At 33.6% G+C, this 72,089-nt stretch overlaps 4 protein-coding genes across 6 annotated transcripts; 3 read left to right on the top strand and 1 right to left on the bottom strand.

Moving 5' to 3' along the window:
- Window positions 1–1,926: 1,926 nt before the first annotated feature.
- Window positions 1,927–4,479, top strand: LOC7486470 (zinc finger protein JACKDAW). The gene is made up of 3 exons (XM_024587086.2): window positions 1,927–2,457; window positions 2,575–2,971; window positions 3,167–4,479. The coding sequence occupies exons 1-3, from the start codon at window positions 2,328–2,330 to the stop codon at window positions 4,164–4,166; spliced, it is 1,527 nt and encodes a 508-aa protein (XP_024442854.1). The 5' UTR covers window positions 1,927–2,327; the 3' UTR covers window positions 4,167–4,479.
- Window positions 4,480–24,942: 20,463 nt separating this feature from the next.
- On the top strand, window positions 24,943–29,130 carry LOC7486472 (dnaJ protein P58IPK homolog). 2 transcript variants are annotated; one of them, XM_024587083.2, is made up of 9 exons: window positions 24,943–25,230; window positions 25,451–25,634; window positions 26,296–26,497; window positions 26,662–26,822; window positions 26,922–27,015; window positions 27,179–27,391; window positions 27,509–27,589; window positions 28,284–28,502; window positions 28,715–29,130. In XM_024587083.2, exons 1-9 carry the CDS (start codon window positions 25,104–25,106, stop codon window positions 28,904–28,906), a joined length of 1,473 nt encoding a protein of 490 aa, XP_024442851.1. In that variant the 5' UTR covers window positions 24,943–25,103; the 3' UTR covers window positions 28,907–29,130. The 2 variants fall into 2 exon arrangements, with proteins under 2 accessions (XP_024442851.1, XP_002322872.1); XM_002322836.4 differs by having other exon boundaries at window positions 24,947–25,230; window positions 25,469–25,634.
- A 6,941-nt stretch (window positions 29,131–36,071) lies between these two features.
- On the bottom strand, window positions 36,072–37,145 carry LOC7486473 (fasciclin-like arabinogalactan protein 11). Its single transcript, XM_002323428.4, has one exon. The coding sequence runs from the start codon at window positions 36,913–36,915 to the stop codon at window positions 36,196–36,198; it is 720 nt and encodes a 239-aa protein (XP_002323464.1). The 5' UTR covers window positions 36,916–37,145; the 3' UTR covers window positions 36,072–36,195.
- A 20,751-nt stretch (window positions 37,146–57,896) lies between these two features.
- On the top strand, window positions 57,897–66,319 carry LOC7467620 (uncharacterized). 2 transcript variants are annotated; one of them, XM_052447973.1, is made up of 11 exons: window positions 57,897–58,288; window positions 58,725–59,060; window positions 59,139–59,268; window positions 59,344–59,437; window positions 60,622–60,709; window positions 60,821–60,904; window positions 62,529–62,625; window positions 62,721–62,808; window positions 63,041–63,146; window positions 63,231–63,323; window positions 65,272–66,319. In XM_052447973.1, the coding sequence occupies exons 1-11, from the start codon at window positions 58,118–58,120 to the stop codon at window positions 65,671–65,673; spliced, it is 1,689 nt and encodes a 562-aa protein (XP_052303933.1). In that variant the 5' UTR covers window positions 57,897–58,117; the 3' UTR covers window positions 65,674–66,319. The 2 variants fall into 2 exon arrangements, with proteins under 2 accessions (XP_052303933.1, XP_024443474.1); XM_024587706.2 differs by having other exon boundaries at window positions 57,898–58,288; window positions 59,139–59,250.
- The last annotated feature ends 5,770 nt before the right edge of the window (window positions 66,320–72,089 follow it).

A 72,089-nucleotide genomic window follows, 5' to 3' on the forward strand; every position in this document is an offset into this window, starting at 1 on the left:
AACTTTCTCTCTTTCTCACCAAACACACACTTCACCGTCACTGACTCTCTCTACTGCTAGCCACTGCATGCTAAATTTGGGTCTTAAAACTGTTATTATGGTGTAATCATTTCAATACTTGCTCATGGGCTGTAAAGGCAAGCAACTTTTCCAATCCTTGTTTTACATCAGATCATCAATATCCTCCGCTCAGTTAAACGATTTTTTTTTTTTAATTTAGCACCGCTTGGAAAAAAAAATTGCAAACTAACATGATAATTTTTTTTTAAAAAAAAAACACAGCTTATATCAAGGTCTCCATACATGAGTTTTTAAAATATTACAAGTCAAACTATGATTTTTTTAAAATATTATACTTGAAAAAAGCGATTTTAATATAAAAAAATTGTTAGCAAATATCTAAACTCTAACCGTAACTCTAAACCTGAACTAACTTCAAATTCAAACCCTAAATTCTAACCCTAACTGTATTTTAGTATATTTTTATATATAGTATTATATTATGTCATTTTTTTTAATAATGAGTTTGTATTTTATTTTACATATATTTTTATAATTATTTTGTCAGGTAGGTTGAGATTTTAATATTGTTGATCTTATTATAAATTTTCAAATTTATTTTGATGTAGTAGAGTTTCAAATCAATTTAAATTTTACGTGTATCATGACAATGAAAACAATAAGGTTGGGTGTAGTTATAATATCAATACTGTTGGAGGCTTTCATGATTGATAAATTATTAATTTTGATTATTTTTTTAATTTTTCATATTTAAGTTGTTTAAAATTTTAAATCGAGCATTTACATATGAAGGAAAACAACAATGTTATAGTGTGTTATTACCGACACCAATTACTTTTCTACGTGTTAAATTGTGCTGTTACCATAATCAAACGGAAATTGCAACAATGGGGCTACTATCATCTATGTTATTAGAGTTGAAGATGCAATATTTCTAGCTACTTCATAAATACAAATTGAAGATGCAATATTTCTAGCTACTTCATAAATACAAATTGAAGATGCAATACTTCTAATTCATGTGGGGTATTTTTTTTCCTTTAAAATTATTGGTTAGATGCTGGGAAAATCCTGGGGATTGATTAATATAACATGTATATGTATTCTTTATTAAGAAAAAGAGAGGTGATGTAAAATAAGTGACGAAATGTATTGGTTTATAATTTAGGGTTAATGTTTAGAATTTGGATTTTGGGGTTAGGATTTAGAGTTTGTATTTAGATTAAGATTAGGGTTTAGTGTTAGGGGTTTAGATTTAGAATTTGAGTTTGTTAGGTTTAGGGTTTGAGTTTGAGTTTGATGTTTGTTTTTAGAGTTTGAGATTTGATAGGGTTAAGTTTTAGGTATTATTTAAAATTTATATTTGAGATCAGTTTGGGGTTTGAGAATAGATTTGAGTGTTTTTTTTTCAAAATCAGGGATGTTAGTTTAGGATATAGTTTAGATTTGAGGTTATTATTATTATTATTATTATTATTATGTCACAATCACGGCTGGGAGTTTGCCAGAACATTTTTCAAATTTTGTTTTCAAGGAAAAACACCCTAGTAAAACAAGCAATCCTATCAATTACCTTTTACTTTACTTTCATGCACCGCATGCATCACCTCACTTTTACCAGTTAATGCTACATGGGACTACTATTTTATTGCCAATCATTCCCTTACTATAGTAGTTACCTTTTTTTTACTTTCCTGCTGATAATTGGAGTTTGAGCTCAAAAGGCTACAAAAAGACGCAATCCTACACATTCTTATTATACAACGTACTAGCTGATAGCCTCTCTCTCACACATTTTTTTACCGTTTTCTATCGTCTGTGTGGGAGCGATGTGTACTGTGTGTGCGTGAGGGAGAGAGGTGTGGCCCATTATTGAAATATATGGCTGACCGACTTTCAGCAAGAAAAAGAAAAGGGGGGGCAGAGTAAGGCCAAGATAATAAGAGAGAGAGAGAGAGAGAGCTGTTAGAGAATAAGATAGAGATATTCTCTTTAGTCATCATGTTTTTTGGTGTTTTCTTTTGAAATCAAACAAGGGCAAACCAGATCTCTGTAAGAAGAGTCCGAAGTTAATTTGGACCGTCTTTTTTTTAGTGGGGTGTTTAGATTCAAGCTTGAGTTGTGTTTTTCTTTTCTTTTGGCAGAATTAGCTAAAGAGTGAAGTCAGTATTTGAATAAACTAAACATTTAGCTGGTTGTGTTTGGAGAGACTCTTGCTTTCTTTTGTTTTTGTACGGTTTTTATCCTTTTTCGGAAGCTGTTGCCTTGTTGGGTTTTGGTTACTTGGTAGTTCAATTTAAGTGGAAATGATGTCTGGTGATGCTTTTTCACTACCCTCTTTAATAGCAGGGTTTGCTCAAGACCAGAATAATGCAAACCCTAAGCCTAATCCTAATCCGGTGGCCAAAAGGAAGAGAAATTTGCCAGGAACACCAGGTAAGTAGCACGCTTAGCTTCATATTTTGCTTGGGAACTCATCTCTTATTCTTGCATATGTACACAAGTTTCTTTAATTGAACAGTAGTCAAATAAACAGTTTCTATGTCTTCGCAGATCCAGATGCTGAGGTTATTGCTTTATCTCCTAAGACACTCATGGCAACCAACAGGTTCATATGTGAAATATGTAATAAAGGATTTCAAAGAGACCAAAACTTACAACTTCATCGAAGAGGTCACAATCTTCCATGGAAGCTCAAGCAAAGGACCAACAAAGAGGTACGAAAGAAGGTCTATATTTGCCCAGAAAAGACCTGCGTTCACCACGATTCATCTAGAGCTCTAGGAGACTTAACTGGCATAAAGAAGCACTTTAGCAGAAAACATGGGGAGAAGAAGTGGAAGTGTGAGAAATGTTCAAAGAAATATGCTGTTCAATCAGACTGGAAAGCTCACTCCAAGACTTGCGGGACTAGAGAGTATAAATGTGACTGTGGGACTTTATTTTCCAGGTACTATTAGCTACTATATATACACTTGCACTTGATTTTCTTGATTTTCAGTCAATGATCACGTAGCAGATGAAATAAATGCTATCCCTTTGATTTTGAATTAGATGGTACTTCATTTATGAGTATACTAGGTAATAAGTAGTTCTGATAGAACAATTTTTAACTAGGTTTTCTAATATATATATATCAAAACAGGAAAGATAGTTTTATCACACACAGAGCCTTTTGTGATGCCTTAGCTGATGAAAGTGCAAGGATCACTTCAGTTCAAGACACAGATCTAAATTTCAGAAATGACACAGTAAATTTGCCCCATGGATTTTCCAACCGGCCAGGAGTTCCAGATATCGCAGGTATTTCTCAATTTAGTGCAGGTTTCAGACCTGATTTCAGTGGCATGAGTAGTCCAGGAAATTCTCTCGGTGCTGATCAACAAAAGACTGGACTTTCTCTGTGGATAAATCAGGCCAATTCACACATTACTCCCAATTCAAATCTTTACGTGCCTCCGATTTCTACTGGTTTGCCTGAGATGGTGCAAATGGTAGCCAATCTCTATAGTTCATCATCCTCGGCCAATATTCATGGGAATTTAACCTTATCTGGACTGTCTCATGAGTTAAAGGAAGAAGGTATTAACAAAGCCAATATGGGGGATACGTCAGCTTCTTTGTATTCTGATAGAATTCAAAACAAGCAATTAAAGCTAGCTGCTGTACCCATGTCTGCGACAGCACTTCTACAAAAGGCAGCCCAAATGGGTTCTACAAGAAGCAATCAACCTTTCTTTGGCAACAGTTATGGATTGATGAGCTCTTCTTCTTCTTCTTCTCCTACAACAAACCCCATCTCTCTCAACCAGAATCCAAACGAGCTATACCATGTCTTTCAAAATGTTAAGCAACCTGCAAGCGAGAGCCTAACAGCAACTTATAATAGTGTAGCAATGAGTGATGCAGTGATGGGTACATCAAGCAATCTTGATCAACTTGTGATGCAAACAAGTGGAAACCTACAAAATGACCCGACTCAGTTGAAGTTGCAAAGAGGTTCAAATTCTACTGAGAGTGGCTTAACGAGAGATTTTCTTGGTATGAGTAGTGAATCCGGTCGTCTATTTTTGCCACATGACCTAGCTAAGTTCGCTTCAATAAGTTCAGCCATGAGCTCGAACCATTTCACTGCCAATCATTGATGGTCTTGCACACTATTGCATGCCTGTTTTAAAATAGCACAAACTTGAGGCTAAAACACCCGATCTAGGGACCGAGTTGGCTCGGTCGTGGAAGGTAAGGGCGCGGCTCGTTAATGGTAGTGATAAATGAGACTGGAAGTGGTGGCCCGGTTGATGAAGCATGTCAGAAAATAACTAAACATTGAACAAACTCCAACTCATGCATGTTCTCCTTGTTTTTTGTTGTTGTTTTTATTTTCTTCTTGTTGTTCTATTATGTGTCTTAGCTCTTTTATCGTATAGTCGGATCAATATTTTCCTTTCTTTATTGAAATTGAAGGGCACGGAAAACAAAGACATATCGTTGACTGATCGTCAACGTAATCCGGCTACCTCGTCAACGTTGATGGGTTTTGAAAGCAAAACCAAGTCTTTGTTATAGTGAAAATCGAAAACAATATAAACCGTACGTTGGTGTTCAATTTGCTTAATATATAGTATAATATAGTCTTTAGAGAGATTCGGCTTTACAAGTCTCTCTTTCTTGTCTAAGATCAAGCAGTGTGTAATATTCTAGTGTCTCTCTTGACTAGGGAGAATCTAGCTAGGTAGGGCAAACGCTACGATTGGCTAGACTCATGAATTTTTGGGGTGTTAATTACGTCAATGGAAGCTTAGGAGAAAATTTAGGGGCCAAGGAAAAGAAGTACGATTTGTCAAAGGCAGTATGATGGGATTGTGAAATTCCCCATTGCTACATGGAGTTAAAGGTTTATTCTCCATGGCAAGTTATTATGCATACTGACAGTTAATCTAGTGTTCGATGCATAACTCATCTCATGTCCGAAAAGTTATTTGAGCTTATCTTTTAAATAAAATTAAATTCATAAATATTTTTTTCCCTATTTATATAAGAATAAACAGTGTAACTAATATATCTAGTGATCTTTCAAAATCCAAATCCTAAATATTCTTATCGTCCTAAGTCTTGAGAAATAGAAGCAAATCTTTATGAAGGAAATGAAATGATTCTCATCGATGATACTTACTGATTAGAGCAAGAAAAATAATGAATTAATAATTATCTCAAGCATATTTGAAATGAAAATAATAATCAACTCTGGTACATGAATCGAAATTAATTAATTCCTCTAAAAATTATAATTATGTTTGTTCGATTGTTACATCTTCCTCGGCGAAAAAAGGTGTTTAAGACAAGTTGAAAATATAGTTTCTATACTGATTTAGAGTAAATCTCGGGGCCTTGGGTCCCACGACTTTTTTTTATCTTATAAAAAAATATAGATACTATTATTTAAAAAACAAAACAATGAGTTTTACTGGATTTTAACCGAGTTTTTTTTAGGATTCACATCATTTCAAGTTAATTTTTTTTTATTATTAAAATCATTGTGCCGTAGTTATAAATTGTTAAGGGGATGTTTGAGAATATAATAATAATATTTTTAAAAAAAAAAATACATTAAAATAAATTAAATTTAGTATTTAAACGTGTTTTTTTTTTTGTTTTAAGAACTCTGGCCCCAACCAGATAATACAATAACGACTTGACCGACGAGGCCAGACTGATGGCCTACACATCAATGCATGGGGAGTGGGGAATCTTTGCACAATGGCGAGGCTGGGTTTGAACCACTAATTATCAAGTTGCAAGCCTCTCTCCTAAACACCATTGGATATATATCTTCTTCTTTTCAACAAATGCTACTTTTCTAATCAAGTTTATGCTATATAATACGAAGATTAGCTCACCCATAATCTAGTTAGAAAACCATTTTCCACGTTCTAAACAATAAAGGTCTTCTTCAGACAGTTTTAAGGGGACCTATTGTGTGTGCATGCCTCCCAAAGTCTATGGTGCTGGGTCACTCTGGGCCGGCAGCGGCACATATTTGACTTTCACGGGTGCTTCTATTTATTTATTTATTGATTGATAAATCCATTAATTAATGCCTTTTATAGTAGACATTTGCAAGCAGATGAAATGGACATGTTAGAAAGTTGGAGTCTAGGATAGTTACCTTTTCCCATTACCCATTTATAAACACGAAAGGTGTACATTTTTTAGAGCATTGAGGAAGAGGAACTTTATTGTAATGAGTATTACCTTTTTATTGGTACTTGCCACGACCATCTTTTTGAGACCTGGGCGGGTTATATCTTTGGAGTTTGAAATTACTGTTCCAAAACGACATCTCTCATTATTTATGGGATGTTGCACATACATCGAACTAGCTAGTTTTGGACAAAAGAATATTGGTCTTGCGTTGGATGCTAAAGAAGTTTTTCTTTTTTTTTTCTCTTTTGGTGAAATTTGTTGATGTATAAGGTTACATTTAGATTTTGACGTAAATTTTTTTATTATTTAGTAGAAGATTATATAGGTATTTTTATATGTTGGAGTAAACTTTCAAGTCAATCAAAATTCAAAAAGGTCTTGAGATATAGATCATAATAAGTTGTACGAATTTTATTATTTACTTTCTTTTGATATGTGAACTTTTTATTTGGCGAGAATCATTTTCTTATAAGGATATGACAGTTTGTTTGGGGAATTTCTTAATTCTACAAGAATCTTTAATGGGTTGCAACATAATTTTCAAGTGTGACAAGAATTCATTAATGTTCCAAAATCATTTTCTTAAAAGGATTTCTTATTCATCCTGGCAATATAAGGAAAAAAAGAATAATGATATTTAATAACAAATTGATTAGCTTATTTTTTAGAGTTACCTAATCTTACAAGGAAGGTTAAAAAAAAGCAACAAGGATTTTCATGTTTTGAGAGGATTCTTTAAAGCTACAATTAATTATCCTAGACAAATAAGGAAACTAAAGGGGAGGCAACTTTAACAATCAATTTCCTGTCTTATTTTGGATATCTAAAGGTGGCCACAAAAACCCTCGTGTTTCTAGGATGAAAATTTTATTCATGACATTATTTAAACTATAAAATTTATCTATCACAGGCTATTTTGTTTAATTAGGTGCAACAAATTTAGTATATTTATCAAATTTATTATTTTTATTATTTTTTTCATGTTTGAGCTTAATTAATACTTGGTTTTCAACTAAGATCCAAGGTTTGTTTGGATTAATATTTTGGGCTTATCATTATAGGTTTTGGGTCAATTTTGTAAGTCAGCCATTTTAGTCCATAAGGGTATATCCATTAGGGTTATTTTTTAAAAGTATTTAAACTCTTTGTAAACCTAAAATTCAGAAGTCATTGAATAATGTCATTCTGAATTTTCAACTTGTGTGTGAGAGTGATTCATATATTTTTTGGTTCTTGAAAGAACCAAACTGACTTATCAAAACTTAATTAGCTTTGTGGCGTCATTCGATTTAATTCCAATAGTGTTGGTGCCTTGGGATAGGTTTTCAATGTGTCACACTCTTATCAAACCTCTTTTGACTTTTCAAGATCAGATTTCAATCTTGATTGTAGGTTTCATGACTAATTCATCATGAGGTTTGCAGCATTTCTAGGGATAATTCAATGCGTTATATTGTGATTTGTTGTATGGAGGGGGGAAAATTCAAAACTTTGTATTTAGATGTCTTCACAAGAAACCTAAGACAAATATGAAAGATCAAACAACTTGTTTACTCACCCTAAAAGGAACCTTTATGAAATTTGATAGTTTATAATAATGGTTTAAACCCATGGCTAGCTACTTTTATTTGCTCAATTAATTCAAATATCTAAAATGAGGAGAGTAGTACTTTTGTAGAGGAGTTTGTAATCGACCATTAGCAGTCTTAATGGATGATAAGTTAACTTAGATGCAATTATTATTATCATTATTATTTCTATTATATTATTAATTATATTGTTCTTAAAAAAACACTGTCGCACCCTCGCGGCGGAGCGCGGCAACCCTCGATTGATTTCGGGGTCTTTTTTTGTATAAAGGAGTCGCCACCTAGTATTTTGGTCACTAGGAACCCTAATTGGTCTTTCAGAGATTCTAAGGCAAGGGACTGGTTGCGTAAAGCCATTGGGGTGTCGTTACTTCTCCACTTATCTTAAAGTTGATACCACACATATTTTTAAAAATGAGATAAGTGATGCGTGAAGCCCTTAGATTCATATCCAATATATATGCATGATAAACATGAAAAACAATGCATGCTAAAACAGTAAAAAGAGCAAAAATAAATAAATAAATAAAACTTGATAAATTCAACATAGCTACCACAAGGAAAAAAAAACAATACGACAAATATAGTTTAGCAATAAAAAAGACAAATAGCAAAGCTTAGTCCTAAATTCCCCACTGGAGTCGCCATTCTGTCACACCCGGACATCGCGGCGACCAATTAAAAATAATAATCTATATGGAAAAAGAACAGATATCTAGCATCTTGTTCTTTTTAGGGGAAAAGGTCTTGTTCAAGGAGTCGCCACCTAGTATTATGGTCACTAGCAACCCTGACTGGTCAACAGAGATTCTATGGTACGGGACTGATTACGCAAAAGGGAAGATGCTATCACCCCTTAAGCGTCCTACCTAAGGTAGGCTGCATTGCTGGTTTCGTCTAAAATTGCTAAGAATTTGTTCTCATTTTTTTTTATTCTTCCTTTCATGTTCCTGTCTCTGGTGTCAGTGAACAATTCCTATGAGTATTTCCAACTCCGGCGTTGGTAAATATCGCACAAATTCAAAAATACGATACTCCTGACTCTGGCGTCAATGAATATTTTCTCGAAAAATGAATTTGAAGAAGAAATTTTCTATGTCATTTTTTTTATTTATCCTTTATTATTATTTACACTTTTTAGATGGAATTAAAAAAAAAACATTACACGAGATTTGTATTTAACAATAATAGGCCACAGATTGCGCACATAACAAAAAACAAATACAAAATGCAAAGAAAAAAATAAGTCAAAGTGCGAGGGGCCCATAAATAAATCAACAAAGATCCCTAAATATTTTTGGAATTTTCTGATATCGAAAAGGGGTTCGTTTGGCCAAATATCAAAATAACATGGGCATAAAAATTATGGTCAAGGCATAAGGATGTGCTTTGCCAAACACACCCTTAGAAAACACACTTTGGGCCGGATGGGCCTAAAGCCCAGACCCAACCCACTCCCTTTTTAGGGCTGAGTCTAGCCCAGCCCGCATGGGCTGGGTTGGACTCATCCGGCCCAGCCCGGTCACTGGCCCAAGCTAGTGACCCGGTGGGCAGCAAGCACGCGTGGTTCAAACCACGTGTGCGCTGTACAGGGCGAAGGTAATTAAATTACCTTTGCCCTGTGTTCTTCTTCTTGTAATGAAATAAACAGAAACGAAGGGAAAAAGGAAGGCCTTACCTGGCAATGACGAAGAGGAGGGCGACAGTAATAGTCAAGCACTCTTGGAGAATTCTCTCTTCTTCCTCCTTCTTTCGACTGCTCTTTTTTCTTGTTTGATCTCCCCCCTCTCTGCTTGTGTTTGTTTTCTTAATCGGTCTTCTTTGGTTCTCCCCTTCTTAATCGGTCTTCTTTTCACTGAGACTTGGATATCTTAGATTGATCGTTATCTTCCCGGGGCATTGATCTTCATGAGGATAGGGCTTGAGACTCTGTGTTTTGGTTGGATGGGGACACCAACAGTCCTGCCATTGTCAGACTGTTGGAAGTGGTTTTCTTCACGAGTCAATGGTTTGTTCTTGCAGTGAGGGACACAGACACAAACTGAGCAGCTGGTGGTGGAGGTTGTGTGCACTGTATTGTGTTTGGTGGTGTTCTGCACTGTTGCTTGGTCACATGGAGCTTCCTCTGTTTCCAGAGGGAAGAAGACGAAGAATGGAAATGACAACGATGTCGTTTCTGAATGGAAGTGGTGATCTCTCCATTTGGTCCTCCGAGTTTTGACATTTTTTAATCAGGCCCCTGGACAGAATTTCAGCGCCTTTTACAAAATGGTCCCTGGACCTTAATTACTTGTAACTTTGCCCTTGATTAACTCAGAAACTAATATTTATTCAATTATGCCCTTGATTTCATTAATTAAACTAATTCTAAATCTAATTAAGTCCTCAAACTTATATGTTCTTCAATCAGACTCCCGATATTAGTAATTAAACCCAATCAAAGTTTAATTGAAAACCCATACTAGTTAATTCTTTCAAATTTTTTCCAAATTAACTTTCAAAGTCATAAACCAACATGATTTACCCCTCAAAGCTTCCCATTTATGTTGTCTTGATCCAAACCTTAATTTTTGTTCATTTCATTTTTTTTGTTCATTCATTTTTTGTTGTCAAAAATTAGGTTATGACAGTTGCTCCCTCTTTACAATGCTTACGATGCAAAGGCATTGGAAAATTCATTTTCTTCTAACTTTGTATAGTAAGTTTTGTAAAGAAAAATAAGCGTAAAAACCCTACCTCTTTTTTTTTTTAGAAGTGATCTTATTGTGATGGGTGACCTACCCAGAAAAAAGAAAAAGGTCTCTTTGTAATGGTTGACCCTTGGATGATCGAGGGCTCAAAGGCGCGCTCAAAAGGAAGGAAGCGAGGGCTCAAAGGCGCGCTCGAAAGGAGGCAAGGGCTCAAAGGCGCGCTCGAAAAGAAGCGAGGGCTCAAAGGCGCGCTCGAAAAGAGGTAGGGTTAGGAAACACATTACCTCGGATGGTCGAGAAAGGCGATGGAAAAATACACAGATTTTTTTTTGTTTTTTTTGTTGCGGCCTAATTCTCGTGGGCGACCGCCCCGGTTTAGAATTTCTCAAAGGTGAAAAATTTCCAAAAGTGATTTCAAACTCGGCCATTTTAAGGTGGCCTTCCATTTGATGGATCTCATTAGAGATGTCTCTTGCGGAGTTTGCAAAACTCGTTGTCCAATGTCTCAAAGTTTAAATGATATGCATGTATTTTTACCTGATTTGAAATATAGGCCCCCATTTCTTCTTAATCTTCTTGTTTGCTTGATTGATGACGACTTGATATCTCTGATTTGGGTAATCTTTGTCGTTTGGCTTCTAGCCCACTCGAGTTGGCCCATGTAAGTCTCTTCCGCGATTTGTTTACACAACTTAGCCTTTATGGTGCCCATCATGACCCACTTGCTTGCTAAAGATTTTTCATCTCATCCAATAATTTGAGAGGATCATTTATTAATCCCCGTCTCACTTTTAAAAACATTTGTTGTCACTTGTTGAAAGGATCAAGTTGCCTTTTATAAACCAAGATGCCCCCTTGTCTTGTCGTAGGAAATGTTCATCCCTTTTTCTAAAAAGGATTGATTTTTCCTTCTAAACATAATGTTGCCCCCTTGTACTGTTCATTGCTCTTAGGTGTGTTTTGTCAACAACTCTGCCAAATAATGGTTTTTTAAGCAACCATTTTCACATTTCTCCCATTTTCAGTTTGGTGAAGGAATATTTGTTCAGAATGAATCTTGAATTTTTGACCTTGCATTTTGAAAACAAAAATTGTTTTGATGTAATTTAAAAACATTTGCTTTGGAAATCTTGCAACTCTTTGGTTTTTTCTTGGAAAAGAGATTATTTGCTCTTGTATTTGACAATATTGTATTTGGTGGAAGTACATCATGAGGTGACCTTCTGTTTCTTATGGGTTTCTAAAGTGAAGGGCTCGAGAAAAAAAAACTCGAGGTTTTGTTTGAGAAAAACTTGTCTCTTTTTGAACATTTATTTTATCAGCATGAATAATAATGAATAACTTGTTCTCAATGTCATGACTCTAATAAAGAAGTACTCTTTGCATTTTGAGAGCATTGCTTATTAATCCAGTTTGCTTGCTTGCTTGATTAGAAAGGACTTCTACAGGCACGTAATGTAGGCTGAAGTTTTTGGTTATGAAAGAAAAGATCATAAGGCTCAAAGAGTGTTTCAGGGTTTCAAAGACTAAGGATCACTATCAGCAGTTCGACTCTTTGTGTCGTTCCTCTTTTTTTTTTTTTTTTTGCTTTTCTTTGATTCGTCCTTTTTTTTTTCATTGCTTTTCTAGGGCATACTCACTTTATCTTGGTTATCACTCTTTCTTGTGATTTGGGCATGCCCCCTAGTCAATGAGTTTCTTGGGCTCTTTTGCCTTTTCGGCTTTCTCACGGTCTTTTCATCTTTTCTCATTGAAATTTTCACTTGCCCCCAGTGTGGGGTGTGATCCTAGTCGGGATTTTTCATGAAAAAAAAATTATTCAAGCTTAAAAAAGGACTGCAAGGGATATACTTTTTAGAATGTGAAAGGAATAACAAATATAGCCTTTCCTAATTTCAAACGCAAGCAATTAAGATCAATAAACTTTGGCCTCGTCTGATTCGATGGTTTAGTCTTTGCAAAGAGATGCATTTCATGAGTCTATGAGCAATGAGTTCACTTCATACCATTATTCATACATTTAAAACAACATATCTCAAGAGTCATGGTGTAAAGATGACAGTTCATTTTCTATTCGTGCCTTTTGGTTTAGAGTTTAGTCACCTCAATGAAGGAGTTGCTTGATCCATGTGTCATTCAACAAGTAGAATGTCATAAATATTGTTTTAAATAAACATCACATTATTTTTGAAATCAAAATGCAAGTTCAATTTTCAAAATTCCAATGGGGAAACTGATTTTGGTACAAGAGATGAATTGAGTCTATGAGATCACGCAAGGTTGCAAGGGTAAATTTGTGGGTTTATTTTTTTTTTTTGGTACTTGCAAGCACTTTCTATGAAAAATATGCAAAGGGAATTTATTGGCCCAACCCTTTTTCATTGCTTCGATAAGAACTTATACATCATGGATAATATTTCTTTACAGAATCAGAGTTCACAGGCCTAACTACATCTTCTCCATCCATTCTTGTCAGTATCAATGCCCCCCCTGAAAACGCCTTTTTCATTATGTAGGGACCTTCATAATTGGGCGTCCATTTACTACGATCTTGTCCTGGTAGTAGTATGATTTTTCTCATTACAAGATCTCCTTCTTTGAGCTCTCTTGGTCGAACTTTCTTATCATATGCCTTAGCTATCCTTCTTTGATACAGCTGGTGGTGACACATCGCGGCTAACCTTCTCTCGCTGATCATATTTAGCTGCTCATATCGTATCTTGGCCCACTCAGTCTCCTCGAGCCCTGATTCCATAAGGACCCTTAAAGAGGGAATCTCTACTTCTAATGGTACCACTGCCTCCATTCCATATACTAGAGAGTATGGTGTAGCCCCCGTTGATGTCCTCACTGCTATTCTGTCACACTCGGACATCGCGGCGACCAATTAAAAATAATAATCTATATGGAAAAATAACAGATATCTGGCATCTTGTTCTTTTTAGGGGAAAAGGTCTTGTTCAAGGAGTCGCCACCTAGTATTATGGTCACTAGGAACCCTGACTGGTCAACAGAGATTCTATGGTACGGGACTGGTTACGCAAAAGGGAAGATGTTATCACCCCTTAAGCGTCCTACCTAAGGTAGGCTGTATTGCTGGTTTCGTCTAAAATTGCTAAGAATTTGTTCTTATTTTTTTTTATTCTTCCTTTCATGTTCCTGTCTCTGGCGTCAGTGAACAATTCCTACGAATATTTCCAACTCTGGCGTTGGTAAATATCGCACAAATCCAAAAATACAATACTCCTAACTCTGTCGTCAGTGAATATTTTCGCGAAAAATGAATTTGAAGAAGAAATTTTCTATGTCATTTTTTTTTGTTTATCCTTTATTATTATTTACCCTTTTTAGATGGAATTAAAAAAAAAACATTGCACGAGATTTGTATTTAACAATAATAGGCCACAGATTGCGCACATAACTAAAAAAAATACAAAATGCAAAGAAAAAAATAAGTCAAAGTGCGAGGGGCCCACAAATAAATCAACAAAGATCCCGAAATATTTTTGGAATTTTTTGATATCGAAAAGGGGTTCGTTTGGCCAAATATCAAACTAACATTGGCATAACAATTATGGTCAAGCCATAAGGGTGTGCTTTGCCAAACACACCCTTAGAAAACACACTTTGGGTCGGCCGGGCCTAAAGCCCAGACCCGGCCCACTCACTTTTTAGGGCTGAGTCTAGCCCAGCTCGCATGGGCTAGGTTGGACTCATCTGGCCCAGACTGGTCACTGGCCCAAGCCAGTGACCCGGTGGGCAGCAGGCACGCGTGGTTCAAACCACGCTTGCGCTGCACAGGGCGAAGGTAATTAAATTACCTTAGCCCTGTGTTCTTCTTCTTGTAATGAAATAAATAGAAACAAAGGGAAAAAGGAAGGCCTTACCTGGCGATGATGAAGACAAGGGCGACAGTAATAGTCGAGCACTCCTGGAGAATTCTATCTTCTTCCTCCTTCTTTCGACTGCTCTTTTTTTTTTTTGTTCGATCTCCCTTCTCTCTGCTTGTGTTTGTTTTCTTAATCGGTCTTCTTTGGTTCTCCCCTTCAGCTCTGTATTTATAGGGGATGCGCTGGTGTTTCACTGAGACTTGGATATCTTAGATTGATCGTTATCTTCCCGGGGCATTGATCTTCATGAGGATAGGGCTTGAGACTCCGTGTTTTGGTTGGATGGGGACACCAACAGTCCTGCCATTGTCAGACTGTTAGAAGTGGTTTTCTTCACGCGTCAATGGTTTGTTCTTGCAGCGAGGGACACGGACACAAACTGAGCAGCTGGTGGTGGAGGTCGTGTGCTCTGTATTGTGTCTGGTGGTGTTCTGCACTGTTGCTTGGTCACAGGGAGCTTCCTCTGTTTCCAGAGGGAAGAAGACGAAGAATGGAAATGACAAACGGCGTCGTTTCTGACTGGAAGTGGCGATCTCTCCATTTGGTCCTCGGAGTTTCGACATTTTTAATCAGGCCCCTGGACAGAATTTCGGTGCCTTTTACAAAATGGTCCCTGGACCTTAATTACTTGTAACTTTGCCCTTGATTAACTCAGAAACTAATATTTATTCAATTATGCCCTTGATTTCATTAATTAAACTAATTCTAAACCTAATTAAGTCCTCAAACTTATTTGTTCTTCAATCAGACTCCCGATATTAGTAATTAAACCTAATCAAGGTTTAATTGAAAACCCATACTAGTTAATTCTTTCAATTTTTTTCCAAATTAACTTTCAAACTTATCTTTTTATGCTCTTTTCTTTTCTGCCCTCGTTAGGTCATTAGAAGAGCTTATATATAGTCTAGACATATTTATATTTAGGAAAGATTCAATCCATTAATTCTAGGATGCAAATCCCTACTGATTTGCAGTAAAAAAAAACGTTAAAAGGAGACTTAAATATTCTGATTCTGATGTCTGATTTCTTTCCAGTTTTTTAGAGGATGGTGTGGCTTCTTTCTTTCCTTCCATAGGGCTAGCTGCTCCCTTTGAAATGAGGTAATAAAAACGTGGTTGCAGCTCCAAAAATCAGGCGTGATGATAAAGGAAAACAACAGGAATTTGCAGAGAAAAAAGGAAAGAAATCAAATGGGTAAGGGTGCATGCTGCAAAGTTTTATTTTCCTTATTCGGTGTGGTAAAAATCATGTCATTTATGATGATCCAGCCCCCCTCTCCAGCTTTCAATATCATTCTTCAATTCAATCCCTCATTTTAGCACTTTTCAATTCAATCCTTGGTCCAAAAAAAATCCTTCGAATCAGGCCTGCGAACTTGGGCTAAACCCTTCTTGCGGCAGGATTCTCTACTTTCACATTAGATATTCAAATGGGAATATCTTGAGCTTCTGATATTGAAATCACGCGATTCAAAAGCCCAAATTCATCTACGCGTCTAGGACTACAACTTTGATGAAGGATTCGAAGTGAGATAAAATCGTTTTAGAGAACAGAATCTGGCAGTAATCTGGTTGGTCAAAAAGGGTCCCTTGATCTAATTCAGAAATTGATAATGCCGAGCATCCCGATATGACTGAGAATATGACCTAAGAACAACAACCAACAAAAAATGTGATGGAAGCAGAGTCTTTAGTGCAAAACTCGGGTCAAAATCCTTCTCGCGGCAGAAATCTCTGCTTTCACGTTAGATATTCAAATAGGAATATCTTGAGCTTTTATCGAAATCAAGTGATTCAAAAGCCCAAATTCATCTAAACTTGTAGAGCTACAACTTTCATGAAGGATAAAAAATGAGATAAATTCGTTTTGAAAAGCAGAATCTGGCCGCAACCTGGTTAGTCAAAAGGGTCTCTTGATCTGATTCAGAAACTGACAACGCCGAGAATCCCTATATGACTGAGAGTCTGCCATAAGAACAGTGATCCCTAGGACCCAATAAAGGTGTAGGTCAACATGTCATGAGTGATAGAATATAGCTAGGATGGTCAGATATCGTACGAAACCAAGTTAGAATCAGAGCCTAAGTTGGAACAAAAAAATTGCGACAGTAGCAGAACCAGTTTTTTTTAGTGCAAATTCTGAGGGATTTATCCAACCTTAAAGACCAGATAAAGAAAGAACGAATTTAGCATTATGAAGACTCCTGATTAATCTAAGAAAACCTGACGATTTTGGCAGCAAAAGGGAAGGATAAAGAGAGTAGAAAACAGCTCAAACAGGGTTTCGAAAAAAAATATTTCTTTCTCTGCTTTTGTCAATCTTCCAGCAAACATGAGTTAAATTCCTACACTCAGTTCAAAAGAGGTATACACCGTCTTCAGCATGTGGGGTCCAAAAATGAGTAACAATAGCTGCCCCCTCTTTACAATGCTTACGAAGCAAAACTTGTCAAGTGTTTCGCGTAGTAAGTGTTGTAAAGATAAATTGGTTGATCATGCTAAAACTCAGTGCTTTTCCTAAACAATGGTCTCCCTATCAATTATTGGGTGACCTGCCTATCTTAATATTTCTAGAAAAACTCCATGTTTTGTTTTTTTAGAAATGGTCCAATTATTGGGTGACCTGCTCATCCTAAAATTCTTAGAAAACTCCACGCTTTACTAAGAAATGGTCTGCCCACCTTAAAATTTTTAGAAAACTCCACGCTTTTCTAAGAAACGGTCTCAATATTGGGTGACTGGCCCCTCTTAATATTCTTAAAAAAACTCCACGCTTTTCTATAAAACAGTTTCGATATCAGGTGACCGGCCCCTCTTAAAATTCTTAGAAAACTCCATGCTTTTCTAAGAAACGGTCTCAATATCGGGTGACCTGCCCATCTTAAAATTCTTGGAAAACTCCACGCTTTTCTAAGAACCAGTCTCAATAAAATTCTTAGAAAACTCCATGTTTTTCTAAGAAACGGTCTCAATATCAGGTGACCTGCCCATCTTAAAATTCTTAGAAAACTCCACGCTTTTCTAAGCAACGGTCTCAATATCAGGTGACCGGCCCATTTTAAGATTCTTAGAAAACTCCACGTTTTTCTAATAAACTGTTTCAATATCAGGTAACCAGCCCCTCTTAAAATTCTTAGAAAACTCCACGCTTTTCTAAGGAATGGTCTCAATATCGAGTGACCTGCCCATCTTAAGATTCTTAGAAAACTCCACGCTTTTCTAAGAAACGATCTCAATATCAAGTGATCGACCCATCTTAAAATTCTTAGAAAACTCCACGTTTTTCTAAGGAAAGGTCTCAATATTGGGTGACCTGCCCATTTTAAGATTCTTAGAAAACTCCACGCTTTTCTAAGAAACGGTCTCAATATCAGGTGACCGACCCATCTTAAAATTCTTAGAAAACTCCATGTTTTTTTAAGGAATGGTTTCAATATCAGGAAACCGGCCCCTCTTAAAATTCTTAGAAAACTCCATGCTTTTCTAAGGAATGGTCTCAATATCGGGTGACCTGCCCATCTTAAGATTCTTAGAAAACTCCACGCTTTTCTAAGAAACGGTCTCAATATCAGGTGACCGGCCCATCTTAAAATTCTTAGAAAACTCCACGTTTTTTTAAGGAATGGTTTCAATATCAGGAAACCGGCCCCTCTTAAAATTCTTAGAAAACTCCATGCTTTTCTAAGGAATGGTCTCAATATCGGGTGACCTGCCCATCTTAAGATTCTTAGAAAACTCCACGCTTTTCTAAGAAACGGTCTCAATATCAGGTGACCGGCCCATCTTAAAATTCTTAGAAAACTCCACGCTTTTCTAAGAAACGGTTTCAATATCAGGTAACCGGCCCCTCTTAAAATTCTTAGAAAACTCCACGCTTTTCTAAGGAATGGTCTCAATATCGGGTGACCTGCCCATCCTAAAATTCTTAGAAAACTCCACGCTTTTCTAAGAAATGGTCACAGTATCAGGTGACCTGCCCATCTCAAACTTCAAAAGAAAAAAACACTAAGAGACCGAAGTAAAATACCATCGCATATTGATAAGGGAATTTATTGCAAGCATATTTTCAATTATTCTTACTTTATTTTTAAGTATTTCGTGTGTGTCACACAAGTTAATTAGGATTTTGGATGCCCTTTTGAACTATTAACCTCATGGAAAATTAATGTGTTTTCAAATACTAAATTACTGGAGTAGGTAGAATCTGGAATTAAAGCTGAGCACTAATTGGTTTTTGGGTTGTAACGGGATTTATACAACTCCGTTTCAGGCGTTCGTCATCATTTTGAAAATCTGAGACATAGGTCTACAATTCATATGGAGAGCATAGAACTCAGTTTTGCTGATTTGAAGTGCAAAAAGCAAGTTGAAAGACAGAGTCCGAATCAGACCCGAACTTCCTGCAATCCAGGCACTGTCTCAGGTTATGGCCCATATCTCGAGTTTTGGAGGTCTAAAAACTATAAGATCAGTTATGTTGGAAAGAAAATTTGATTTTCTATAATTTCTCCAGAAATATAGAAGTTTTAATTTGCACGTTTTCCATCCCAAATCTAGCACGTAATATCAAGATAGGAAAAAGAATCTAAGATAGAGAAGGAAACTAACTTTCTTTCCATTGGAGGAAAAAGCTAGAATATATAAGATCTCTTTAGGAGCACCTAGGGCGACACTAGAGACCGGAAGATACACCATAAAAGATAGAAGGTAGCACTAAGAAAGGAGGAGAACAGAACAAAACAGACGAGCATAGTTTGTAGCAGATTGGAAGACGTCCAGCGGCTCTACTACCAATCTCCACTCTTGAATAATGTTCATTGTATCAAGTTTGTTTCCCTTTAATTTGGCTATGGAGTAGACTCTTATTCTGGGATTTTTTTATGTAACCTAGCTTTGAATATGTGAACAATTTCTTTGATTGAATTCATCCACTAGGTGTTGAGTGTTTCATTCTATGTTTAATGCTTGTGTATGTTTGGCCAATGTTTGCATGATTTGGGATTCAATTTGAGACTGAGAAGTGATAATTGTTTTAGCCATTGTGTGAAATACCTTGAGGAATCTATATGATAGAGATATTTTTGGAACTTTTGTAATCTTTAAAGATTTTATGGTACTTAATAAATTTTGACAAGTTTAGAATATTTGTAGAGTTGTATGAAGTTTGCTTGTTGAAATATTTCATTGATGCTCGAGAGAGATTGGTGATTAAATTAGAAAAACTTGATTATCAACAATAAGAACAAATAATTCAATTGAGAAAGTTCACATATAAATAGTTACCGTAAATCAAAAATCCAAAAATCCATTAAAATTGAATTCAATACTATTTAATTAATTGGTTGTTTGCTTTTAATTATTAATTTTTGTTTAGTAAACTATCTCATTTGATTCTTCAAATAGATCACAAGTTAAAAGATTTTGGTAGTTAGTAGTAATTTTTACAAATCCTCGTGGGACAATACTCTACTCATCACTTTATTACTTATCAAGATTCGTGCACTTGCGATTTTGATCAACAAGTTTTTGGTGTCATTGTTGGGGCTTTTAGATAAAATTATTAATAATATCAATATGAGTTAAATTTGATCTATTTTGATTAATTTCTGTCTTCAGATTTTTAGGTGATTGTCTAATGTATGAGAAGCAACAAAAATCTGTTGTTGCCGCCTTATAATCCTTAGATTGAGAGAACTGTAAAGGAATTAAGGAAGAAAAAAATGAGAGACTCAGAAAAACTCAAACACCATGGCAGAAAATGAAAATCCTGAGCAAGACACATGGGCATTGAAAGATTTTGCACTCCCACAAGTAACAGGAATCCGTTTGGTTATCAAGAAACCAAGGATTGAGGCCAATAATTTTGAGATCAAACCAGTCATACTACAGATAATTCAGACTTCAGTTCATTTCTATGGGTTGCCGAGTGATGATCCTAATGTCTATATTGCGAGTTTCTTGAAAATTCACGACATGTTTAAGCATAATAGCATTACTGATAATGTCATTCGCCTCAGACCATTTCCATTTTCTTTGTGAAACAGAGCGAAGAGTTGGTTAAACTTTATGCTTGCAGACTCAATCACTAGTTAGGAAGATTTAGCTCAGAAATTTCTTGCCAAATTTTTCCCACCAGCTAAGACAGTGAAGATATGCATTGAAATCTCAAATTTCGTCCAATTTGAGAGTGAACCATTGTATAAGGCATGAGAGAGATATAAGGATTTACTTAGGCGATGCCCTTACCATGGACTACCAAAATAGATGCAGGTTTGGAATTTCTACAATGGATGGAATGTTTCCATAAGAACATTGATTGATACACCTTCAAACGGTGCTTTTATGAGTAAGTCACAAGATGATGCATATAATTTGTTGGAGGAAATGGCCATGAACAATTATCAGTGGTCGAATAAAAGGAATACACCTAAGAAGACTGATGGGATGCATGAAATTGATGCAATCATAGCATTGACAACCCCAAGTTCATTTGCTCACTCAACAACTAAAAGCAAATCAACTCGCAACAAATGCCATCCATTTGACAGTTTGTGATTTTTGCCATGGAAACTACCCAAATGAAGAATGCCAAGTTAGGAACCCTTTCTCTCAAATAGAACATGCTCATTTTGTGTCACACTACAACCGGCATAACAACCCTTATAGTGCAACATATTTGTTTGTTTTGGATTCCAAGGGGCATCATCATGGACGATTTGACTAAAGGTCCTTCTAAAGTAATGATTTATTTCAATTTTTGTTTCTTTTACTCTATTATGCACATCATATATGAATTATTTTTTAGAATATTTATTTTTCATATTTTAGGCCTTATTTTAATTTAGATTGATGTTAGCCCACTAGTCAACAAAGGTTTAGTTTTTATATGTATAAATAATCTTGTAAGACATTTTCTTTAAGTTATTAAATGCATCATTATTGTCGTAACTTGCAATGTGTGTGTGAGAGGAATTCTCTTGTTTTGGTTCTTTATTAAACTACTTTGACTTATCAAAGAGTTGACCAAGCTTTGTGTCGCCTTCTATACTACTACTCATTTATGTCTTTTCATAGGTGTTGGGTGGGGGGTTTTTTGTTACTTATAGTCTTAGTGTCTCGATACAAGTATCTTTATTTCAAGCTCAAAGCCTGAATTTAGCTTTTTTTAGAAAGGATTGATTTGATTGTGGGTTTCTGAATCTTTATATTCATAGTGTTTGTATCAACAGATGTATGGGATGAGAAATGAACTAGCTTTTTTTGTTAAGTTTCCTACAAACAGTGCCACTAATAAAGTCATAGAAAACTCCAAATGATTCATTAGGTTTTTCCATGATTGACAATGGATTGGGTTGTTCTTGATGGGTTATACATGTATGATACTTAAGTTAGTTTAGTGAAAGATTTTAACATGCAAAAACAAGAAAAAAAAAAGTGTTTATGTATAATAAAGAGTTGGGTGATCTACCCTGTGTCATTAGGAAAGTGAGGTATTTAAACTCTTTATTTTGTGTCGTATTTTAGAAGATTTACCATGAAAAAATGAAGATGAAGTGTACCCTACCATAACAGAGTAGTAACACTAGCATAGCTCATCTGTAAGGGTAGCTATTCTAGTGATCTTGACTAGCTATAGAAAACAACCTCTCTAGTTGATCTTGTTATTATCCAATAAAAATGAAATGTCATAGAAATATTTGTATGGAAACTTGTATGTGTGTGCGATTAATTTTTTTATACAAAATTATTGAATTTTATGGAGCTATAAGAGATAGAGGGATGTGAGAGAAAGAGAAATTATGATTAAGCCCATCTTGGTTGGGCACGACCTAAGCAACCAAGCAACCTGGTCGCTTTGTTTAAGAAGAAAAAAATTTAAACAATTTAGTTAAGATAAAATCAAATGCATCTATTTTTTTAATGGAAAAGGTTTTATAAATAATAAATAAAATGTTTTTTATAATTAAAAAATAAAATGTTAAAACCTGTAAATTTTAAAAAGTAAAAAGGTATCTTTATAATTGTAATATATATAGACACATGCACACCCTAAAAATACAGCTATTTTTTTAGAGTTTGTATAAGAATAAAAGTTTCATTTATTTTTAAACTTAAAAATTAAAAATAATTTTTAAATTTAAATAAATATCATCTTTATCACAACTTAACATTGTACTAATTTTTTTTATTTTTAAACTATTATCTTTTAAAAATAAATAAATATTATCTTTATCTATATATTTATTAAATTCAAAATTTAAAATGATTTTTAAAAACATCTAATAAACTATCTTTGTTAATTTTTTTAAGCGAGTCGTATATATACCTCGTTAAAATATACTATTTTTATAAATAAATCTTGAGTTTAATATACTATTTTTCTAAATAAATCTTGAGTTTTTTTTAAATTTTTATTGTAATGTATACTAAAACGCATCAGTGTTTTACTGTGGATTCCATAGTGTAGTCCATAGTAAAACACTGATGATTTATTTTATTTTATTTTCGTTTTTCTTTTTTTACACTGATGCCTTTAGTTTTTTTTTGGCTGAGCTGTTTTTTTTTTTCTTTTTTTTTTCTTTTTAATGTCTTTCGGGTTTTTGTTTTTACTTTTTTCTTTGTTTTTTTTCTTTTAATGTTTTGTTTAATTTAGTTTGTTAATATTAATTTTGTTTTTATTTAGTTATCAGACTTTCATGACACGGATCCCGAGTTTAACGGGTTAACCTGATTTGACAAGTTAACCTGAATTTTTTTTTTTTTTTTTTCGTTTTAATTAATTTTTTTCGTTTAGTTTAGTTTGTTAATGTTGAATTTCTTTCTATTTAACTATTGACTTTCATGACACGTATCCCGGATTTAACGGGTTGACCTGGTTTTGGACTGCACAGTGCAGTCTACAGTCCAAAGGCTGAGCTGTCTTTTGTTTTTTCGTGTTTTTATATTTTTTTTCATTTTTTATGCCTTTCGAGTTTTTTTTTTTGCTTTTTTCTTTGTATTTTTTCTTTTAATGAATTCTTTTTGTTTAATTTAGTTTGTTAATGTTAATTTTTTTATTTAGTTATCAGACTTTCATGACACAGATCCTGGGTTTGACGGGTTAACATGGTTTGACGAGTTAACCCAGAATTTTGTTTTTTGCTTTTTTTCATTTTAATTAATTTCTTTCGTTTAGTTTAGTTTGTTAATGTTAAATTTCTTTCTATTTAATTATCAGACCTTCATGACACGTATCCCGGATTTGACGGGTTAACCTGAAATTTTTTTTTCTTTTTTTCATTTTAATTAATTTTTTTCATTTATTATAGTTTGTTAATGTTAAATTTCTTTCTATTTAATTATCAGACCTTCATGACACGTATCCCGAGTTTGACGGGTTAACCCAGTTAATTATGGGTTAACCCGTCAATTTTGTTTTCTATTTAGTTATCAAACTTTCATGACGCGAATCTCAGGTTTGACGGATTAACCTGATTTGAAGGGTTAACCCAGTTAATTCAGATTTTTTTGTTCTTTTTCTTCACAGTGTAGTCTACAGTGAAAAGACTGATGCCTTTTGTTTGTTTGTTTTTTCTTTCTTTTTTAATTAATTTTTTTCGTTTAATTTAGTTTGTTAATGTTAAATTTTTTTTTCTATTTAGTTATCAAACATTTATTACACGGATCCCGGGTTTGATGGGTTAACCTGGTTTGATGGGTTAGCCCAGTTAATTCTGGGTTAACCCATCAATTTTTTTTTTCCTATTTAGTTATCAAACTTTCACGACACGAATCCAAGATTTGACGGGTTAACCCAGTTAATTCAGATTTTTTTTCTTTGTCTTCATTAGTTTTTTTCTTCCTGTTGGTTTTTTTCTTTGTTTTTTTCTTTTTAATTAATCTATTTAATTATCACATTTTTATGACACGACCTTGCAGCCAGACCCACATCTAAGGCTATTGAGTCTGGTATTGCAACTAGACCCACTTAAACTTGGGTCATGCAAGTTTAATGTTATTATTAATATTATAAATATTACTCTTGGGTCAGGCGTTGCAGCTAAACCCAAGATTCTTGAGTATAGCTTTGCAGAAAGACCTAACACTTTTAGATCTTAGCCTTTTTTAATATTTTTTATGCAAAAAAAATTAACTCACGGCATCGCGCAGGTCATGCAACTAGTACAATACTAAATTTGGAGGGAAAAAAAACTTGGTAACCCTACTACCCCTATCTCTTTTGCACAAGCCCGGTCCCTTACCTCTAGCAAACGCTACCTTGGATATCTTCGTTTAATCAAGACCCACAGTACACTGTCACTCGTAACAAGCCCACTCATTATAATTAAATGGCTCACGTTCTTATATCAAATCCAACACCAAATTTGAGGACATATTTATCTGGGCCAAGTCCAAAATGTTACCAGCGCCAATTATGCTTTATCACGTGGCAGAGACTTACTGGGTGGAGCATTGAGACGTGTCGAAAAGAATGCTCAGTAGACACCTTCATAATCCACATGTAAGGAGATGATAGGGTAGAACTACGTGGATTGACATAGCGAATCCCAGCACGGTTCCCTTCTCTTCTGTCGCTGTTCTCTCCTTAAATCTTGAGTTCTTCGAATTCTTCTTCAATTATAACCCCAAAAGCCAAAAACCGAAAATAAAATAGAAATTATTAGAGGGCTAATGATAATTTTGGTGTAATTTAATTGAGACAATAACAAATGAATCTGGTTGTGATGATGAGCATGGATGGTGTGGCATGGAGAGGATTCGGATGTACAATCTTTATACTCCATTTTGTTTTTGTTTGTCACTTCTTACTTCTCCAACCTCTTGTTTCTGCTTCAGGTATGTTTCTCCTTTCTTTTCTTCTTCAGGTCTTGATGCATGCATCTGTCATGTCAGTACTGCTCTGTGAAATTAAACTTTTCTTATGGTTAGTTAAATTATTGAACTTTATAGTTAGTTAAATTATATTTATGGGTATGCAATTTAATTATGAAAGCATCCATTTTCGTGGTGGGTTTGGTTTGGTTATTTGATATTGATTTGGTTGTGTTGATATTAGTGCTGTATGAATTTGTAGATACGGAAGCTGGAAATGCTGCGGAGTTGTTTGAAAGGGCTTCTCAAAGTATAAAACTTAAGCGTTACAGTGACGCACTTGATGACCTCAATGCTGCAATTGAGGCAGATCCCTCCCTCTCTGAAGCTTATATTCGGCGTGCCTCCATTCTTCGTCAGTTATGCAGGTTCTTCCTTCATTCCATCATTTTATTTCTGTTTTTACTGTTAAATCGTGTGCAATTTGTAACGTGGCACTTGACACTCTGTTAGTAAGGAAAGTAGGGAGGATGGATTGGTGGAGAAGGATAGGATGTGTTCCCTTGCTAGATGAATTAAGACCCGACCACTGGAAGGATGGGAGGGAGGGATGGATCCCTCCTGTGCTTGTATAATTTACTATCCGTCTCTGCTAGAGTGTGTTTGTTTTTGCAATCAAAATGCGCTTTTAAATTATTTTATTTTATTTTTACTTCAAATTAATTATTATTTTTTATGATTTTAGATTGTTTTGATGTGTTGATTTTAAAAATAAAAATATATATTATTTTGATGTATTTTCAAGCAAAAAACACTTTGAAGAACAACCACTAATGCCTTATTCTTTCTTTCAATTATACATCCTTTCCTTTCTTCCCTCGTTCATCTTCCAACCCATTTGAGTAAAACTACTATTATTTTTATTGAATTGATGTTTTGATTTAGCAATTAAGGATTAAATTCATATGGAATGTTGTTTTTTCTGAACATTGTAAAAGCCTGTAGAACACCTCTCTTTGTCTCCTCCCCTGGCCCTTTGGTTTCTAACTGGAGACTGATAATATCTTGGGTTCTCTTCTGCTGATGTAGATACAATGAATCTGAAAAGAGCTACAAAAAGTTTCTGGAGCTAAAACCTGGGCATTTGACTGCGGAAAAGGAACTTTCTCAATTGCATCAAGCTCAGAGTGCATTGGATACTGCTTTGACTCTTTTGGATTCAGGGGATTATGCAAAATCTCTGGAATATGTTGATAAAGTTGTCCTTGTGTTTTCTCCAGCATGCTCGGAGGTGACACCCATACCTTTTCTTTTCTATTTTGAGGCATTGTTCATTATATTTCTCATATGAATTGTGTGCTGCATCAATACCGTGTTAACTGGGAGTTGGGAGTATGGCTTTGATATGTTCAGTACTCTTGCAGTGCAATGACTCCACATGATTATTTATTGCAGGCCAAACTCCTCAGAGTAAAGTTGTTGTTAGCTGTTCAAGACTACTCTGCTGTCATCTCCGAGGCTGGGTATATTCTCAAGGAAGATGAAAATAATCTAGAGGCACTACTGCTCCGTGGCCGTGCGTACTACTATTTAGCAGATCATGATGTTGCTACAAAGTTAGTTTCACAGTAATTTTAAGTTTTTTTTTTTTGTTAAAATTCTTTGTAATTTGTCTAGAATTCAATTTTATGTTTATGTACTTAAATCTTCTCCAGGCATTACCAAAAGGGTCTCCGTCTTGATCCAGAGCACAGTCAGCTGAAGAAAGCGTATTTTGGGCTGAAAAATTTACTCAAGAAAACTAAAAATGTAAATTGGCTAGACTTCTTAAATAAATGTCTTTGGTTTTTTTCATCTTTCTTCCTGCCTTTTAGTTTAATGGTTGGACTTTGATCTGATTATAGAGATTGACTTTCTTTTGTGTTACTTACAATTTGAATGTGCTTGTTCTTGAACATGTTGTCTTTGACAGGCAGAAGATAATGCAAGTAAGGGTAAACTACGTGTCGCAGTAGAGGATTACAGAGCAGCACTCGCACTGGACCCTCATCACCTTGCACACAATGTACATCTTCACCTAGGCTTATGTAAGGTCTTGGTTAAGCTTGGCAGGGGCAAGGATGCTTTAACTAGTTGCAATGAAGCGCTCAACATTGAAGGGGAGCTTCTTGAAGCTTTAGTTCAGGTTTGCTATTTTGTCCGTTCATCATGCCTTTGTCTTAACTGTTCAGTAATTCTAGCTACATTTTCCTAACCTGGATATTCCTCTTTGTTTTGTTTCCCTTTTTCTCCCATTCCCCAGAGAGGTGAAGCTAAACTCATAGTAGAGGACTGGGAAGGAGCTGTTGAAGATCTGAAATCAGCAGCTGAAAAATCACCTCAGGTGAGTCAATAATATGTATTTCAATGGGGAATTCACAAATATATGTGTAATTTACATAGTGAATCCATCTGAGGTTTGTCAGAGTCTGCTTCAATGCTGCATGTTCAATGGCAACAAAACAGACCAATATTGCTTACAGGGTCAACATTCAGCAGGTGGTGTTGGGACATCTATCAATGTTTCATGTCAACTAGTATAACTTTTCAAATGTCTGCTGGCATAACATCGATAAAAAGGAAAAGTGCTGTAAAATTAATTTGCAACTTAAACATGCTTCGCTGTTTATATTGGATTGCATCCATCTTGCGAATATCCTCTGACCTGCCGTTCACCCATTCTCTTTCCTACTCTCTTTGCATTAAGTTCACTCTCAAATATGCTTTTATACTGTACCTCCATTGATTGATTGTACTGCTTTTTTGGATTGAATTATTTGATCTCCCTAGGTGTAGTTGCTCAAACAATCTGATAATTGATTTGTTTGTTTATTATGTTGAAATGGTTGAGGTTAAGCAAGTTTCCCTTAATGATATTTTTTAATGAGAACCAGAATTCTACTGAAGCAAACTGTATTAACTGGAAGATGATTTAGTTAGTCCTTAGTGGAGTACCAAAAAGGAGTAAATGTCCCTGGTATTTCCATGGTGTGTGGCTGTTTAGAGATTCACCTCTCATCTCTTTAAATATAATCCAGGATATGAGTATCCGGGAAGCATTGATGAAGGCAGAGAAGGCTTTGAAGATGAGTAAGCGCCGGGATTGGTACAAGATATTAGGAATTTCAAAGACTGCATCCGTATCTGAAATCAAACGTGCATATAAAAAGCTTGCTCTGCAGTGGCATCCGGATAAGAATGTTGATAATAGAGAAGAAGCAGAGGCCAAGTTCCGAGATATTGCAGCTGCATATGAGGTCTGATTTTTTAATGACTTCCATGATTTTCCTCCGTGGGCTTCAACCTTTTATGTTGCATTTTGTCTGTCTCTATAATACTGGCAACTACAAGAAACATTAAAAATTTCCTGCTAAGTTTTTTGTTTCCAAATGGTCCAAAGTCTTCCAATTTAATGAAGCTCAAGGTTTGGTGTTTTTTCTCGGTCTGAAACCTGTGTTGCTCTCTGCAGGTTCTTGGAGACGATGATAAGCGTGCAAGATATGATAGAGGAGAAGACATGGAAGACATGGGGATGGGTGGAGGTGGCGGTGGCAACCCATTCGGCGGTGGTGGACAGCAATTTTCATTTCATTTTGAGGGAGGCTTTCCTGGTGGTGGATTTGACGGAGGTTTTCCTGGTGGTTATCAATTCCATTTTTGACATCGGTGAAACGAAGGGATTATTTTCTGCTGTTGCAAATACAGGAGGTTTCGTTTCCTCTGTCCTAACCAATTTGACTAATACTAACAGGTACATCTTAGGGAATTAAATGAGGCTTGTTGCACGATCAATGTATTTCTTGATAAAGTTTTGCTTCCAGAATCTTCCAAGTTCTGGAACCTGTATTGGTTGATTCAAGGAGGTTATTGAGCTCGATTCATTCATGTGTTGCATCCATCATTATATTATTAAGCATAGCTATGATAATTTTCTGGGGGAACTAATATAACAAGATATATATTAATCTACTATACATGAGTTATAAATGTAAAGACGAAAAATAAATTTTAATTCAACTCGTATTTAAAAAAAAATATTAAACAAATGATAATTATTGAATAATTGAAAGATGAAAAATCCTAAACACGATGAGTGATGTAAAAATTTACTCCAACATAGAATAATTATTGTACGGGGTAAGAAGTTAAGAGCAATATTAATTTGAATTAAAGCTATAAAATTTTTATCTTTATAATACGTCTTATGATAATGATGATATTCTCACATGCTAGTTGTTTATTTATAAAATATAAATCATGTTTAATCTTTCATTAGTATTTTTATATATAAACAATCATTTTTTATTTGATTATAAAGTCTTGTTTTAAGAACTTGATTAATAGTTATTGTCAAAACAAAAGGAGTCAAAATAAATCAAATTAATATGTCAATTAATGGATAAAATATTGTTTTTTTCTTGGTTATAAAACTATAACTAGAATTTCAAATGAGTTTTTTTTTTTTTTTGTTAGAAAAATCTTCAGGATAAAACTATCTTCAAGTAGGCATTTTTAGGATTTAAATTTGCGCTCAACATAAGAAGCTTTGTGGCCTGTTCATAAAATTTATTATTTAACTTTTGTAATTGATGATCAATGGTAGCTGTAAATATATCAAATCAATAATGATACTCAGTTGTTACTGATTTTTTTATGATAAGATCATCTCACATTAGAAAAACAAGCATCCATATTATGAATCTTAATGTCTTATACTTACAAAATGATGTCACTTCTTCTAAAATAGTTTCTTGACCATCATTTCTTAACTTTTAAATCAAAATCTTTGTCTTAGAAACCAAATACATAGCATTTAAAATGTCTTGAGATTTTTGTTGCAAAGGTTGGCAAAGCATATTAGTAATTCCCATAATATTTTTTATTACATGTAAAATGATTACAAAATCAAATAACATTAACAACTTAACTGCAAAAGCTACATTATCATGTTGAGAATAAGTTGATTCATTTGAAGCTATGTTCTCAAGAACTAAGTAAGTTGCCCCGTGCATTTTTATGAGACTGTAAAATGATTTGAAATGCGAACTCTATCTACTATTTCTAGGTTGTTGCGAAGCACATGTTTGATTAGTTCATTTACCTATTTCAATTTCATCAATAGCAATCAAATGTTCAATTGTAACTACTTGAGAAACTTGTAATTCATCATTATATTTGCAAGAAACACTAATAATGTTGACAATAAAAATAAAATTATGAAAGAAAGTATCAACATCAAATACTTCTTTAGCTATAATAATAAGAGCCAAATATAATTGATGGGCTAATAATATACATAATGTGTATAAGGACAATCTTTAATTAATAAAGCTTGTAAATTATTCTACTCTCCGCACATATTACTAGTATCGTTACACCCTTGACCTCTAATATTTTAAATATCAAGATTATGATGAAATAAAACAGAGAAAATATATTCATTAAGAGTTAAAGCAATTGTATCTTTGACATGCACTATATTAAAAAAAAAGAAAAAAATTCTCGTATAAATTCACTTCTATCAACAAATATAATAAAAAGGACAACTTGCTCTTTTTTGAATTTATCTTGAGCTTCGTCAATAATTAATTAAAATTTTGCATCACCAGTCTAACAACAAATTGAAGATTAAGCATTTCTAGCAAAGACATGTGAATTTTTTTTTTTAATTTGATGTGATATGTATTTAGCATTTTGTGGAGTATTACTCAAAATAAAAGGACTTACTTTTTCATTATATGATGCTAAAAGTTTCACCATTTCAAGAAAATTACATTGTTTTTATTTTTTATTTTTGCCTTTCATCATGGGCTCTAAAAGCATATGCTTGAAATATGAGCCAACAAACAATATCTATTGGGGATTTAATATGTGATTATTTATAATTTCTTTAAAATTTTATCTCTCAACCATCTTTTTAATATGACATGACTTATTTTTCAAGTTCTTCAAGCGTTTGACAATAAATCTTTGAACTGAATTTAGACCTTTTCCCATATAAATAAAAAAAGGCCCATTGTTCCCTCTTATTAACTTTATTATAACAATTGAATCATTTAACATTAAATGTGTTTGATACTGACTTTCTAGTTGGTTTATTTACAAATATACAAGAAAAAAAATAAAATAAAATATTTTTCTCTGAATATTCAAATTAGGGAAAACTTTTAAACCAATAAAACTAAAATCAAAGAGGAATTTTTTTTTTTAACCAATAAGCAAATATTCAGAAATTAAATGTTGATATGCCCCATATTAATATATGCCTTTGAATTTCATTTTGTTGATTAATTGGGTATTTTAATATTTGAGGATATTTATTTGGATCTCGAATTAAATTAGCAGGTTAATATTTTCTTGTTCAATTATTATAATTTTAGTAGAAGACTATTCAATAATCAATGCAAGTTTTTTATAAATTAAAATAGGTTGGAGTTGTTTTGCAATCATATCAAGATACATCAACAAAAATACAAAGAACAAAAGCAGTAGAATTAATGTAATTGAAACTAAAAAAAATTCTCCAAAAAGGAAAAAAAAAAAGACTAAAGAAAGAGCTTTAAGATTAGATATTAAATTCAATGTAGCAGAAACAGATTGAAGAACCGATAGATAGAACCCTAATTTTTTTTCAGAATAAAAAAAGTAGATGTAAAGAGAAAAGGAAAAAAATATAAAGATAGAAAAGTGTTAGTCTTTTTATTAACTGATTAAAAAAACATATGAGGCTTTTGTTATTATAGGGTCACAAATATAAAATATATCTACACACTTTGAAAACATTATTTTCCGTAAAAAAGGGGGGAATTTTCTGACATGAATTGGCAAGTTACAGATGAAATTTTTTGGAACTTTCTTACGTTAGATCGGCATAGAAATCCAAATGAATTAGCCATGACACAATGGCCAAGAAACTTGATCATGAGCCTAAATGTACTGAGGGCATGTTTAGTTGGATGTAATGGATCTCGTAATGTAATGGTCCATTAGATTTTTGTGTTTGGTTATAAAATATTTAAAATTATAATGCAATAAAAGATTATAATTATAATGATTTATTGCATTAAAAAAAATTATGTAGTTAATTGTTGCAAAAAATTATCATAAAAACAAAATTATAATTTATATAAAACACAAGGACCAAAATATCCAAATAAGGATCTATTTGTGAATGAAAATAAAAAAATAAGAATTGAAATAATTTTTAAGAAAATTACAAGAATTAAAATGGAATTTTATCAAAATTTCCATGACATCACTAAAAAGTTTTGCAACTAAATAAAACAAAACAAAACAAAAAAAGACATCATTCTATTACACTGCATTGCATTTGGTTTTTATATTATACTAATTTTGTTGCCCGTTATAGGTACGGATTCGAAGTGTCACCAATATCCTTGTAAGCATTTATTTGTAAACAATTGGTGTAATCTTGTAATGTACAAAGCTAACCCAGTCGAAACCTGATCGACTAAAAACAAGTCCAAAATACGATGTTATCGTAGCTTTTTTTCTAAAATGATTCTAAGCGATGTTGTTCTCTTCATTGTAAAAAAAGTCAAACCTTAAGGAATTCTTTGAAATTATCATCAACATTGAAATTTCCTTACCTAATTGCTTGCATAGCTTGAGTTTCAAATCAATCATGTGAGAATTGTCATAACATAACCAAGTGAATTTAGCAGGGCCAAAAACAACCTAGACGATCGATGAAAATATAGGCTGACTTTAAACAAAATTAAAATGATATATATTTTTTTTTAATATTGAGACGAAGACATATTGGATCACCTTTGTTCAACTTGGGTTAAACATCAAATTTGTGACCCGAGTCATAGGCATGATGACAATGTGCTAACCCGGTTAGTTAATTGTTTTTTCTTTTCATTTCCCTTTCATTAATCTCTTCTCAACTGGACATTCACTGGGTTTAGATTGGATGGAATTTGGGTTTAAATTGAAGAGTTATTAGATAATTAGAGACTACATTGAAAGAAAAAGGCTTGGGATAGGGCGGAATGAATTCTAGACTCAATTGAAAGGTTATTAAAGAAGCAGGGACCAAAATAAATAAAGTGGGCAAAAATTATCATGTATGTGGGGAACATGCTAGTCATAATGTGGTGGTGCATACTGCTTCCTCCAGCCTCTAAATGAGGTCTTCCTTGGTATCTCTAGAAGCGTCTCGACGAGGACTTCCATTAGAGATGGTGTGTGGTGGCTGTTTTTGTTTGACATGGCACCGACAACTAGTTTTCTTTTTCTTTTTTTTTCCTCTCCTCCTTGTGAATTCCTTATCTTTTTTTCCTTCCCTAAATAGTTTTATTTTTCCCTATTTTCCAATTACAATCCCTTGAGTTTTAATGCCTTAGAAAACAAAAAAAAACTTGAATAATCTTTTGCAAGACCAAGATTGAGGCAAATGACTTTTTGTTTCCTTTGAGAAATGCACAATGAGCTCATTGAAACAAACTATCAAAGTCAATCCTAAAAAAAAATATGAAAGGATCAAATAAAAAAATATATTTCAAGGGAAAAATAACAAAAAAAAAGTAATATTTGATAACGAATGTTGTTACAATAGATGCAATAGTAAATTGGACAGGCGCTTTAGTTTTTTAATTAATAATTAATATTTGATTATATTATATTACATTATATCCAAAATTCACTAATTTTAGAGGCTATTAGCTATTTGATTTGCGCTTCACTATGGGTTAAATAATTTCTTTTAGTAAAAAAATGAATATACAAGTTTTTCTAACATGTTTTTGGATCAATCTTAAACCAAAATGCTTATACACTCATCTAATAAGATAAATCAATATTTGATAAAGATATGACTAATATACCTTGTGGGGATTAGAGTCATTAGAGTGATAGATAACCTGAATGATATGATTAGGATAATAGGTTTGAGTGATATAAAAGAATTAATGGTATTGTTAGTTAAGATACCATTTGATCATTAATGATATAAAATTTCTTAAATGTTGGTTGGCGACATTTGTAATTTTGGTATTTATTGTTCCAAATAGACATGTAAACTGTTAAATAGTATTTCTCATATTGTAATTACTTTGACTACAAGATGCTAACAAGTTCGAGTTAAATAGTAGACTTCTTTTGTTATTACTCATGATGGTAGACCTTAATATTGAATTTAGAAATATTATACACTTATTATGTAATGTAATTCTGGTATTGTCTTTTAAGATGTAATTAAATCTATTATTAAACATGTATGTATTAACTTAAATTCTCTAGATCATTGTAGTATTTTATATAATTTTACTCTTTTATATCTTAACTAGAAATGTATGGAATTTAATTTATTAATCTTTTACAATTTGTTTATGTTGAGTTTATAAGATGATTGTGTTGAAATCATTATATGGAATGTAATAAGCAAAAGAATAAACAATGGACATAGTCTATTTTGATTTTGATATTGAAATGATCCCGAATATTGGATCTTATGTAAAATTAGGATTTGTACAAGTGAATAATGACTTCGACACTCGAGAATATTAAAATTTAAGGGAAACTTTGCTGAAATTTCAGTAGATACACACACACACAAGATACTCTCTAATTTCACGTTATCTATGACTTTGAATATGTTAATTTGTATCCTAAATATGAGATCGTTACAAAAAGGGTTAAAATATTAAAAAAATAATGATCAAATTTGATATAAAAATCAAATTAAATCAAATAATAGGGATGAAATTGAAAAAAAGAATCAATCAAAGGAAAATAAAACAAATAGCAATAAAAAAATGAGGATCAAATTAGATATAACAAACAAATAACATGACACCTTTATACTTTGGCAAGGAAAAGAGAGAGAAAAGTGGAAGGAGAAGAGAAAAGCTCATCAAAGCTCAACAATCATGTTGCTGCACACACGCGTTGTACCATCAAGAAAAGGATGTTAACGTGCTTTCAATGCTATCGCAGAAGACAATGTTTGACCACTAAAAGCTTTTGCACCAGTTGCCCAAAAGGCGTGTACAACATCGACTCACTGGTGTATACGCGCCAACCATTTTTTTTATTATTAATATTTTATATTTACTAAAAAATCAAAGTGCTCCTTAGTTCACCTGAGTATATAAAAAATTAAAAAAAAATTGAAGAGTAAAAGATGAAAAAGCCATTGCAAGGAAGTTTTTTTTTTTTTATCTTAATAACAGTTTAGAAATTTCATTGTGCATAAAAAATAAAAATCTCCATAGAGCCCTTGGATGCAAGTTCTTTGTTTTTTTTTTTTCTTAAATAGTTATTTTAGTTATTTTACTAAATAATATAAAAAGATTGTAAGACTAGTGAATTTGAAAATGACAAATAGTGAAAATATCATATCACCCAAATGGCTAGTTATTTAGTTTATTTTGAGAAAAGCAAAATTATCTTTTTAGTGTACACTGCTAAAGTGATTTTCTACATGTTTTAGAGTTTTTTATTATTATTTAATTGTTGCCGGGTCTTAAATTTCAATCGAAGATGGTTTAGGCTGCTTAGATTAACACCATTTCTGGCTATTTTTTTCTTGCTGTATTTTGCTTGTCGACGGCATTAGATTAAAGGCATCTGGTATTATTTTCTGTCTCTGTTCTCTGCACTGTTCTGAGTTGTATCCACTGTCCAGTTTTTGGTCCAATTTATAAAGGCTTTTTATTTTATTTGAAATTTGTGCGCTTTTATTTTAGTGGATCCTGTTGCTACCACTTATCAATTCACCTGTAAAAGAAATCTTATTTGCAATTTAGAATGATATTTGAACATAAGAATCACAAAAATGAGCGGGGAGGAAGAAGAACTCAGTCAATCATGGTACATTACATTAAGAGGAGAGGCAGAGTAACCAAAGAATAATCCAACTCAGTTCAAACCACAACAGAACGATAAAACAATAACTCCTCAACAATGTCCAAAAACAAAAACTCATAGCTTCAATGAAATTGCTGCGATCAGCACAACACCGAAGGATACTGTTGCAATGGATGCACCTGAACTATCAACAGATGCATCTTCCTTGGACCCTGCAGGAGCTTTTGCTGGAACATCTTTCTCGGGCTTTGAAGGTGCAGGAGCTGGTGCTGGTGCTGTACCAAAAAGATCCAACGGCAGAAGGACCTGATCCACCTGATACACAACTAACTGGCCATCGGTGTATATAGTGTTTGCCACGGTTGCAGTATTAACCCCTGTTGTTATGTTCACTTGATTCCCCGATGTTGTCACATTGAGCGGGAACTCGCCATCAGCACTATTTCCGGCTTGAGTGCGCAAGGGATTGCTGACAGTTTGGAAGTTTGACATGGAAAGGAAATTTGGAAGGATGTGAAATTGCACCAATTGGACCTTTTGTTGGTCGCTGAGCGAATTCAGTGTACCTGCTTTGAGGTTAGCAAAGGAATTATCAGTTGGTGCAAAGACTGTTAGGCCTTGGTTTGAATTGTTGAGTTGTGTGTTGATTTGGTCAGCCTCTTGGGTGCTTTTCAACAACCGAATTAAGGTTGTGAACTGACCAGCTTTCGCAAGGATCGCCGTTATGTTGGTTGGACCTGAAGGTGCTGGAGATGGGGTTTGAGCAAAAGTGGTGGAGCTGTAGAGGAAGAACATCAAGAAAGGAACGAATGGGGAGAGAAGTTGCTTTCTCATCGTTGTAGGATATTTCAAATCTTGAGTGTGTTCAAACTTACTGTTTGCTAATTGTGATGAGGAAGAGTTTGAGCTGTAGGGAGAGGCGTGGGATGTATATATTGTGGGGGGAGAAATGTTTAGTGGTTGTTATTGTTAGGTGAAAGGCTACAAATTTGAAGGTGAGAAGAGAACCTCAATGCTGATCTTTATTGGTAAGGTGAAAGGGAAATCCAGAGATATTGCTTGGCAAGACAGGAAATCCAGTAGGGAATACGTAAATTTAAGAGTGCGTGGGTACCAGTGAGAAATGATGCATTGGTTGTTGCTTGTGCTCAGAGACAGCTACAAGAAGGAACCTTCAAGCTCAAGTTTTCAGCATTCAATAATAGCATCACTTAGGGTTCTTAATGATTACGAGGGGCCAGTGCATGGTCGCCTCCACTATGGATATCTCAAAGGCACTTCTTTATACAGCCTTGAGATTCACAGGGCGTTTGTCCATGAAATTTAGGCGATTCAATGTACTATAGAATGCTAGTCGGAGAAGACATGATTTACAGCATGTGATGGGAGATTTTGGACATAGATTTTTTTTTTATTCTAAATTTATCAGTGCATTGTCTCTTTAAAATTCAATAAGCAAGAACCATAGTTTTACTATGCAAGAGCTAATCCAGAAATACTTTAACAAAACAGAAATAAGTAAATAGTTGGTAGGTGTTACTTGACGTTATAATCATACTAGATGGATAATAATGGTACTGTGTGTTGTTGCAGGGATGCAATTGGATTGGCTGGAAGCCAAAAGATAGGTGTTTCAATCAAGTTGTCGAGAGAATCACTGCTCCATTTACCTGGCTTGCCAGTTGAAGGCCATTATTAGAAGCTCCGAACATGCCTGTTTCAGAACTTTTTAATGATTTACTATCCCTTTTTCTTGCAGTTGCTCTTGACATTATCATTTGGATGAAGATGACAGCTAGTTTTCAGTTGGAAAAATCATATTTGACTCGGTGGGAGGTCAACAAATCAATGTTCAAAATGAAAACTAGAATGATGGTCAACACTTCATTGCAAGCCGGGTTAATTTTTTTTTAATGTAAAAATAATATTAAGATGATGATAACTCGAGTTAGCCGGGTTAACTTGACTCATACACAACCTGAAATATGAGATCGGGATAACCCCGCATAAAGAAAAGCGAAAAAAAACTAACACATAACCTGGGATAACCCCGTATAAAGAAAAACAAAAAAAAGACCACAAAGTTCAAGACCCAATAACCTTATATCAAAGGATAAAATTGAAAAAAAAAACGTCAAAGAAAAAAAGCTGAGTAAATCTAGGTTAACTTGATTAATCTGTCACATGTGATATGAGATCGGGATAAAAAAAATAAATTAAAAAAAATTCTAGAAAAAAAATCAAAGTTAAATTAATAAAAAAACACTAGAAAAAAAACTCAAGTCAACCCTAGTTAACTTGACTAACTCACACCTGGATAACCCCACAAAAAAAAAAAGCAAAAAAATCACAAGGATCAAGGGCCAATAATTGGATGCCAAATGATGGAAGTGAAAAAAAAGAGTCAATTTCACATAAAAAAAATCTAGGAAAAAAAAATCAAGTAAATCTGGGTTAACTCAACTAACCCGCCACCCGGGATATGAGATTGAAATAATTCCACAAAAACCAAATTTTAACAAATCATGAAGATCAAGGCCCAATAACCCATTTTCAAATGATGAAATTAAAAAAAAAAAGTTAATTTCTTAAAAAGAACCTAAGAATAGGCCGAACTTACCGGACTAATATTTAAAACCAGTGACCCGGGGTATGAGATTGAGATAACTTCGTAGAAGGCAGACATGAAACAAAATCCCCAAATAAAAAATTAAAAAACAAAATAGATAACAATCAAAATAATGAGGACCAAATCTGGTATAAAAGTTAAATGAAAAAAATAGAAACTAAATAAAAAAAACAAAATAAATTAAGAAAATGATTTTAAAAAAGCAATTAAAAGAGTGAGGATCAAAATTGGATACGAAAATTAAATAAAATAAAATGTTGAGAGAAAAAATTATAAATAAATAAATGATAAAAAAATAGCAATTAAAAGAATAAGAAACAAATTGGATAAAACAAATTAAATGAAATAAAATGCTTAGAGATAAAATTGAAAAACAAATAAACTTCAAAAAGCATTTAAATCAACACAAATAGCAATCAAAAGAATAAAGATAAAAATTAAAATAAATACAAACATGAGGACACTATTGAATTTTTGATGGACCAGCACGAATCCCTAGGTCAGGAGAGAGAAAAGAGGGGAAGAAGAAAAAAATCAACCGTCGCCAAACTATAATGAATGTCACTACACACGCCACCTCATCAGCTGTGTTGCCACCGAATGCTTCGGAAGGCATAGCGGTTGGATTTTTTGGCCGCTACACACGTCTTCGGAAGGCATAGCGAAGGGCACAAGTAGTGTCCACCCACTAGCACATGTATATATTGCACGTGCCATCAATTTTTTTTATTGATATTTTTATTTTTTAAAGGATTGATTTGCCTCCTATCCAAATTGATTATAGCAAAAAAAAAAAAGTATGATGAAAATACCCGTTGATGCAAGTTTTTTTTTTTTAAGGGAAATGTAGTTATTTTACTATGTTACAGAAAAGCAAAAAAACAAAAAAAATCCCTTGGACCTCATCTTTAAAAAAATTATTTTTAAAGATATTTAAATCATTTCATTGTAAATAAAAATATTGTAAGATCTATTTGCCTTTTATTAATATGATAATGACAAATATATCTCATGAAAAATATTATTTTATCCCAATGATAAGATTTTTTTAGTGGGATAAAGGTAAAACTAGGATTATACCGTATCCACGATGCAAATTCACGGTAAAACTTGATCAATTTTAGTTTTTTTTATATAATAATTATAATTATAACTATAACAGTAACATCTTTAAAAAAAAAAAATCAGGCATGCACACATTGTAGTTTGAAGACTCGAGGTTGAAACAGCTTTGATTAATTAAGGGACTTTTGGTATTCCGTGATTGTTGGAAATGTGATTATTGTAAAATGAAAAGACTTTAATTAGATGTTTTTATTGTATTTGGTTTACCTATAGGTTTTTAAACAAGTTTCCACTATATATTTTAATCGTAAAACTTGAATATTTACTTTGAAAAGATGATGTCTTTTTCCTTTTCTAGATTATTATGCCCATTAGCACTTGCACTTTACATTAATTATAACCAGGTATTAGAATAACATATCTACTAATAACAAATTATGTAATATGAAATATTATATTTTATCACCTTTTTTATTAAGTATAAAGGAATTTAATTTGTTAATATTAGCAAAACAAGATTGGGTTAGCCCATTTAATATTAAAAATATTGGCATTTTAGTTGTAAAAAATTCAAATTCTAGCACACTTGGAAATGAGTTTTCCCTCGTTTTGGAAGAGGGATTAATTACATTACTTGATTTGTGAAGAATGTGATGTCAATTTGATATTTTAAGTCTGAAAAAGTTCCTCACTTATTGACATTTAATATGCTTTGGCAGAAGGAATTTTTTATCCCCCATACCATATGCCTCAATGTGCGAATTCCTAACCATAATTGCTAAGATATGATGTAGGTAAAAGCTTCATAGACTTCTTATTTTGCATGCAGTACTATGATGTTCGATTTCAACATCCTTTAACAATTTTTAGACACAATTAGTTATTTGACCCATACTTTGTTGTGGGTTAGATATATATATATATATATATATATATATATATATATATAGGTTTTTTTCAATGTATTTCTGTAATTTAAAAAATTTAAATGCAAATCAGAAAGTTTATGTATACATATAATTAAATAAATCGAGATTATATATGCTAATAAATAAATAAAACTGTAAGGGCAGTAAGGCCCAAAGTGGACAATATATGACAAGTTGGGCCGAGCCGTTACATTTGGTATCAGAGCCGACCTCATTGGCTGTCCGGTTGTGCCAACGGGGTTGTCAGGCTCCTTAAATGGGGTAAATTGTAATATCCCACATCGGTGGGTGAAGAGTTGGTTGCTGGCCTTATTAGTAGTGCTGGTTGCTAACTTGTCATACATGTTTTTGGGCGCTAGACTCAGAAGTAGGCTCGTGTCACTAGGAACAAAATCGTGATGGCGGTAAGGCCCAAAGCGGACAATATATGGCAAGTTGGGTCGGGCCGTTACATTTGGTATCAGAGCCGACCTCATTGGCTGTCTGGTTGTGCCGACAGGGTCGTCGGGTTCCATAAGAGGGGTGGATTGTAATATCCCATATCGGCGGGTGAGGAGTTGGTTTCTAGCTTTATTAGTAGTGCTAGTTGTTAACTTGTCATACGCGTTTTGGGGTGTCAGGCTCAGAAGTGGGCTCGCGTCACCACAAACAAAACCGTGAGGGCAGTAAGGCCCAAAGCGAACAATATATGGCAAGTTGGGCCGGGCTGTTACATTTGGTATCAGAGCCAACCTCACTAGCTGTCCGGTTGTGCCGACGGGGTCGTCAGGCTCCTTAAGGGGGTGAATTGTAATATCCCACATCGGCGGGTGAGGAGTTGGTTGCTGACCTTATTAGTAATGTTGGTTGCTAACTTGTCATACGTGTTTTGGGGCGTCAGGCTCAGAAGTGGGCTCGCGTCACCAGGAACAAAACCGTGAGGGCAGTAAGACCCAAAACGGACAATATATGGCAAGTTAGGCCGGGCTGTTACAAAAATATTTTTTTATTCAATCAAACGATAATAGAAATAGACAAATACATTAAATTGATTGAATAAAATAAAAATAAAAGATATTATACAAGGTTATACATATTAGAAATATTATCTGCAAATAAATATTTTTTATTTTAAAAAATAAAATTCATCTATACAAAAAATTAGAAAAAAAATATAGATGAATTAGAATCTCTTCAAAGATTAAATACACTCAAAATAATTAAAAAAAACTCTATCTAGAAAATGTTAAATAAGCAAATAAAAAAAATCACAAATGACCGATATTAATTGAAACATAAATTTAAAAATTATTTTAAAAAAATAGATGTTGAAAAAAGGTGTCAATAAAAAAACCAAAATTAGAAGAAACAAATAATAGCTCGAGAGTTGTGGTTTAACTTGTCAAACTTATGATTCAAATCGTGGACTCAATTGGGTTAAATTTATACTTAACTTACACACACACACACCAAAAACATGAAACACGGGAGTGAAAACACAAATATGAAAACACAAATAATTTCTGATGTGAAAGTAGAGGCAAGTCCAATAATGACAGGATCATCTAACAAACATATAGCATACTTATAAATGCAAGAATATAAAACAATTTGTATTAGGATAAATTGTTTGTCTTAAAAAAAAAAAAAGAGTCACTTATTTATAGAGGAAAATATGGCAAGTTTAAAATTTTACAAAGTCTTGTAATTATTGGTCTTTTGAAAAGTTATTTCATGAAGCTGGTAATGATTTGTTGTATTTTCAAGTGGAGGAAAACTTGTCTTCTTATGCCGATAGAAATCTTTGGACTGGGAGTAAAAAAGGTTAGGAGAAGATAGGCCTAGATGGACCTGTCATAAAGGCCCTGATAAAAGGAGAACAAAATAAAAAATAGGCCATAAATATTTTTGGCCTCTAAAAACTCTTTTTTTTTTTAATAACATACATACATATTTACATGGGCAGAAATGCTTGAGGTTTATATATATATATATATATATATATATATATATATATATATATATAAGAAAGAATGCCAAAATAATCATCTTTATTTTCATCTTCTAGGCCAATTATGGATTTTGAAGATGAAGAGAAAAAAAAAAGAGTCATTGGATTTAGAGTTATTTTGTAAGAGCTACTTCATGATTTTAAAATACTCTTTTTTAGATTTTGCTGCAGAAAGAAGGGCTAAAGCATGATATTTTTGGGCTAAGAACTTAGATTGAGGGTTTAAGTCCTTAATCTCAGCCTTTTAATTTTCTTTTAACCATTGTAAGACTACATGTTTGGAAATCTTGGATTATGCTGCAAAGAAGTCTTGTCATTTGACTTTGAATCTTCTAATGAGAATAAATGATCCATGTTGAGTATTATAATCAAAGTATCATGAGTAGACCCAAGGAAAAAAAAATTTGAACAGAAAATAAAAGGTGATGGAAATCTTTTTTTCACTTTTTGTGGCTTTTTAATTTTGTTTGAAGAAAGTGTAATCATTTTCAACTATATGATGGGTTGAAGAAGGTCATATAAAGGATCAAAATAGTCCAACCATTGGCAAAACCAGCTTGGTAATTTTAAAATGTTTATGGAGTTGTTGAAGTAAAATAGCCAAGAATAACTACCCTTGGAGTTTTGGAGAAAAAAAGTATTAAACCATGGATGTTGGTAATCCCAATAGTTATTGAAGCAGGAATGATTATATAGTATAACTTGAAAACTGGTTGGAAAAAGGATTTCTTTGTGGAGAGCTTGTTTCCAATCAGAAGGGTGAATGATTTTTTTGGTTAATGCATGTAGAATAAACAAGTTTATGATGATTTTGTTGAAGTTTAAAGTATTTAAATTTGGTTGATCCTTGTTATTTCAAGGAGTGCCATTTAATAAGGCTAGGGTTTTGTAAAATCTCATGATTTATAATTCTAGCTTGAATGAAAAATCTCAAATCTTTTTGTTTTGAGGTAAACCAATCTTTTTGTTTTGAGATAAATGCTTTGTTTTAGAAATTGGTTGAGAAGATTTATCATACTAAGAGGATTTTTGGCTTATAGTTTGTAGAGCCAAAAGTAGTTGTGAAGAATTTAAAAGGGAATCTCCCTAAGTTTGTACATGAGAAGAACAATTTGTTTCTTCTTCTTCGGTAACCATATCAATCCATGATTTGATTGGTTTTGCAGAAGAAATTAGTGAAAGAAGTTTTAAAGGGTATGGTCATTTTGGAGATTCTGGTTTTTATTGTGGGGCTTTGCTCTTGTCTCTAGATTTTGGTGGCATTAGGATCTGTTTTGGAGAAATTCTCTAGTTAGAAAATCAGGTATATAATTGGTATCTCTATTTATAAATTCTATATCAAAATAAAAAATACTAAGTATAGCTTGCCATCAGACAAAAATCTGTTATAATGCAATGTTTTGAACATCTTTTTGTAAAACCTCTTTAGTTGATTTGCAATAGATATGTAAAAACAACTTTTGGTTTAGAAAATCACTTTGAAATTTTGTAATGCACATGACAATCAAAAGAATTTCTTTTCTTATGGTTGAATAATTATTTTGACAATCATTCCAATATGCAGATAAAATAGAGAATTTGTTCTTTGGAATTTTGAACATGCTTAAGAATACCATCATAACCTAACTTTGAAGCATTTGTTTCAACTATTTTGGGAGCTAGGGGATTGGCTATATGTAAGCAAGGGATTTCTTGTACCTGTTATTTGTTCTTTTTTTAACAATTCTAGAATGTTCATCAAACCATGGTATACGGTTTTTTGTTTACCTATCATGCAATGGTTTTGCTAGATGGTTAATGTTTGGATAGAAGTCTAAGACATCGTTAAGGCTCCCTAAAAATCTGTGCAACTGGTTTTGTCAAGGATTTTATTAGGAAATTTACTAGCAAAGGTGAGGAATCTCTTTATAGGTATGATTGTACCTTGGAAAATATAATGACTAAGAAAACGAATATGATTTAGGAAAAGATAAATCTTAGATTTTAAAACAACTAATCCATTTTTCTTTGCAAGATAAAAGAACGTTTGTAAATGTTTAAAATATTGTTCTAAGGAGTTGGAAAAAACATGAATATCATCAATGTAAACTATGCAAAATTTTGAATATGAATTAAACATATCATTCACAATTCTCTGAAATTTCGAGGGAACATTTTTCAATACAAATGGCATTACATTCCATTCATAGACCAAAAGGAATTGTAAATGCAGTTTTATAATGATTTTTTGGATGAATCTTTATTTGCCAGAAACCTAATTTCATATCAAATTTTGAAAATACAAATGCAGAGTGTAATTTTTGCAATAAATATTTCTTATTTAGAACTGGATACCTAATCCATTTCAAAGTTTTATTTAGAGGTTTGTAGTTTATGACGAGACATGGTGTGCCTTTTTCTATTTCAAAATTTTTGTTGGCATAAAAAGCTACATGTAACCAAAGTGATCTAGATTTTTGTATTAGATCTTTAGACTATAAATCTTGAATTTCAAGTCTATAATGATGTTCTAATTCATCATTCATTTGAATAGGTTAGGCTTTGGAGGTATTTGTTTTTCATTAAAACTATCATCACATAGGAGATTAAACACATGTTTTCTTTTTCAAAAAGCATTTAGTAAATCAGAATAAGTTTATGGTTTAATTTTGATTTGGAAATCTAAATTCTTTTTTTGTAAAACAAGGTTTTGTAATTGTTGTTCTTTTTTTTTTTTTTGTAAAAATACATCTTGTTTGATATGCATGAGCTAAATTTGCTTTCTAGAAATTAAAGTGTTTATTTGATAAGTATAAATAGAACATGCTTTGATTAAATTAAGATTTCTAGTTTTTTAATTTTCTAGGAATGGAAAAAAAGAAGTTTTGAACCATTTATTTTTGAAGTAATGCTTTCATAGCTAGTTTTCTAAGGAATGATCATATCAATGAAAAGAGATCTAATAATAACATTATGATTAATATCATTTGTACCAACAAAAATGTTTTTAAGATAAAAATAATTGTTTGAAATGGATGCTTAAGTTTTATTTTTTATTTGTAATTTAGTGTCGTTTGTTGCAGAAAGTTTTTCGAAAATACTTTGTAAAATCATTTTGGAACTATTCATTTTTTATATAATTTAAATCTATATCTGTATCAAATAAGATGATAGTGTCTATTTGAAAATCATCTTAAAAAACCAAGGTAATTTTTTATGAAATATGTTTTTGAAGTACTTTGAGTTAAAACATTGAGAAAATCTTCAAGATCATGCTTAATGTTTGTCAATGTATGATCTCCTAGGTCATGTTCTATATCATGACTAGACTCTGATTCCTTATCAGAATCCAAATTGTTTTCTAATTTTGTAAGAAGGATTTGTAATTTGGCAGAATCTTTTGTTTGGTTTATTTAAGGTTGCTAAGCTCAATCTTGATTGTATTGATTTTAGATTGCAATTCTTGGACAATAGCTAGAGGTTTGGATTTTTTCTTTTTATTGAGGATTTTTGTAAAATCATAAGTATTTATACTGGTTGATGGTTGAAGGTTGAATGGAGTGACTTTGAACAGGCTGTGGTGGTTATGGTTTATCAAAAGTATTTAAGAGGTTATCTTAGCAAGTTTTTTTTTATGTATATAGTTGGGGGTCATCAAAATGTTTGATGGCTTCAAGATTGAATTCTTGGTCTCAAGTGAAGACATTGATTTATCTTGAAATGTGGTCAGAAGAGTCTTCAGAGTCAAAACTAGATGTTGTTAACTCATCAATTTATAGGGGTTGTTGTTACCCATTTTTAGAGCCCCACATAAACAAAAAAAAATTAGAAAAAATAAGAAAGAAAAGAGAAAATACAAAAAAATTGAAAGAAGTGTTACAAGATCATTTCAAAAATAAATCAGTAAGAAAAATATACCAGAATGCCTAGGAAATTGCCAAAGACTGGTTGAGAAAGATCAAAATATATAAGATTAGAAAATTTGACAGTGTATTTTCGACTGATAAAAGTCATATTGGCAAAGAAAATTCAATTTAAGGAGAAAAATTTTTAATTAGATATTTAAGGACTCAGTTAGAATTTTCAAGGTGTTTAATTGAATTCATTGAGCGCTTAATTGCAAGAAAAAATGATTTTTGAAGTCAATTAAGGTTTTAATTGTAAGAAATTAAAGTCTAAGGGTCAAATTGTAATTTTTAATAGTTAATTTGGTTAAATTAGATGTTTAATTGCATAAATATTTAAGTTTGATAGGCAATTAAGGACTTGATTGAAGAAATCCAAAGCAATGACTAAATTGAAAAAAGTGTGTGAATGTAAGGGCTGAAATTGAACAACTAGGGGACAAATTGAAGAAATTAAAAGTTTATTGGTCAATTGAGGGTAAAAATCCATAAATTCAGAACCAAGGACTAAAATGAAAAAGGCAATCAACATAGGGGTGGACAATTGAGTTTGACAGAAGTGAAATTGCATGAAATTAAAAGTTTAGATGCAATTATAAGTGCAATTAAAAGAATTTGAAAGAACAGGGACTCAATCAAAATTTACCAATCCCAAATTCAAAACCCTGAATGACGCATCATTCAGACTTAATGAAGAAAATGTGAGTGACACGTAGTTAGACAGACTGGCTTTTATTTTGACAATTTTAGTTAATCAAGTTGGTAACTTTATACGAATAAATGTGAAGTTACATACCTTCAAATTGCGCAAGGTTAGATCCAATTGAAAGATGTAAATTCTCTCTACCAACTTCAGGTGGTCTCGGGTGTCGATGATGTCAGAATTGCTCGGATGAGGACTCGAAAGTGGGCAATTCAGTCAGTCATGATTAAAACATAATTGTGCAAGAACTGACATTATGTTTCATGTGTTCATACACAAAGACTCCTAAATGAGTGTTTATTAGGGGTTTACAACATTTATCTCAAGATCAAGAGGTCATAAACGGATTTAAGACCTCCTAAAATTCTATAAATACCCCCTTAAAAAGGGAGCTAAAATAAAAGAGGAGGAGAAAAAAAAAAGGAAACTATTCATGAGAAACCTAAGTGTAAAGGTCCAAAAGCCTAACAAAAAAGATTTTCAAAGCTTCGAAAGGATAGTAGGTTAGTAAGATGCAAAACTTTCTAAAGAAAAGCAAAAGAGAGAGTAGTTGTTCTATGTATATTTTATGATCCAAAATAGGTCCTTATAGCCTGCTTGAGGTGCTTTTTTTTATTATTGTTTTTTTTTTATGTTTATGTTTACAAGCATAGAAAAGAGGTTTGGAATGCTCAACAAATGATGTTGTATTCAACTCTTTAATGCTATTTTTTTATTTATTAAAGTTTTTTTTATGTTTTTGATATAACAATGTTATTGTTTAAGTTATTGTTTTTTATATATAGTGATGTTTTAGTTGTTATTTAATTTAAGCAATGCATATTTAAGTAATGATGTTCTTCCTGGTTGTGTTAAGTCTATTTATGACCAAAATGAGTTTAGAAAATGCAATTTTGAATCCAGATTACATGAACATGTAATCTGTTTTAAGTTGGTACTTTTTGGATTTGTTACCTCGTGTATTATTTTGATGTTATTTGTTAGTTTTTTAGATTCAAACATAGTTGTGTATGGTAGTGTGACATGTTAGGATAAAGAAATCATGTTTTAGAAGCAAAAAATGCCTATTTATAGGGCTTGAAAGTGCTAGGTAGTAGCTGTGTTTTTGTAGGGTTTTCAGGCATGCTCTTCGTGTTCTTGGGAAGAACATTTTCTTAGCCCCATGATTCAGACTAATTTTGGTCTATTTCTTTGCACTAAATCCTTCAAGTAACTTGATTAGTCGATAATCTAGGGTTTATTTATATCAGTAACAAGTTTTTAATGGAATTTAATCATAAGATTTTGGTTTTGCAACGAAACCTATTTTGAAAAAATCATGTTTATTCTTTGATAATTAAAGTGAATGGATGTTAAATTGTTGATCCTTACATGACTTCCAACATATAAAAGCCTTTTGTTTAACCGTATCTAGTCTAATTTGGATTTCATGTTACTAGGTTGGGTCTAGGTATGTTCTTCGTGTTCTTGGAAAGAACAACGTCTTAGACCCTTGATTCAAATCAATTTTGATCCATTTTTTTACATATAACCCTTCTTTATGCTTGATTAGTAAATAATATAAGACTTATTTGCATCAATAACAAGTTTTTGGTGGATTTTAATCCTAGGATTTTGGTTTTGAACTAAAACCTATTTTGATAAAATCGTGATGCTTAAGTGATAATTGAAGTCAATTGATTCTATATTATTGATTATTGCATGATTTCCAACATGTATGTGCCTTTGTTTTGACCGTATCTAGTCTAATTTGGGTTTCACATCGTTGGGTTTGGGTTTCGGTATTTTTGGTGTTCTTTATTTTTTTGTGCTTGATCCATTTTGTTCAAGAATTTTTAACTTTTTGTGTTTTTTTTGTTTAATTTGTTTTTTTTACTTTAGTTTTTTATGGGTGTTTTCAGGTTAAAACAAGATTTTTTGTTCAGTTTATGGTCGAAACAAAAATTTCAGGTCTACCCAGTGAGGTCAAAATTAGGTCAAGAATTTAAGACACTGTTTGGTTTGCCATGTTTTTGTTAAAGGCTTTTTTTGTTTAAGGATATGTTTAACAAATACCTCCTAAGCCTATTTTGGTAATTTTATTAAAAGAAGAAATGAGTTTTTTGTCAAAGAAAACCATACACGTGTGTGTATGTATGTAAAATTGCATTTTTATCATGCTCTTTTTTATATAAAAAAAAAATACAAGAATCAGTCAAAGGATATCATAACTAGTTTATGATTATCTGTTAATACTTGGCCTACATTTTGAAAACACCAAAAAATAAATTTTTGTTTATTTTAATATACAAGATTATGAATTTATACATAAAATATATTCCCAATATTAAATAAAAAACACAGTTCATTTTTTTTTTAATGTTTTTGCATTAGAAATGTTAGGTTTTAACACGATAAAACAAGGACTTTCTTATTGAAAAAGACTTTTCTTAAAACCTAGATAGAACAACGATTAGAAAATATGACATTATCTTAGTTTAAGTCAAACAAATAAATAATGCAATTTACCTCAAGCAAGGCATACTAGGGGTGCTAATACCTTCACTTTATGAATCAGTCCCCTTACCCAGACTGTAAAACTAGTTAGGGTTCCTAGTGATCAAAATACTAGATGACGACTCCCTTCCCCCCTTTTTTATTGATAAAGGATAATAATCCCTCGTCCTTTCCACCCATATTATTATGATAATTCCGATTTAGAATGATGATCGTCGCGACACTGCTTGGACTGGGAAATGTTTTGTTGGTTTTTTGTGGTATGCTTTGTAGTCAGGTTTAGATTTGGTATGAAAATGTTTTATTGTATTTATAGGCTAGTTGTTTGCGAAATGGTTTAGAAGATTTCAAGGGAGGCTTGAAACAGGCACCACCCCAGGTTGGCTTTTTAATGGATAAGTAAAATTGTTGACAAAAACTTTCTAACTCTTATCTGGTTTGTTTCATTTTCTATTTAAGGTATTTTAAGAGTTTAAGATCTTGACAGATCTTAAGACCTTCCTTTTAGGAGAAGCTAAAAAGTTCACCATATGTTAGTTGGTCATAGGGGATAGTTCGGTGCTAGAGGTGTCTTTGATTTTGTTTCTAACTCTTTCTCCTAGAAGGGTAGGTAATCCAACAAGAAATTTATCTTTCCAGAAAGGCTGGTTCGAGTCTTCCTAAGCATAACATGAGTGATAAGGTGCTTTTATACCATTGGAAATCACTGAGTTTGTTACACTTAATGTTTGAAAGTAATTCAACATTTTTATCTTTTAGATGGGATGGATCTTCTATGAAATGTAGAGAAATAGTTAGTATCATGGTTGATATTGTATTTTGGATAGGGTTGTCGGACGGGTCAAGGAATTGTGTTTAGTCTTCATATGTTTGAATGGATTGTAGAATCTTGAATCTTTGGGTATTAATGAAATGGTAATCCCACCATCCTTTTAATTGGCTAAAAAATCCTGCAAGTAAAAGTTAAGCAATAACTTTGTCTGGGGTTTCAATTTGGGTTTTATAGATATAGGCAGTCATAATCATTTGTTGTAAGCTATTTAGGATGTTGTATTCAGTCATTCCATCAATGTTCCATTCATAGAGGGAAAATGCATTTAACTTAGGCCCCGTTTGTTTGCTGGAAAGTAGTTTCTTTTTGGAAAGTGAATTCCGGGAAAGTATTTTCCGATGTTTGGTAGTGTAATGGAAAATAAGTTGGAAAACATTTTCCAGTGTTTGGTTATGTCATGGAAAATGAGCTGAAAAATAACTTATTAATGTTTTATTTTTCTCAAGTTTATTAAAATAATGAGGAACAAATCTTACAAATTAAAAAGTTGAATGAGAATGAAATTGAAAAAAAATATAATTTCATAAATTATCTCAAATAAAATAAATAATAATCAAAATAATAGAGATCAAATCTAAAAAATTAAAAAAAATAAAAGGTGAATAAATTAAAATAATAATAATTAACATTTCATAAATTATTTCAAATAAAATAAGTAACAATCAAAAAAATAAGGATCAAATTTGATAGATAAAAAATTTCAATAAAAAAATGATAAGAAAAAAGCAAATAGCAATTATAAAAATAAGGACCAAAATTAATATAAAAAATAAATTTTAAGAGATGGAATTGAAAAATAAATATTCAAAACAAATTATATATAGCAATCAAAAGTTTGAGGATCAAATTTGATATAATCAGCAAATAATGACATTTCTAAATTTTTCACAACTTCCAGAAAGTGTTTTCCGCCCAAATTTTCCAGGAAAACACTTTCCTGAAAACCAAGCCAAATTTTCCTTCGACTGGAAAGTGTTTTCCGTTGACCAACTTTTCTAATGGCAAACAAACACAGGAAAGTTTGGAAAGTGGTTTCCCGGAAACCACTTTCCGGAAAACAAACACAGCCAAAAGGGAAAACATTTTCCTGGAAACCAAACCAAATTTTTCTTTGACTGGAAAGTGTTTTCCGTTGACCGGAAAGTCTTTTTCATTGACCAACTTTCCTAATGGCAAACAAACACAGGAAAGTTTGGAAAGTGGTTTCCCAGAAAATGAATTCCGGGAAACAAACATGGCCTTATATTGGTTAATAATACCTAGCTCATTTTGGAGTCTTATATCTAGTGCAACAGGAGTAGTTTTGAGTATAGGGTTCCTCTAATTAAGTTTGTTTAATGCATACCCTTTTACAAAATATGCATACCCCATTACAACTAGGAATAAAACCCTTGTTTGATAACTAGCAAATAGTTCTCTTATTAAATCTGAATATCCTCATTCGAGAAACCTCAAAATCTCTCATAAAGACCAAACAATTGAAGCCACTCCTTTCAATTCCCCAAATGAAAATGTTACCGCCAATACCAAACACATTATATAGGAAAACAACTTCACCAACACAAACCTCAACATTATAGGAAAACAACTAACTAGAATAGAAAAACATATTCTTTATTTTCTCATGTTGAAACTACAAAACCTGTTGAACAAAAGTAAAAAAAACCTAGTTTTCTAACCATAACAAGTCATTAAAGCTAGTCAAACTCAACTTCAAAATAACAAAAAAGATTTTCTTAAAGTTATCAAGGACCATCTCAATCACTTGAAGCTTCCTCTTCCACCTTAATTGCTCCTGACACACCCTAAGTCAGTAACCACCCTTAACGTCTACAAGCCATGTAAACACCATACAACATGACAAAAACCAAACTTCTGCTGAATAAGAAGCCTTCTAGGAAGAAATTCTTGAAATAAACAAACTTTATTGGAGGAACCCTACACCTAGAACTACTCATGTTGCACTAGACATAAGAATCCAAAATAAACCTAGCATTACTAACCAATATAAGTTCAATATATTTTTCATCTATGAATGGAACATTGATAGAATGACAGAATAAAACATCCTAAATACCTTACAACAAATGACTATGACTGTCAATGCCTACAAAACCAAGACCACCATGGGATTTTACAAAACTCCAGTCTTATTATATGGCAATCCTTGAAATAACAGACCTGTTATTTCAAGGATTGCCATATAATAAGGTTAAGGTTTTGTAATGATGTTGAAGTAAAATAGCCAAGAATGATTATCCTTGGAGTTTTGGAGAAAAAACGTATTAAACCATGCCTATTGGTAATTCCAATATGTGCAGTAGTGTGAACCATAGTTTTTAAACCCGGCCCGGTCCAAGGCCCAAGTTCCGGGTTTTGACCAGGTTAGCCGGGTCAATTTCTATTTTTAAAAAAATTCAAAACGGCGTTGTTTTAATAAAAAAACAAAAAAAACAAAAGTCAACGGGTTGCAACCGGGTTTTTAACCGGGTTTTGCCAGGTCAACCCGCCGGGTCGGCCGAGTCACACCGGGACTTTTCCTATTTTTTATTTAACCCGGCCCGATTCCAGCCTCGGGTCGGCCGGGTCCCGAGTCGACCCGCCGGACCGGGCTTCAAAACTATGGTGTGAATGCTTATGTAGTGTGGCTTGGAAACTGTCTAGAAAAAGAATTTCTTTCTGAAGAGCTTGTTTCCAATTAGAAGGGTGAATGATTGTTTGGATAATATATGTAGAATAAGTGGGTTCAGGATTTTGCTCAAGTTTGAAGTGTGTGTTTTACAAACAAACAAAAAAAGCCAAAAAAAAGCCCATGTGCATAGGTCTATGGGCTAGCGTGCCTAGGCCGTTATAAGAAAAAAAAACTTAGGCACGTGGGTAAGCCTTCAAGCTAGGCCCGTGCACCTTGGCTTGGTTTTTTTTATTTTTTTTTAATTTTTTTAAGGGATGAACAACGTGTTATCCACCATTATTTTTTTAAAAAATACGTAGCAACATGTTGCATGCTAATGAAGACGATGTGTTGCCTGCGAGCCTAGATTCCAGTCATCACAATGGTGGTCGAAAAATTAGGGCAAGGCTTTTTTTATTAAAAAACCAAACTTTTAAGCCATTTCAACAAAAAAAACACCTCAATAACACCCTTAGAACACTCACAAATCAATTCATCAACTCAAAATACCCAACAAAGGGTCCAAATATCCAAAATCAAACCGGTTTAGATTCTTCTCGGTTCAGATCTATTTTTTTAGACAACATTTATGCTCTAAAAAAACAACATCAATTCACTTTCATTTCATGGAACCCATGGACACACAAAAAAATCCATTTTGTGTAACCAAAAATAATTCAAATAAATTTTTGTACCAAAACTGATTTTTAAAAAAAATTTAAAGGGACCTAAATTGTATAATTTGCGTTATTTTTAAAGTTTGAGGACCTAAGTGTATTTTTTAAAAATCTTTGACGTGCCACCCATGTTTGGCACCCTTTTCATCTATATCCCTCTTCTTTCCAAATCCACCATTGCCTAGGAAATCAAAAGCAATTGACCTTCAATCAAGATTAAATCACCCAAAAGATACTTGACTTGCAGTTCGCTGTAGGTTAGATATTTTTTTCAAAATAAAATTTTATACACAGGCTTTTTTGAAATGTTTTTGTAGTTAAAAAATTCTAAGTGTTAGTTAGGACTAAATTGATGAGAAAAAAAGTTTGAGGATTAAACTAAAAAAACAAAAACAATTGCACTATCTATCCATAATAATATGTGAGAGGATGGACAATGAAATCTTACATAGAAAAAAACCCATGTCTTTTAGTTTTATACTTAATAAAAGATACACTCTTCTTTTTATTATTTAGAATTCAAATTTAAAAAAAGTTTGTGAAAAAATATGTAATGAATGAACTAATATTTTCATGTATAACTTAGAAATCAATTTCAATATATGAAAACATAAAGATAAAAATATTTTTTTTCAAAATAATGTAATGTAAAGTTTTACCAATTAATTTAAGTTCTCATTGCCTTTGTCTTAGCTTCCAAACAATTTGGCAACTAATTCACAAAGAGATAGTTCTTAAGCACATATCATGGTTATAATATTAATCTTAACAAGCCCCAATACAATATGGGCTAATATTGTTAGGCCTCTAAGAATATACTACGACCACTTTCATTCATCCAATTAAAGACTCATAATCTGCTTAAGACATATCTTGATATATACCATATTTTCTCATGAAGTCAAAAGTAATAAACAAACTAAAACTAAAATTTTTCTAGTTGAATTAATCCTAATCTCAATAATATAGAGACAAATTTAAGTTTACCTATTAAAAGTTAAAATAAAATAAAATAAAATAAAAAATTAAATCAGCTGGTGATTTCACTATATAATGTGATAGAGAAAACTATTTAGTAGAACAATGTTTTCTCCTTTTTTTTTATCATTGATAAATTTTCTCTTTTGATCAATGAATTTTGTATTTCAATTTTATCCTTACACGTTGTATTTACTATGATTTTAAGTTGATTGTTTATTTTGATTTACTTTCTATTTAGTTATTAGGATATAAAAAAAAATCTCAATATTGGGTTGGTGCTTAATTTTGCAAAAAGCCTTTTGGCTTTATTGATTGAAAAGGATTGAAAACCCAAATTGACAATTTTTACTTACTATTCATTATGCTCATTTAAAAGAATTTTTTTCCTTCACAATTCTTTCGCTTTTTTTTTAGTTCTTTTAGTTTAAAACTTTTACGTTTTGGTTTAACATTTAATTTTTTTCATTTTAGTCCCTGAGTTTAAGAGAGGAAAGTGACAGTCGTCAAAAAATGGATGAAAAGAGAGAAAGTAGTTAGATGGTTGATTTTGTTGATATGAATGACCAAACTTGGTGTTAATGTGTTCTTAACAATAAGAGTGTTATTGAGATAGTTTTTGAACTTTCATATTATTGTAAAGAGTAAATAGAGGTTGAGAAAGTTTTTTTTTGTTTGATTTTGTGTTTTGAACCAATCTAGAGGTATTTTAAGTTGAGAAATTAGCTTATTAAGGTTATAAGGGTGTTTATTAGATTTTTTAGGAGAAAATAGATTGAAAAATGATATTTTGGGTAAAAAAAACCCTAACTTAATTTTCTGATCTCTCCAATGATTGAAAACTAGCTCGCAAATGACTTGTCGTCTGCTTTCAATTGTATTTTTATTTTAAAAAAAATAAAAGGCGAACCATATGTCATCTACCCTTAAAAAAGAGGTTAGGTACACGGGACTATCCTTGCAAGTCCACTCGCATCGGGCCTTCTTTCAATTGGGCTAAGGGCCTATTTGAGATTGCGGTAACGGTTGTGGTTCAAAGTGCTTTTCGCTTAGAAATGCATCAAAATGATGTTTTTTTCATTTTTTAAAAAATTATTTTTGAAATCAGTACATCAAAATATTCTGAAACATATAAAAAAATTAACAAAAAAAAATTGAAATTTAAGGGAAAGCGATTTCAACCGCCTTCCCAAACGGTCTCTAAATGTTTGGATCTGACCCCTTTCTATTTTTTTCAAGTTTTTTGGGTGTTTTTATTTAGATACAATTTTTTTTTAAAAAAGCTTAGCTTGATATTACAATTATTACTTATTTTTTCATGATTTTAAAAAATATTATTACTTATGGGAATGTTTATAATTTGTTTTCAATTATTATATACCTAATATAAAAATAAAAAAATAAAAAAAACTTATGAATATTCAATAAAAAAATTAGTTTTAAATTTTTTAAAATATATTTTTATAATTTTATGAGGTTTTATTTGTTTTTGTCTTTAATCACATTTAAAATATTGAGATATTATTTTAATATATTTTAAACTTGCTTTTAGCATTATGATATGTTTTTGTCCAGAAAGAAACTTGTAATTAAAAAAATATATTTTCATCAAAACAATAAAGAGATGATTAATAAGAAAATGGAATATAGATTAATGAAACGTATTTTCCTTACTTATTTTAAATGACTAGATTTAAAATATTAGTGCAAACCTTTATTTTAATTATTAGTGCCTTTATTAAAAACCATGCTCCTAATAATTGTTTTTTAACGTTTTGTTGTTTTATTTTTAAAATAGAACTGTTTTACAATTATATTATTGCTTTCTTTATGGATAATTATATATTGGCATGATATCCACAAAGTTTTTGAATAATTGGCTCATTAATATTGAGTTAGAATAAAATAATTTTTTCCCTTAACTTTTTTATTGTTATATATATGTATTAAAATTTATTGTTTTGATTTTTTTTCATGTTCTTCCATAGAAATGATTAATTCATAATTTTTTATTTTTTTGATTGAAATTGCTTTCATAATTATAATGAGTTTTTGCTTAAAATGCTTCTCATTAATTTTTTTTTTGTTGTCAAAATTAAAAAAATGCATGAGAAAATACAATTTTTTTTTCTTATTTATGGTTCTTTTTATTCAATGAATAAACCATCTTGCTATTACAAAAAAACATTTTTTTTAAAAAAAATTACATGAAAATATACAATTCTTCTAAATAATTTCATTCGTTATTTTTCCTGCAAGTGTCCATAACTATGACAGATAGTTGAACCCTAATTATCTTATTTTGAAACTTAACCTAATTTAATATCAACACATTATAATGTTAATATTCAATGTTAATTAAGATTTTTCAAAATGATTTATATTTGAAAATATATTAAAATAATATTTTTTATTTTTTAAAATTAATTTTAAAATTAGCATATCAATACAATAAAAAATATAAAAAAAATCGATTTTAAACAAAAAAATTTAAATTTTTAAAAAATACGATTTCAACTACGTTTCCAAACATTATCATTATTGAAAAGTTCTGTATAGCACTGTGCGGGAAACTTTCCAAGTATTATCTAATATAAACATCATCTTTTCCTCTACTGTGCTAGTATTTTTTTAAAAATGTTTGGAAATATAATAAAAGTTATTTTTTAAAATATTTTTTTATTTAAAAATATATTAAAATAATTTTATTTTTTTATTTTTAAAATTTATTTTTAATGTTAGGATATTAAAATAAAAAAACAAAAATAAATAATTTAAAACTAAATTTTTTTAAAAACAATACCGAACAGTTCAAAACTTCAAAACCCAGCACACTTTTTCTCTATCATCTCCACCGTCTATTCCACTGACTTTCAAAACTCAGAAGTCAAACACAACGGCCTTCAAAAAATAACAAACGTAAAACAAGCAGTAACAACAACGTTTTCTCATAATCCCCAAAACAGAGGATCCAACCCCGCCCCCCTTCTCTCTTTGATCTCCAAGAAGACCCATAAATAGCATAAAAAAGACGAAAAAACACAGTTTTCTCGTCAATAATAAAAAAACTACAAGAAATTTGTTTTACTTCGTTGATTTTTTTGGAGAAAGAAAAGAGTGACCAAACCCTAGTGTCATGATCAGATGCTTTAAGGTTTACAGTAATCGAAGGCAAGACCAGCATGATCAACTCCAGCAACGGCATGATTTCAACGTCATCGACGTCGGCGAACACGCAATCACCGGGGTTAAAGACTTATTTTAAAACCCCAGAAGGACGTTATAAGCTTCACTATGAAAAGACACATCCTTCTGGTCTCCTTCACTACGCCCATGGCAAAACTGTTACTCAGGTTTTCTCTTTTCTATCTACTCCATTTCATTTTTGAGTTCTTATATCAATACCCATTTTGTTAATCCGATTCCTTCAACTTTTTTTTGGGGTTAATTTTTGTCTCAAAGCGTTTTGGGATTGCCCATTTCGTTAAAAGCTGAATAGTTTAAGAATATTTGTTTTTTGGTTTTTGGCTCACTAATTTAATAATTTTTTGTCATTACATTTGTTGAATGGTTTTTCTTATCTTGTTTTATCATTAATAATTCATTAATTTCAAGGGTTTTTATCAACACCGTAATATGCTTGTTAGAATCAACATGTACATGTTTATCTGCTAAATTTGATATTCTATCGTCAGTGTTAGAGGCATCTTTTAGTTAATTTGATAATGCCTAGCTGTATATTTTGTAGATGTCTCAATTTCAGTTTTTGAAAAGAAATTTGATTAACAGGTAACCCTAGCTATTATCAAGGACAAGCCTGCCCCATCAACACCGATGGCCCCACCTTCAGGTTTCAGTACGGGCAGTGGTGTACGATCAGCTGCTGCTAGGTTGTTGGGTGCTAGTAATGGAAGCCGTGCGCTTAGCTTTGTTGGAGGGAATGGTGGGAGTAAAAGTATTAGCAGTAGCAGTAGTAGTAGTAGTAGTAGTAGTAGGATTGGATCATTGGGGACATCATGCTCAAGTAATTCCATGATCAATTCAAATTTTGATGGGAAAGGGACTTACTTGATCTTCAATGTAGGGGATGCCATCTTTATAACTGATTTAAATTCTCAAGATAAGGTAACTTTATATTTTTTGTTGGTCTTTTTTAATGGAAACAATGGGGAGGCATTTAAGAGGTTCTTTGTTTGAATATAGGAGGACCCAATAAAATCGATCCATTTTAGTAATTCAAATCCTGTGTGCCATGCCTTTGATCAAGATGCTAAGGATGGACATGATTTGCTTATTGGCTTGAGTTCTGGGGATGGTAAAATCTTAACTCGAGGTTGGATTGCATTTCTTTTTCTTTATTGAAAATTTAAGCTTTCTGATTTTAGTGGCTATATTTTTCTTATTGCAGTCTACTCAGTGTCACTGAGACAGCAATTACAGGATGTTGGAAAAAAGCTAGTTGGGGCCCATCATTATAACAAAGATGGTTCTGTTAATAATAGGCAAGAATATCTATAGTGCCTTCATAGTTCGACCATTTCTTTATTATGCATGCTTGTACTTCCAGGCTGTCTTATTTAACTGATGATCTTCTTGTTAAAATATCACATATGCATACATAACTTCAACGAGCTGTGAGAATCAGTGTGACTTGATCATAATGCAAGTTACAAAGTAAGGTTGCTTAAGGAACAGTTTTATAATTTTCATTTCTTAATTTACTTTTGAATATTTATGACTCATGAATCATCAAAATATCGAAGATAGGTTGCACACAAAGGAAAATGGTTTGGGCAAAGATACTCTCTTTTGTTTTCATTATGAGGTGTAGGCATGATTATTCTCAACATCCTAGATATATTTGGATCAAGGTCATACTGGTGTGGGATGATTTGATTGCAAAGTAAGAAAATGAAGTGAGGTTTTTTAATTAGCCATGTTTATCAGTTCTTTCATCTTTCAAGAGTGATTATGATTACTTAGGAAATTGGGAAAGCTTCCAGTGGATGGATTCTGGGCTGTTATCAGAATGCACCACTGAGTGACATAGCACATATTTGAATTTGTAGTCTACAAGTCTTTTTCAATGGTTTATGGATTGGAAAATTAGAGATTCAATGGTTTAGGTTCAAGGATAACAGTTTATATGGTTTGTAAATGGAGTTGGGGATGAATGGGAAGGGCGGCTAGCATCACATTGGTGGGATTTCTAGAAATCATCCCTGTAAATCTTCAAAGCACAAGACACCCTTGCATTGTAGAGTCGAACTAAAATGCATAAAAAGTTATTCTTTTTGTTGCCTGCATGACCGGGTGCTGCCAATGCTATTCCCTGTGAAATCAATTATAAAATGGACCTTGAAATGTCCAAGAACTTGTATTGTGTGGGTAACCTTTTCCTAACAGTGCAGAACTTTCTTTAGGCTACAAATAGAAAAGCTTTCGAGCAATCCACACCATATAAACTCAAAATGGTTTGTTGATCTTGCTTGATATCTTCTAGAAACTCTGAAATCTTGGTTCCCCTTTTAGGAATTAAAAGAACAAAAATCCCCCGAGTGGAGATGTTGGATAAAAAAATCATTTAGTTAACATATATATAAATATGTATATATACACATTGCACTTATGATAATTGAGTATTATGTACAAAACCAATTTAATTAATGCTGCTTATTATCAACAGTCGTTGTATGAGTATTGCATGGGTTCCTGGAGGAGATGGTGCTTTTGTTGTTGCACATGCTGATGGTAATTTGTATGTCTATGAAAAGGTAAGCCTCCAACATGAAAAGGATTACATTGTCCTGTCTTCCCAAAATTTCTTAGTTCAAGATGTATCAAGAGATCTTAATATCTATTCTATTACTTTTCTTTTCCTCTAGAGCAAGGATGGTGCTGGTGATTCTTCATTCCCTGTTATCAAAGATCAAACTCAATTCTCTGTTTCACATGCCCGCTACAGTAAGGTAGAAGAGTTTGTCTTGTTGGAATTAAAGTACTATGTAATAGTCTTACTTGATTGATGCTTCATAAACTAAGTTTCTAATGGTGCAAGCAATTTTTAACTAGGAATTATTTTTAAAATCAGCAAGCAATTATTCTCTGTTGTAATTTACATGTATGGTAATTGACACCATGTATCTATTACTTCACCCTTTATTAGGTAGCTCCTCAATAAATACCATAGCCAAGTATTGTTCAAATGTCCATGAGACATGAAACCATTTTGCATTTTGTTCCCAAGGTAAGTTCGATGTAATACATTGAAGTGTAGAGATGTGCAACTGACACCATGATTGAGATTTTAAATCTTTCTGCAACATTATGTTTTGCTTGTTTAGGTTCATTCTTTTAGTCAATAATTACTCTCTTCTATGATTGTTGGAGACTTTATCTGGCAACTCAGTTTTCACTCTTGTATTGTTCTAACTGTTGTGTGGAAAGCAGTGGCTTCACTGGACACTGATCATCTCACTCTACAACTATAATCAATATAGTGAATGCTGTTGTTTTCTTCGTGTACATGGAGGGTCATGTGCTTGCCTTCTGGGACAATTCTTCACAGTCAAGCCTGCTGCTTAACAATTAGTGTTGATTGGTTAACTTTCATCATATGTATCTTGGAATACATGTATTTGTGCATGTTTGTGTGTAAATTTGCATGTGCTCATGTTTTTGTGGGTATTATCAACTTATGACTGCCATTATTGCTTTGTTCAGGTGTTAAACAAATTGGATTCATGGATGCAGTTGTAGTATAAAGTAATATAAAGAGTAAACTATACTTATGCCCATATAGATTCATCAATGTTCTCTGTCCGTATAGTTAAAAATTTCTCAATATCACCCCTCTGGTTTTCATGAAGTTCCCTGTGGTAAACCCTCCTTTCAAGTTATATTTGACTTTTTAAAGGTTTCTTTTAAGTATTTTTGTGAGATAGTATCACACATTGGGATTTGAGAGGAAAGGATGAGAGACAAGTGAAATAAGAAAGAGAAGATTGTAAAATTGAGCCATCCATTAAATTCAGATAGCTATTTAATGGTCACGGTTAATATTGAAACTTTTTGGATACTACAAGGGTAACATTGGAGTTTTAAAGTTAAGTTTACCGTTGTATAAAGTATAGTTGAAACACTGTGAATTAAATAATTCAAGATTTTAGGTTTGTTAATTGCTTATGGAACATGCCTATTTGGTTACTCTAAATGTAAGAAGCGTGCAAGATAGGTTCCTAACATCTCGGGACTTAACCCAACTGATGTTTACATGGTTGCAGCAATTATATTGTGCCAATGGAGAGATCAGTGAAGCAGGGCTCTGTCGCTCAACCTCATTTGTAGTTTTTCCAATTTCCCATACCTACTTGTGTTTATCTTGGTTTATTTATTTGGATGGTATACATATGTGGTTAACTGCTTTTGTTAGATTTGTATGTCCATTCCTCATTTCCTATCTTCAAATCTCCCATCCAAAGGCTTTCATCCTGCTCTAGTGATAGAATAGTTTTCTCCTTCTTATATCTTGATTTATATACTTATCCAACTAAATATGCAGTTCTTTCCATGACTCCTACAAACTGCATGCAGAGTAACCCAATTGCCAGATGGCATATTTGCCAAGGTTCAATCAATGGCATTGCTTTCTCAAATGAAGGGGCCTATTTAGCAACTGTTGGAAGAGATGGTATAACACTTTACATATCGTTGCATCTAGTATTTTTCTTGTTTTTTCCTGCGTTGGTAGGTAGTGTAATTGATCTTAGTGTTTTGCTAGTGCAGGTTACTTGCGAGTCTTTGACTATTCAAAAGAACAACTTATATGTGGTGGGAAAAGTTATTATGGTGCTCTACTATGTTGTGCTTGGAGGTGACTAGCTTTACCAGTTTTCAAGTCATAATTTATTGCTATCTTTTGAAAATTTTCTTCCAATATTTTGAACTAGTTGTACACACGGGAAAAGGGCCATTACTCTGAGTTGATATAGCCTAAGACCCTTTTACATTCAACCTTCAATTCTTTCTTTTCTGTTGGTCTTTTGCGTTTGAAATATTTATATTGTCTTCAAGAAAACTGATGATGAAAAGTGTCACCCTCTCAGCATGGATGCAAAATATATTTTGACTGGAGGAGAAGATGACCTAGTTCAAGTTTGGAGTATGGAAGATCGGAAGGTTGTTGCGTGGGGTGAAGGACACAATTCATGGGTAAGATTCTCAAATCATCATGGTTGATTATGAATTACATGATTCTGGTCATCTTATACAGTTCTTATCTGATGGTGCTGGCAGGTAAGTGGAGTGGCTTTTGATTCATATTGGTCATCACCAAACTCAGATGGCACAGGGGAGAATGTTGTGTACCGGTTTGGTTCTGTTGGTCAGGTATGGTACACATTTTTTTTGCAATTCATGGTTGACTTGTTCCACAGCTAGCTGTAATCAGTTTTAAGTTCCAGGGCAGATGGAGCTCATAGGAATTGAATATGATATCCAAAAAACTAATATCTGGGTGCTGAGCATGATATATCACTTTGGTTTAAGTTAATATTCTAGTGGAGGTGCCCGAGATTTTTAAATCCTGGGAGGGTGCTTTCGAACAGTGATGGTTCTAAATAAGCCATATGATGAATATTTTGTATTTTAGCTCTAGGAAAACTGCAGAAATAGGGGAGCATTCATATTGATGGAAAAAACATATCGATTGCTATAAATAAAAGCACAAACTATGTCAAAACATTAATTCGATGAACATACCTTGCTTATTGTCTTTTAATAACTACTATTGCTTTTATTAATTTTTAATTACTACTTTTAGGCATTCTACCTCAATACAAATTCTAGTAGATGTGTAAATCCTACATAAACTCTGTGCCATCATGTATGCTAATCTCATTTCCATATAATATTTTACTCAAAGGGGGAGACAGAAACTCGATTCTATGTTTAGTCAAATTGCTGTTGAGTCCTGAGAGGCACATTATTAATTTTTTTTTTTTTACAAGAGGCTCATATTTGGTAGTGGTGATTCTGGGTGGTGGTACACCAATGCCAAAACATCAACAATGATGTGTGTGTATATATATATATATATTTTTTATTTTTTTTCATATAGACCAAACACCAAACAATTATTTTCAAGTAGTTTTTATCTACATAGCCAAACAATGAAAAATAATGTATATTCTAGGAAAACATCTATCATGTAGAATATTTTGAAAAAACAAGTTTTTTTTACAAGAAATGGAGCATTAGAGTTTCAATAAGATGATATTTTCCATATTGTGTAGTTGGGCAGTGGGCCTTCACTTTTCTCTAAAAAGAAGACAAATAAACAAAAATATGTATTTTAATCTTTGATGACTTTTTTTTATGATTATATTTAGTTTTGCAAATACACATTAGCATGCATGATACATTTAATTGTAATATTTTTGTGCCACTTGTACAGCACACATGCATAGAACCTGGTTAATATAAGAGTTTAGGGAGTTGTTTAAAGACTACTTGATCAGATTACAAGGTTGAGTTATTGTGATTATTCTTGTTTGCAAACAAAAAAATAATTTAAGTGTAATTTTAGTTGCTAGCGCAGCTTAAAACCATTCTAATTGTATATTTTAGCTCGAAGGGATCAACAGTTCCAAGGAGAAGTGAAAAAGATGAGCACTTGAGATAAAAAAATCGAAGTATGCCCTAACTCTTTCTCCAGAACCTTCTTAGGAACTTCAATCAAAATACATACTAACATGGTGATAGATTTATTAGTCCCTTTCACGACAAGATGAGGAACACAACTTACTCACCAAGAATATTAATGATTCATATAAATCACTTATTTGTAGAAGCCCCAAATGGTGCCATCTAGCATATCTTAACCAAACCCTTTGCATGATGGGCAAGTTCGGTTCAAGTCTTCATTGATCAATGGATCTATAAGCCTATTAATGAAGCAAATTCAATGAAGCAATGAAGCAAGAAATGGGGAGTTCACATTCTCATCATCTTTGGTAAAACCAAGTCCACCCCGTAGACATTCATAAATGGCTTTTGTATATTTGCAATGTATTGGACCTCTGTCTTAGTGTTTATTTTTCAAACACCAGTATTAGAAGCTGGTTGAGGTACTTTTGCTAGAGTGAAAACCAATGCCTGCAGCAGTTAAGAACATGTGGTATGAGTTAAAACTGAGACTTTGGCGAGTGACTTGATGAGATTGAGGTGTGATATGTATGGTCATCTATGACTTTCCTTTTCTAGTTTTCCCCAGTTTTTCGACTCCTTTAAAGACTTCATAAGTAACCATGTTGCAACTTGTTTGTTCTGTCAACAGGACACACAGTTACTTTTATGGGATCTGGAAATGGATGAGATTGTAGTGCCATTACGTAGGTGCCCCCCTCCTGGTGGATCTCCTACTTTCAGTACTGGAAGTCAGTCTTCCCACTGGGACAGTGTTATCCCAGTTGGAACTCTGCAACCTGCTCCTAGCATGCGTGATGTTCCAAAGCTTTCTCCTGTAGTGGCTCACCGTGTTCACACGGAACCTCTTTCTGGTTTAGTATTTACGCAGGAATGTGTTCTTACTGTTTGTAGAGAGGGCCATGTAAAAATCTGGATGAGACCTGGAGCCTTAGATAGCCAGTCAGGCAACTCGGAAACCATCCCAAGTACCAGTTTGAAGGAGAAGCCATTATTGTCAAGCAAGATTGGCAGTTCTACATATAAGCAATGACCAAATTGTCATGAGATTCCAAGGCAAAATGGATCTCTTTTTCATTGATTTGATTTGAAATTGCTGGTGTGGCTGCCCATCCCATTTCCACAGTTGATTTTCTCAGAGTTAGAGCTGGATGAATGTTCTGATTGCTGGGGGATTCATCAACTGGGTCCATTTGTGCATTGAGAGATAAAATGCCATTTATGGCACTAAGAGCTCAGGAGGGAGAGAACCCCCTATGTAAGTACAAAACAGTTGTTGCTAGGATATATCTTATATAATATTTAATTTCTGACAGAAATAACTGGAAGTTACTCTCTGAGATTTACATTTCAGAGGTGCATAGGAGTTCATTTGATTCTGCTGGTAATGAAATTTCACAATAGCTATATAATTTTTGCCGGATATCATGAAGCTCTATCACATGTGATAAGCTTTTCATGTTATGGCTATAAGGTATTTATTTCTCTTGGATGTATCCTTGATTTGGAAGAAAAATTATTCTTTTGGTTAGTACTAGATATGGGTTTTGACACTGAAGTTATGCTGAGGAACACTGAATTATGGGAGACTAGTGCTGTATTTGTATTCATTTTGTTTTATTCTGGCAAACAAGGTGAACTACACTATACCGTGTTAGCAAGATTTTTCCTTGTGATTATGTCATGATCTTGTTCCCTGTATTACCCTTATCTGTTTAGCTACCAATCCACCTGGGAGGTTTCCCTGTTCGAATCTCCCTATGGATGACTTGGCCTGCCAAAACCCCATATTTTAAGGTGGTAATATAGCCCCTTAAATTCTGTGGTGGTCAAATTGGTACCAAACACAAACTACTAACACTAACCGCTAATTGCTATTGTTGATGCGTGCCATTAATGAATTGAAGAGGAAAAAGAGAAGAAAAAAAGAAAAAAAAAGGCCGAAGATAGGAGAGGAGAAAGACATGCATCTTGCGAAAACGTTGTTTTTCAATTAATTATCAAAAGTGTTAATCTCATAAAAATATAGGTAAATAGTTTAAAACAAATAATAAAATGAAGTCTAAAATAGAATAAAATAATTTCCTATTACAAAGTGAAATGAAAGTTTTATAAAATAGACTTGTATGTGTTCTTAGATGTGTTTAATCTTTTCATCAAATAGGGAAGAGTTAAGTTATTCTTTTATCTTCTTTGACTATACACATGTAACTTGTGACGTGGATTTGGAAAGAACTCGATCATCAAGTATATCTCCTGACAACTCTAGTAGTTTATTATGGATTAGAATTAAATTGTTGCAATATATCTCTAGTGATTTAAGCGTAGTTTAAATAGGTTGCCCAACTTAATTAACTAGGAATTGTCGTGTCTTGTCATTCTTTGTAAAACATAATTTGTTTAACCAAAATAGTATAATTAAGGTTATCAATTCTGTTTCGGTTGACATTTTATTTTTCTTATCAAAATAATAAATTTTGATTCTAGCGTATTTAAAATTTAAATTGCACTTGGATGGCAAAAAACAACTTTATATTATTTTATAACATATATATTTTCTTTCCCTTCCCCAATTTCCTTTCTTTTGTCCACCCAATTAGACCAAGACTTCTAAAGGCCATTGTAGAGGCAAGGCTGTTAATAAGGGCACCACCAGGAGTGGAGCCTGCGGCTTAATTTGACTCAACACGGGGAAACTTATCAGGTCCAGACATAGTAAGGATTGACAGACTGAGAGCTTTTTCTTTTTTTTTTGATCAAATGTTAGAATTTTATAGATAAAAAAAGTAGACTAGCTGGAAATCCAGCAAGCCAAATATACAAATGTACATATCAAGCCAGTGGGAACAGGCTCCCAACAAGCACAAAAGAAGAAAACAACCGAGAGAAACAAAGACCATCGGTTAGATTGGGAACCCATATGTTTTGGTGCCAAAGATAACCGAGGAAACCAGCAGGAGATCACAAGCCATAAAGGCACGCCAAACACACATTATATAAAACTCCAGAAGACAAAGCAAGGGACCATGAACCACGTGAGGACAAAGGAGGACCCATCAGCATAGTGTTTCACATGAAGCCAGGATGCATGAACCATGCATTCACGCAGCAGAAATCATAAAGGAGATAAACATGACGTGGAGCTCATGTTACAGGATTCCAGCACCCATAAATAAAAGAGCAAAGCCACCCGAAACCAAAGCCTGGGGGGGTCCCACAACAGAGCTGTGACACGTATAACCATTTTGCATGAACCATGCACACACGCAGCCACGGTTCCCAGTAAACATGACTTGAGAACAGGCCACCCATGCTGAGACTATCAACCCACCTGTAGAAGCAAATGATCCTTTTCATAGAAGTGGAAGACGATATAGAAAAGGATTTGAAAGCGTCTGAACACTGTAGCAATCTCCCTAGACCGCCCATCAAATACCCGTCTGTTTCTTTCCTCCCAAATGAGATATACCGTGATACCCAGTGAAACCCTTTTCATTCGAGCCTCCAGATTATTCCTCTGAGAATGGAACCCACGTATAGCACTGGCCAAAGTCTGCATGGTCCTCCCAATCCGCAGCCAAGATTTTATCCTAGCCCACAGACGACATGTCCATTCACAAGCAAAAAATAAATGACTATGGGACTCTTCCACTTGCCTACAAAACAAACAATTGGGATCAGTAGGGATGAACCTCAACCTGTCCCGAGTCTTAAGTTTTCCCAGAACAGCCAGCCAGAGGATAAAACTGTATTTAGGTAGTGACCACTGTTCCCAAACCACTCGGCCCCATGAGACAGCTGAACCAACAGGTCTGAAAAATTCATATGCATGGGAAAGGAATAGACCTGCACCAGTAGACCAACCACTCAGTAGAGTAATACTCGACTCAGAGTCCCCACAGCGCTGCAAGAGGAGGTCTTTAACATAAATGATAGCTTTCCACAGCGGAGAAGAAGAATGATGTGCTTGAACAGACCAAATGGTGCCAGAGTTGAGATAAAAATGATGAATCCAACGAATCCAAACCGAATCCGTTTTAAGATGAATATTCCATAATTGCTTGCCAAGAAAGCTTCGATTACGGGCCCGAAGATCATACAAGCCTAGACCACCTTCTGTCTTAGGTAAACAAATAGTTTTCCAGGCAACCAAAGCTGAGGTACTTCTGTGGATGTCTCCTGTCCAAAGAAAATTTCTGCAAATGCTGATTATATTCCTCGACACAACTTCAGGAATCGGGAAAATATTCAGCCAGAATTGGACTTTCCCAAACAGAACAGAACGGATGAGTTCCAAACGGCCAACATATGTAAGGTGCTTGCCAATCCATCCTTGGACTGAAGATTTCAAGTCCTGCAAAAGTGGTGTGAATTGACTGGCAAGCAACCGATGGGGACTTAGAGGAACCCCAAGATATGTAAAGGGAAAGCTCCCTTCGCTGAAACCGGATTCAGTGAGAATAGACTGCTTTTGAGAAGTGCCAACACCTCCAAAGAAGATGGATGATTTTTGTGGGTTGATGTACAAGCCTGAAGTCTGTCCAAAGAGGGCAACCTGTTGAAGAAGACAACGGACTGAAGATGGGTCTCCACGGGAGAGAAGCAAAACATCATCTGCAAATGCAAGGTGGCTGATACCCTGCACTGCACACTTTGGATGGAACCGAAATCCTTCCTGATGGGAGGCAAGCTTGAGTAGTCTGGAGAAATATTCCATACAACATATAAAAAGATACGGAGACAAAGGGTCTCCTTGTCTCACTCCACTCTGCCCCAAGAAAAACCCATGAATATCCCCATTAACTGCAACAGAGTAAGAGGCAGTGGATACACATTCCATAACAAGCTGAACAAAGTGAAAGGTGACGAAGAAGGCTATCCAAGAAGTTCCACTGGACAGAGTCGAATGCTTTTTTGAAATCAACTTTCAACAAACAACGGGGAGAGAAGCGCTTCCTGCTATAGTGTCGAAGGAGCTCTTGGACAAGGTTGATGTTATCACTCATATATCTCCCACCTAGAAATGCATTCTGCATGGGGCTGACTATGTCCTTTAAAACATGAGCAAGGCGACCTGCTAAAAGCTTTGCAATAACTTTGTAGATAACATTACAACAGGAAATTGTCCTGTAATCAGATGGAGAAGAAGCATGTGCTGATTTAGGAACCAAAACAATAATTGAGTGGTTAACCTGTTTGAGGAGGCTGCCCGAATGGAAAAAATTATGTACTACCGCACATACATCCCCTCCTATGACATCCCATGCTTGTTTGTAGAAAAAAGAAGAGTAGCCATCAGGTCCAGGGGCTTTCTCATTTCCTATGCTAAACACTGCTTTTCGTATATCCTCTGGAGAAACCGGAGCAAGGAGAAGGTCATGAGAACTAGCTGGAAGACATGGACCACAGTGAATAACTGCACTGTCAAGTGGAAGGATGTCCTGGGATGAGCCAAGCAACCGTTGGTAGAAAGACACAAATTCATTGCCAACTTCCTGTAAAGATGTGCTAAGGCTGCCATGGCTGCACATGATGGCTGGAATAAAGTTCCTCCGATGATTTTGGCCCAGGAGAGCATGGAAAAACTTGGAACCTTTATCACCGTGCTTGAGGAAGTTGCATTTGATCTTTTGACTGAAAAACTGTTTCTCCGCAAGCTTAATAGCAGACAACTTTGCACGAAGAGACCTGTCTTGGGCCAATAAGAGTTGGTTGTCCATGTCTTGCTGCAATACAGTTTGATGGTGCTCCAGCTCAGATTCAAGCCGCAATACCCGTTCCGATATATGACTATAATGAAGACGATTCAGCTCCTTCAAGTGCCCTTTCAGGAGTTTAAGCCTACGACATAAGATGAACATAGGGGTGCCATATACTGGAGAGAACCAATGAGAGGAAACCACCTCAAAAAACCTATCATGGGAAGCCCACATGTTAAGGAATTTAAAATTCCGTTTACCCTGCACAAACGGATCCAGACGAACCTCTGCAGGGGAATGGTCAGTAAAGGCACCAGGGTTGCCAAAGTGGACACGAGTGAGTCGCTGCAAGGAAGGCCAAGAAGGGTTGACCAGCACCCGATCAAGCTTACTCCAGACAGACCCATTTGTCCAACTAAAATGGCTGCCAGTAAAGTTGACATCATGGAGACCAAGATCAGAGCAGCAGTCACAAAAATCAGAGGTTTCATAGAGAGAAACAGCCCCACCATTGTGCTTATCGGTTGAGGAAAGGACAGAGTTAAAGTCCCTAAGTATCATCCAGGGGCAGCTAGAGTTCCATCGCCTGAGATCCCCCCATAAAGCCCGTCTCACAGAGATTGTATTAAACCCATATACAAAGGATATCATAAAACTGTACTGAGAGATCAAACTGCTAACAAAAAGATGGAGAGCCTGTGCAGAAGATTCAATCAGTTCAACGTAGACTGTAGCTGGATTCCAAAACACCACAATTCTAGCAGTGCTTGATGCATCTGCATTTGTAAAGTACTTCCAGTGCCTAAGCCGAAGTCTATGCATACCGGTAACTCTGGAGGAAGATAATTTAGTTTCAAGTAAACCACACACATCCATCCTATGCTTCTTCATGAGGCTAACAACCTCATACTGTTTCAGGGGATTATTGAGTCCCCTGATATTCCAGCTATATATAATCATAAGATTGCAGGGGAAGGGGGGACCCTTCCACTACTACCACGCTGTTTCTGGCTACGGGTTCAAACTCCACTTCTAGTTGGAACACCCAAGAGAGAAGCAGGGACAAGAGGAGCACTGTCTCCAATCTGAGCGGATGGTAGGGCAGGGAGGAGGGGTGAAGGGAGCTGAACCTCTGGCACACAAGGAGTGTCAACCAGCACTTCAGTGGGAAGAGGAGTGGCATGCGGCTCTGCTACAAACACTGGAAGAGAAGGGGCATGCGGCACCTCTCCTGCACTGATGAGAGGGGGAGTGGTTTCACCAGTGGTGACAACCAGCACTGGCTCTGCTACAAGCACTTCCTTCCCCTTGGAATTGCGACAAGTCTTTTGTCTGGCCATACGCCTAGACTCCACAGAGACCCAACCTTCAGAGACTCTATTGTGAGCTACAGGTACTGTGTCCGCCCTAGAACCCACGGGCATGACTTTGTCAGGAGGAGATGAACCTAGCACCGGGGAAGAGGGGGATCCCTGGTTCTGGAGATGAGGGCCCACTCTGGAAAAAACATTCCCTTTCTCTACTGGCGCAGCCTGTGGTTGGCTGCTAGGCACCTTAGTGTTAGCAGCTGCAGCTTTAGAGAGAGGAGACGAGTATGGCCAAGAGCACAACAGAAATTGCAAAACTTTGGCAAGGTTTTATAAACAACCTTCTGGTGCAGGGTAGGTTCCTCAGGTAGAGAGACCTCTATGGAGTGTCGAAGCTCCTCCTTAAGATCAATTTCAACCAACACTCGGGCATAAGACATACG

This window comes from Populus trichocarpa, chromosome 16 (genome assembly GCF_000002775.5).
Source record: "Populus trichocarpa isolate Nisqually-1 chromosome 16, P.trichocarpa_v4.1, whole genome shotgun sequence".
NCBI classification, from domain to species: domain Eukaryota; kingdom Viridiplantae; phylum Streptophyta; class Magnoliopsida; order Malpighiales; family Salicaceae; genus Populus; species Populus trichocarpa.

Excerpts from the sequence above, each read along its gene's own strand:
- LOC7486470 (XM_024587086.2), top strand. The coding sequence starts at position 2,328 with ATGATGTCTGGTGATGCTTTTTCACTACCCTCTTTAATAGCAGGGTTT. Across the intron at positions 2,458-2,574 it reads AAATTTGCCAGGAACACCAG|ATCCAGATGCTGAGGTTATT; the intron begins GTAAGTAGCACG and ends ATGTCTTCGCAG. Across the intron at positions 2,972-3,166 it reads TGTGGGACTTTATTTTCCAG|GAAAGATAGTTTTATCACAC; the intron begins GTACTATTAGCT and ends ATATCAAAACAG.
- LOC7486472 (XM_024587083.2), top strand. The coding sequence starts at position 25,104 with ATGAATCTGGTTGTGATGATGAGCATGGATGGTGTGGCATGGAGAGGA. Across the intron at positions 25,635-26,295 it reads ATTCTTCGTCAGTTATGCAG|ATACAATGAATCTGAAAAGA; the intron begins GTTCTTCCTTCA and ends CTGCTGATGTAG. Across the intron at positions 27,016-27,178 it reads TACTCAAGAAAACTAAAAAT|GCAGAAGATAATGCAAGTAA; the intron begins GTAAATTGGCTA and ends TGTCTTTGACAG.
- LOC7486473 (XM_002323428.4), bottom strand. The coding sequence starts at position 36,915 with ATGAGAAAGCAACTTCTCTCCCCATTCGTTCCTTTCTTGATGTTCTTC.
- LOC7467620 (XM_052447973.1), top strand. The coding sequence starts at position 58,118 with ATGATCAACTCCAGCAACGGCATGATTTCAACGTCATCGACGTCGGCG. Across the intron at positions 60,710-60,820 it reads ATTTGTATGTCTATGAAAAG|AGCAAGGATGGTGCTGGTGA; the intron begins GTAAGCCTCCAA and ends CTTTTCCTCTAG. Across the intron at positions 63,147-63,230 it reads GTGAAGGACACAATTCATGG|GTAAGTGGAGTGGCTTTTGA; the intron begins GTAAGATTCTCA and ends TGGTGCTGGCAG.